Here is a 72089-nt window from a genome sequence, read left to right on the forward strand (position 1 = left end):
AAGAGAGACTCTCTTAACCACCCCAACTAATGCTACCCAATCGACACCCTAGTAAAAAACCCATGCATTTATAACGGGAGGATTACGTTTCATGAACCAATGCTTGAAATAATTTACCAAAATATGTGATGTCTGGGAATGGACATGTGTAAGGCCTGGAACACATTTTAAAACAAAGATTCCTCCCATAGATCATGCGCTCATCAATGATCTCACAGAACCATCTGTCAGGTTCTCCCAAGACAAGGGCCAATCCACCCTGAGAAACCTGGTTCATATAAATTGTAGAATGATAAGCATCAATGTGAAAAAATACATTGTACCTCCTCCAGTGTGCAACTACCTCCCTACATTTAACACAAGTGGACTTGTGTTGGTGACCCCAACTCTGGGAACGACGTTCATGACACGCGACAACAAGTGAATAAACATGCATAGGGTGTGGCACACGTTTCGAAGACCACCAACCTGCTCTCCACTCTCACCATTAGCATGTTAATCGATTAAATTTGTCATTACAGGAGCCATTAATGACACTCCCATTGGGGATTAATTTTTGGTTACTTGAACATAATGTTTTCTTCTTCTTTTGAAGATGCAATGATAATAATTGGTACTAAGGAATATAAAGGAATTATTTTAACCTTTCAAGAGTTTTGGGATGCACAATAAACTCTCATTCATTTAAAAGAATATTATGGAGAACAATATTATGAAAAAAAATTGATGTGAATGGATATAAAGATTTTATTGCAATATTTTAAAAGTCTTTTAATGTTTATCGAATTGTTATTTTTTCTAAAAAAAAATAACAATTCCTTGGTTTTTTTTTGACAAAATATTAATTTAATGTCATTGATGTCAACCCTGAGATTTGACTTTGACTAAACACTGGTCATTGTTGTCAAACAATTAATGAACGCTTCGTATTTTTGTATGGATTACATCAAGTTGGAAGCTCCACTTGGATGGCTGGAAACCCTAAGTTAGGTTTGGGTTCTATGGTCAATGAGAATAACTCAAACTTGTGAGAGGTTTTTGAAATGAAAAAACATTAGGTTTACCTTGGACATCCTCGTCATTGGATTATCCTCGTCGAGATATTTCTGTTGGTATGTGGCATGCCTTGAGAGGCCTCTTGGTTTGAAAGGAATTCAAGTTTGAAGATGAAAACTCAAATTTCTGGGCTAAAACCCCAAGGGATGGTGACTTGGCATGCTTTTATTGGTTGTTAGGAATTAATATCAAGCATGTGGGTTTCTTGTCATGTTTCATGGAGAGATCATTTTAAAGAAGGGTATTGTTAGTGTTTGTACCTATATTATGTATTTATCGCACCCTTGAACCTAAAATTCCTCCTACGTAAGGCCAACAACATCTTGGCTTAGGGCTTAAGATAACTAATTATTAATATTCTATTAGAAAATTCAAAACAATTCAAGGTGTTTAACCTCCTCAATTCCCCTCCAACGTTTACCTTAGAAGCCCTTTTCATCTCTATAAAAAGAGAACTTATACCTCACCTCGAAGTAATTTAAACTCAACGACCTATCCTATTCTTAATTTTGAAATTCTTGGCCATCAAAGGAAGACAACGAAGCATTTCAAAAGGGTTTCAATTTGTGATTGTTTTCATTTTCATTTGAATACTTTTATCTTTGGTTTTGGGTTATTCGTTGGGGATTAATTTAGGTTTGTCATGAATGTTTGATTGTAGGTTCTCATCAATTTAATTACTGATTAGGGCACCATTTCAAGACAATGAAATTTCTTTTGTGTTGTTTTAGACCTTCCTCTTGTGAACAATGAAAGGGATTTTGTTTGTTATTGATAGACCTATTGCTTACTCCAACTCGGCCTCAATATCTGAGCAACACAAGTCAAGATTTTCGGCCTTATCTCATACCTAATCTACCTTGATGTTGTCTTAAGAAATCATCTATTCATCCTTTTGGCCTCTTGCGGTTGTTATGCCCAGGCTTGCACATCACTTGTGAGGGGTTATGTTGGGTATTTCGGTTCTATAAAGGCATCTCCATACACAAGTTTTGTTTATGTTGTATGGTCTAATCATTTCAGAACTTCGACTAAAAACAATAATCCATAACAGTGGGTATGTCCTATAGTTCAGGATTTTGGCCTTCATCCAATAAATCTTGGTCTTAAACAAGTGAAATCACTACAGTTCTTCATCCTTCAATTTTGTGCTTCTCTTTAGTGCCTCGACCTTGATAGTAACCATTACAAGACTATGTTTTCAGTTTCAGACATGTAACGATGTTTTGTTTTGATTTGGAAACAACTATAGTTGTTTTCGACCCTTAGCTATAGTGAGTCATTTACATATTTCACGTCCTCAGCGTTACAGACCTAAGCATCATTTCAAGACAAAGAGTCATTAAGTTATGAACTATTTTGAGGTAGAACTGTTATATTAGTGACCTATTCTTGATTATATTCATAATTATTCATAAATGTGTGTAATACCTTTAAGTAAGTCAACCTATACAACTAGCTTGGTAACAATATTCAATGAGAGTTGATTGACATTGAGGAGAATGTCATATGAGGCATCTTTCAACTAGAGACTTGGTTCTATTGTCTATATTTGAAGCTTGAAGTGATAAAATCATTGCAACAGTAAGGGTCTCAAACTGTCATCATCTTATTGGCATCTTGTCACCTCCTTGTGTGAAACATATAAGGAAGACATTGAAGTATTAAGTGCTCAGTGAGATAGTGCGTGACTTGATTTGATGTGCCAATAAATATTGGTATTCTAAAGTAAGAGCAATCGAAGGTTCCATCTATATACAATGATAAAAATAGAACCTTGAAATAATAATAACCTTGTCTATGATGCAATAGTCTTGAGAATTTTAACAGTGACTTGACAATATTGAATATATTGTTTATGTAACAGTGACATGTTTTATATCACAATGGGATTGTGACGACATCCTTACATGTCAGCAGTAGGTGATGACACATCAGTGATTTTATATGGCACCAATACTTTGATTATTTGAGCAAATATAAGACATATGCTAGTAGCCCTCCTTGGATAGAGTTTAAGAGCATTACAAGCAGGTCATAGGGATGATCTAAGGCATCTAGGACAAAGTTATCATCAGACCTTAGTACTAGGTACTTGCAGCAGTATCAACAACTTGGCACATTGGTTTGGAAAAACTGCTTCATGAGCCTTTGAAAAGATAAATAAATTGGATTAACTAATGCTTTGAAAATATTAATAAATTGCTAATAGTTTGGATCAACTAATGCTTTGAAAAGATTAATAAATTGCTAAGATATATTGATTCACCCCCTTCTCAGTGTTTCCAACACTAAAAACATGACCTTTAGACATTTCATTCAAATTAAAGATCAATATGGAATCCCATTTATCCATAACAATATCTCTAAAACAATGTTTATTGTTGCAGACATTTTTTCAACTTGAAAAAATTTCATCATGAAAATGTTTGGTATAAATTTAAATTCCAAATTAGAGATCAATATTTGAATCCATTATATCCGTGATAATACTTATAAAAAGATTATAATACTTATAAAAAGATTTTTATTACATTTTAAACTTGAAACAAGTTCATCATGAAAATATTTTATATAAATATAAATTCCAAATTAAAAATCAATATTTAAATCTCTTATATCCATAACAATATTTCAAATACCGTTTTTATTGCCAACATTTTTACACATGAAACAATTTCATAATGAAAATGATTTAGTACACATTCATTTTCTATAAGACAAAGTAAAAAAAATGTTCTTCCTACATATTTACCAGTTATAGTTGATACTCTACTCATTGACTCCCTCGAGTCCACATTTTTAAATTATATTAATAACAATATTTTTACAGGTCCCTTTTGCTTGATCAAGGGCAATAGGTAGTGCTAAAACTTTTGTGTGATAGAGAGCTGCGGAATAATATATATTTTGTTACTTTCAGTGGAAAAAGAAAAGGTGGGTCGGCAGAGAGAAGGAGCGCGGAACAATCATTTGGCATCTTCACTTTTAAAAGTGGGGACCCAATGGGGCACATGGTGTTCAGCAACTGCGAATCAACGCGGACTGCTCAACAACAATAGTGCTAAACGCGTGCACGGAGTGTCAAAAAATTGGATGATAGTGGGTATTGGTCTTCATTTTAAGCCGAAGCCTAATCTTGTGTTCTGTTTCCTCTGGTCCATACTACCTTTCAGAGCTTCAATCTTGGTTTCCATTAATCACCACTTGTTACAGTATTGCTATCTGTTCATCCAAATTCCAATGGGACTGCTTCTGCCTCTGTTTCTGTTTCTGCTACTGCTTCTGCTTCTGCCTCTGTTTCTGTTTCTGCTACCGCTTCTGCTTCTTCTGCTACTGCTTCTGTTTCTGTTCAGAAAAGCATCTTCTGCTTCTGCTACTGTTTCTGCATCTTCTTCATCCTCCTCTTCTGCATCGACTCCTAATGGCCCTTATCAAGTGTTCATCAATCATAGGGGTCCCGACGTTAAGAAATCATTTGCTAGCTTTCTCTACCGTGAACTTAAATCCAGAGGATTGCAGGTCTTTCTTGACCAGTCGGAGTTGGAGCCTGGACACCCCTTTCCTTCTCAGATAAAAGCAGCCATTCAAAGCGCTTCTGTCCAGATCGCGATTTTCTCTAAAACCTATGCAGAATCTAAGTTTTGCCTGGAAGAGCTCGTCGACATGCTCGAAACGACGCGGAGGGAGGAGGAAAGTCAGAGGGCTACAATTCTTCCCGTGTTTTACGGAGTTAAACCTTCTGAGCTCAGGCGGACAGACAGAGGAGCGTATGCTAATGCCATGCGAAAACACAAGCAACGACATAATTTGGAAACAATCGAGAAATGGAAGAAGGCTCTTTCTGATGTTGCAGATATAAGCGGCTTCGAGCTAGAGGCGTGCAATGGGTGAGCATCTTTCACTATTCGCAAATTTATGTTACTTTTTCTTAAATTGAGTTGATTCTACCGCCGAGTAAGATGGCTAAAGTATCAAAGTTGAAATTTTTCCAAAAAAATTGAAATAAAAATAAAAATTTAAGATCAGAAATTAAGATAGATTTAATTAAGATGGATGTAAAATTTAATTGATAGACATATTGGTAGGTGAAATTTAATTCATAGGTACCTGACAAACTTAAGTAAGTCTGTTTACACTAGTTATTTTACCTTTCTCTGAATTTGAATATTCAGGGACGAGGTGGAGCTCCTGGATAAGGTGGTGCAAAGAGTTTTGAAAGAGGTTCCAAAACCACAGTTGTTTGTGGCCAAGTATAAAATTGGTCTGCCGGACAAAATTAAAGATTTTGAAAGGACAACCCTATCTCGGCTGGAGGGGCAGAACACGCTGGAGGCCAAGGTTGTGGGGATTGTAGGTTTAGGCGGGATTGGGAAATCTACTCTCGCAAAAGAATTTTTCAACGAGAAGAGATCAAATTATAATGGCTCTTCTTTTTTGCTTGATGTAAGGGAAAGTGCAGCACAAAAGGTCCTACATTCTTTGCAGAAGAAGCTCATTAAAGACTTAGTAGGCAGAGATATCACTATTGATAGTTGGGTAGAAGGTGTAGGAATACTTAAAAATTATCTCAAATCTTGTGAGGCTCTAATCATATTAGACGATGTTGATCATCCCGATCAACTGGATGCGTTCTTGCCTGTTAAGAGTGTCCTTCACCCCAGGAGTTTGATTTTGGTCACTTCTCGTGACAAGCATGTCCTTCAAAGTGTATGTCCTTCAATTTATCACCTCAAGGGCCTCGATCGACCAAACTCTTTAGAACTTTTCTGTTCGCATGCCTTCTTTCAGCCACATCCACTACCAGATTTTGTAGACCTTGTAGACGGGTTTCTAGACGCCTGCGACGGATTGCCTCTGTCGTTGCAAGTGTTTGGGGCCCTACTCTGTCAAGAAGATGACAGATCCCGCTGAGAAGAGCAACTGAATGGACTTCAAGCGCTACCTCCTGAAATACAGGTGAGGCTTAAAATAACTTACGATTCACTGAGTCCAGAGGAGCAGCAGATATTTTTAGATATCGCTTGTTTTTCCATAGGAAAAGATAAGGATAAGTGGATTAGAATATGGGGCTGGTCAGGGTGGAAAGGTTCCATGGGGTTTCGAAATTTGCAGAATAAATGTCTTGTTGATGTGGGTGAGGACAATGATATAAAAATGCACGATCACCTGAGAGATTTGGGGAGAAGTATTGCTCAGGATCCATCATTGCCTCGTCGTCTCTGGCGTGCGACGCCGAAAGACGTCTATGATCTGCTGGAGCAATCATCATTATCTGTAAGTGCTTTAATCATCGCAACCTTTGTATTTGTGTCAACAATTTTCAAAGATTTTTTATTCAGAAAAATTTCTGAACCGTGCTGTGTTGTAATCCATTTTTGTTTTTATGTCATAAACAGGTAATAGAAGTGCGCGGAATTATAATGGCTCCTAGGTGGACTTTGGAGAAGGAAAGTTTCAGTGATCATTGGGAGGAGGAAAGTTTCAGTGATAAGGTGTTCCGAATCAGTAGATTGCAACTTCTTGAAGGTACGGAAGATTTTGTTGAAGGCATATTGACTAAAGTGCGGTCACCAAATCTCAGATGGCTCCGCTGGTTTGATTGTCCCTGCTCTTCCCTACCCTCCTGTATCCCAATGCGCGATTTAAGATATTTAGAAGTGTGGGGGGAGAGATTGGAAAGATTGGAATCTGAGGTATGTGAGTAGGATGTAGATGAACTTAATTTCTAATTTTGAATAGATGAGAATCATGATGTTATGTCTTATCTTTTGAAACGTGAACTTTGCAGCCACCCCTGCAGTTGCGGGAGTTACATATTGATGCTCCACTTTTAGAGTTTCCAAACTCTTTATGTCACCTGCCGTACCTCCAAAACATCACTCTCAGCTGCTATACTTTGAAGGCGCTTCCAAATGCCTTCGGGACTTTAACGAATCTCCGAAAAATCAGTCTCAGCAACTGTAGAAGTTTGGAGGATCTTCCAGATTCCATAGAGAATTTAAGGAATCTCCGAGAGATCGATCTGGAGGTTTGTAAAAGTTTGGAGGTGCTTCCAAACGCCATCGGGGCTTTAATGAACCTTCAGAAAATCGATCTGTCAGGGTGTAAAAATTTGAAGAGACTTCCAAATTTCTCCGAGAATTTATCAAACGTTCATACTATGAGTCTGAGGTGCTGTGAAAGTTTGGAGGCGCTTCCAGATTCCATAGAGAATTTAAGGAATCTCCGAGAGATCGATCTGCAGGGTTGTACAAGTTTGGAGGTGCTTCCAAACGCCATCGGGGCTTTAATGAACCTTCAGAAAATCGATCTGTCACGGTGTAAAAATTTGAAGAGACTTCCAAATTTCTCCGAGAATTTATCAAACGTTCATACTATCAGTCTGAGGGGCTGTGAAAGTTTGGAGGCGCTTCCAGATTCCATAGAGAATTTAAGGAATCTCCGAGAGATCGATCTGGAGGGTTGTACAAGTTTGGAGGTGCTTCCAAACGCCATCGGGGCTTTAATGAACCTTCAGAAAATCGATCTGTCACGGTGTGTAAATTTGAAGAGACTTCCAAATTTCTCCGAGAATTTATCAAACGTTCATACTATCAGTCTGAGGGGCTGTGAAAGTTTGGAGGCGCTTCCAGATTCCATAGAGAATTTAAGGAATCTTGAAAACATCAATCTGCAGGGTTGTACAAGTTTGGAGGTGCTTCCAAACGCCATCGGGGCTTTAATGAACCTTCAGAAAATCAAGCTGTCACGGTGTGTAAATTTGAAGAGACTTCCAAATTTCTCCGAGAATTTATCAAACGTTGATACTATCAGTCTGAGGGGCTGTGAAAGTTTGGAGGCGCTTCCAGATTCCATAGAGAATTTAAGGAATCTCAAAAACATCAATCTGCAGGGTTGTACAAGTTTGGAGGTGCTTCCAAACGCCATCGGGGCTTTAATGAACCTTCAGAAAATCGATCTGTCAGAGTGTGTAAATTTGAAGAGACTTCCAAATTTCTCCGAGAATTTATCAAACGTTCATACTATCAGTCTGAGGGGCTGTGAAAGTTTGGAGGCGCTTCCAGATTCCATAGAGAATTTAAGGAATCTTGAAAACATCAATCTGCAGGGTTGTACAAGTTTGGAGGTGCTTCCAAACGCCATCGGGGCTTTAATGAACCTTCAGGAAATCGATCTGTCAGGGTGTGTAAATTTGAAGAGACTTCCAAATTTCTCCGAGAATTTATCAAACGTTCATACTATCAGTCTGAGGGGCTGTGAAAGTTTGGAGGCGCTTCCTGATTCCATAGAGAATTTAAGGAATCTCCGAGAGATCGATCTGGAGGGTTGTACAAGTTTGGAGGTGCTTCCAAACGCCATCGGGGCTTTAATGAACCTTCAGAAAATCGATCTGTCACAGTGTGTAAATTTGAAGAGACTTCCAAATTTCTCCGAGAATTTATCAAACGTTCATACTATCAGTCTGAGGGGCTGTGAAAGTTTGGAGGCGCTTCCAGATTCCATAGAGAATTTAAGGAATCTCCGAGAGATCGATCTGGAGGGTTGTACAAGTTTGGAGGTGCTTCCAAACGCCATCGGGGCTTTAATGAACCTTCAGGAAATCGATCTGTCACGGTGTGTAAATTTGAAGAGACTTCCAAATTTCTCCGAGAATTTATCAAACGTTCATACTATCAGTCTGAGGGGCTGTGAAAGTTTGGAGGCGCTTCCAGATTCCATAGAGAATTTAAGGAATCTCCGAGAGATCGATCTGGAGGGTTGTATAAGTTTGGAGGATCTTCCAAATTCCATTGAAAATTTAACAAATCTTCAAAGGATCAATCTGGCGCACTGTGAAAGTTTGAAGGCGCTTCCAAATAACTTTGGCAATTTAACAAACCTCACATATATCGATGCATCTTACTCCTCCAATTTGGAGATGCCTTCAAATTTCCTGGGGAATCTACTGCGACTGGGGCATCTCCATTTGAGTTGTTGTAGCAGGTTGATCGTCTCCAATGAAACGCTTGGAAGCATCACCACTCTGAAATGCTTAGATCTCTCAGGTTGTCTCCAAATAGAAGTATTACCTCTCCAGGTGGTACAACAAAGGTCCTTGAAAAGGTTGAATTTGTTGAGCACCAACATAAGAGAGTTGCCCAGTGCGCCTACTGTATGCCTAAACAATTTGGAAGTTCTGATCTTAGGAAGCCCTCTGTTGAAAGTGCTTCCACCATGGCTAGGTTACCTAGGGAATTTGAAAGATTTGCTGCTCCATGGATGCCGGAAATTGAAATGTCTGCCCGATTCAATCGGACAGTGCAGTCAGATGAAAAATATGGAGATTTCAAATTGTGGAATACAATATTTACCAGACTCTCTCATGCAGCTGAACAATCTGCAAATTTTAAGAGTACGCGGTTGTCCATTACGCGAACTACCATTCAAGAAGAAGGTTGAAGGACAAGGAGAACCATCTGTTGAGTTAACAGAGTCTTCACAGGGGAGCCAATTGGATTCTTCCAGTGACAGAGGTATGAATGGACTACGTGAGATGCATTTGTACCTTACAGAAATATCGGAGGTGTCCTTCCCTGCAGGTGTGTGTCCCAACCTTGAAAGGCTCCAGATCAGTTGGTGTAATGATCTGGTGGAGGTTGGAGCATTCCCAACTACCCTAGAAGATCTAGATTTGAGGGGTTGTGGTGCATTGAGGAGAGTAGGAGGGCTGTGTGATCTTGCACAACTTGAGCGGCTGGACATAAGGGGAAGTAGAGGAGTTGCCCTGTCTTGAGACTATGTTATCCATGGACACATTACGGCCAATTTTGAGATCTTTGAAGATATTGAAGACCCCTTTGCAGACTTACGACCCGGACGAGAACGAAGAGGAAGAAGAGGCGAAGATGACTGGCGGGAATGAGGCGGAAGTGGAGGTGCGGATAACGGCGGCCCTGGATAGCGGTCTTTTATCAGATGGCCGTATTTGTGGGAAGCAGTACCGAGGTAGGACTACGTGACCATTTATTATTAAAATATTTTGAATATATCTTTCAAACCAATAGTCTTGCAAAATAATTTTATAATTATATAAATAAATAGTTTATTCGTTAACCTGAACGTTTAAAAAATATTTAGTTAAATTAATCGTGGTTAATATGCAAATGGAATTTTTTAGTCTAGTTTAGAAAGAACTAATTCTAAACCAATAAATTGACATGTGGAGTGGATATATTAATTTCTTGATTAAGCATTTGGATTTGCATAAATCTTGGTGGATAATAAATATTGAGGAAAACATAAATAATGATGAGAAATAACTCAAGTAAATATATTTATTTGCATCTTATTCTCATCCATTTTTTATGCAAAGACTTGTTTAAATTATAATCAGAACAGAGGTTGGAATTTGGATTCCTCTATATATATATATATAAACAAAACTAGTGTGTATTAAAGTAACATTGAATAGAATCAATACAAGCTCAGTTTCATAGAGTTCCATATGGTATCTAACTAGTTTATTTTTTAGATAAAAGAATTTCTTGGAAAATTGATAAATAATTTCCATCCCATCTCTATTTGGGATGCTTCTAGTTGTTTTTTTGTAACATCTAAACATGTAACCCTAATGCAAACAAGCATGGAATTATGTTTGAGCCATGAGCTTTGCTAGCTCAACCAAAGGTGACCCGACATTCATCCCATCTCTCAGTGGGATGCTTCTAGCTTTAGGAGAAGTGGGAGGACTCAAGAGCATGCAAGGGAGATTGACATGGAATCAAGAAGGAATAACCTAACAAAAAACCGATAAAGCATAGACCTTTAGATGTATGTCTAGAGAAAACTTGTGTTGGCATGAGCATGATATAACAAATTATGGGAAATATATTCGTGAGCTACAAGTGACCCTATATTCATCCCATCTTTGATTGGGATGCTTCAAGCTCATGAGCATCAATGGAAGATAACTATGGTTTTTAGAAAATAGAATCTAATAAATATACCCAAAAGAAGAAAAGGGCTTTGGAAGTATGTCTAGAGAAAACTTGTGCTAGTATGAGCATGATGCAACAAATTGTGGGAAATTTTATCCCTTTCTTGCATAGAACTCTGAGATTGCACACAACTTTCTGGACACATCTCATCATCCACTAGTTCAAATGCCATCTCTGGATCAAAATCCCCATTTTGTTGCTCACAATTATTATCTAGCACATAACATGCTCCAAGAACAACTGGAAAGTCAAGCAACTTCACCTCAGTGCACTTTTCTAGACAATGTCACCTCCCTTTCAATCGACCAAATGCATCCTTTACAATCTTCTCAATCTCGCTTATCTTATAATTGAAAGCATGTTGAGTCCAAGTAAGATTATGTTGGACATATGGGACTAGAAACCAATCCAAGAGTGGATAAGCGAAACCATTCATTTACAACTTGAAAAGATCAAAAATCTTTAAGACTAAGTCATCAGACATAGAACCCTATAAGTCTATACATATATTAGTGAAGGAGCTTGTGCTATCTACAAAGCCCTACAATGTAATGGAGTAGGATGTTCTTTGGTTTCTCTTAGTGTTCCTTTTATTGAAGTAAGTAGCTATATTAACCTTGGGAGAAATAATAGGAACATGAGTAGTGTACATGGCCCCAACAACCTTAGGAATCCCATAAATTCTTTCAAACTCTTTCATCAAGCCCTACATCCAATCATTGGAAATCCCCATAATATATTTAGGGAGAAGCACCTAGCGAATAACAACAAAAAATTCCAATACCAACTTATGATAGCTCGACATCCCCAATTCATATCTCTTGGACACTAGGTGTAATGGCTCTTCAATGAATAGCCTCTATATGCAAACATCCACTCTTTGACTCGCACGGATTGTTTTCCTCAACATTGTGTCCTTGGGAACAACTAAATTCAATTCTTCGCAAATATGATTGAAAGTTTCCCTACTCATTCAGAAGGATTTATGGAAATCTGAATCAGGGAATCTTGGATGATTGCATTGTTATCACTAGGCATATGATGCAAGATATATTTTAAAGATTCGTGGTTTATATCAGAAGCCTTGGTCGAGCTTATTAATTCTTAAAATTTATATTTTTATTCAATTTTAAAGTAAAAAAAATTATGTTCTCAAATAAGAATTTATATATTGGGTAAATCGATCTTTAGAAAAATAATAATAATTCTTATTTTTAGTTATGTTCACAATATTCACAGTTGGATGAATTTTTTTTGAGTTCGAAGTGCAAATCAATCTTCAGGACATTGAAGATGAAAATTAAATATCCAAAAGATGGACCTGGTTCTAGACGGTGAAACATAAATTTGGACTCTAAAATAGAAATTCATCTAACAATGAATATTTCAAATATAAATGAAAACCAACACCACAAAAGTATTAATAATTATTGTTGTTACAAACAAAACTAAAAGATTGACCAAATGCTTAACTTTTATGTACTTGTGATTTGTTCTTTACCCAAAGACTTATGTAAATGCTATGTTGGGTGGAAACATCTGCACCGAGCACAACTACTCCAAACTTGGCCCTCTTTGTAACACCCTCCTCCCACATATACCCAAACAACTAGCCAGCCGGGGTAAACATGTGACGAGAGGCCACTATGATATGATTCAACCTCCTAAGTCACGTTAAGGAAGTGGAATCGATGGAAACACACCATACAAACATTCAACATCAGCATTAGGACCGTCTGGAACCAATCCAACCTTTCTTCCAACCATCCCCAAGGTCCCACTGAGATTTTGGACCATTTGACCTCTGTACGCTCTCACGCTATGGGCATGCCAATGTCCAGGGACATCTAGACACTCTCATAGGCCTTCAAACCAGTGTCCAGGGACTATTTTGCACATTGCTATGCCAATGTCCCTGAGATTTGAGCCACTTTTTCAGGCCCAGAGCCCAGGTCACTGCCCATAATTGAATGACATCTTCATAATAGTAAAATAACAGGGAAATGACAGTACAAATGCAATTACTTGAATAAGACCTTGATTGGACCCCTACTAGCCATGACAAACATTTCGTCAAACATATCACAAATATGTAATCTACAGGTGTAAATAACATATTTGAGCATAGGGGTCTCATACTTAGCTAAGAATCACTAAGAAACATTAATGCCTCAACACATCAACTACCATTTCATCCATTATGTCATAGATACATTGTTCATTCATTTACAAGTAAAAACATGATGAGAGCCATACATAGATACTATCATAAAACATATATATAACCAACATAATAACAACATAAATACGAATGAAATCACAACCATATAAAACACATATAACTAGTATAATACTCATAGAATTACAAGGAGAAATAACCTCATATTGATGATGAAAAATTCAAACCCAGGATGAGACTTCCATGTTCCACCTTACCATAGAATGATTGAGCCAAATCTCTCTTCAACCATTCACCCCTGTGCCATATTCCAAGCATGAATGTGGGAAGTCATAAAACACATCAATCCAAAACCATTTAGGGCTTCCAGAGGCCAACTACATCAACCCATCAAACAGTGATTCCACCTCATAGCCGGACATCACAAAACCATCATCATATTGGTCTCTATCCAAGCCTCCCAGGGCTCCAAAGCATTTGTTCCAACCAAGGCTCCAGGACTAGTAACTCAACCCACAACTGTTGCCCAGTTCCATAGCATTTATCCAACCAAGGTTCTAGGACTAGTAACTCAACCTACCAAGGGTTCAAGAGCGTTTTTCTAACCAAGGCTAAAGGACCAGTAACTCAACCCAAGTTGTTACAGGGCTCCAAAGTGTTTGTCCAACCAAAACTCCGGGAACTAGTTACTCAACCCAAGCTAAGGAAACATGAGAACCAACCAAAACAAAACAAGGAAATAAACTCACAATCTCCATGGTTATCCAGGAAATGGAAAGGCTAGGCAATCCACTTTCAATCTAGAAAATCCTCCATGCCAGTCACAGATCATGACCAATAATCCACATGCATATGCCATGCATGCCAAAACTAGTGAGGAAGACATACATGCAACTCGGTATCTGCAAGAAAATACCACTGTAGCTTCTGATCTCGATGTCCTCTTGCAATTTCCTGCTCTTCCTTTGCCTTCTTGCTCCAAAAATCCAAGTATGCCACACCATCGAAGAGTGCTCCAAGAAAACTCTAAGTATCCAAGAGTATGAGAGAGAGAGAGAATAATGAGAGAGCTCCAACACTGAATTGAAAAAAGGTTACCAACTGATCCTCAGAAGCATTTTTATCAATGAGGCCTCTATTTTCTTCATTTTCCATTATTTTTCTTCATTTTCCTCCTCACATGCAACTTGTGACCTTTCACCTCCCTTTCTCTTAATTTTCATTATTTTCATAAATAAATGTACCAAAAATGTCATTTTGCTTTCCAAAGCCTTAGCCATTTCCTTTGCCAATTTCCTTAGCCATTAAACAACCACAAGTGATCCCCATCACTATTCTTTTGCACAAGATTCAACTTGGAATAAGTGTCCCATCAACCGTGGTTATTATTTTTCCTTTATTAACTTTTATTACATGGAATTTTCACGTGGGCTATTACACTCTTGAGCCTACATCTCTCCATATTTTCCATTTGGTTATAGTATTCTTGCATGCGATTATAGTATTCAATCATAATCTCAATATTCCTCTTGTAACTTTTCTCAAACATCTCCCTATGAAGCTTGTAATTAATGGGTGTAGGAATTGTTGTTAAGAAAGCTCATTCCAACACTTAATTTGTCAATCCGGGGTTTCATACACTTCGAGGCATAGCACAGGAAATGCCAAGAAATGATATGAACGTTGTCTAATTTTATTCCTATTTTTATATCAAAAATTTATAGAATCGAAAGAAAAATGATGATCAAGCGACAATTGATACTCAAAGAAAGTATGGTGTTGGAATAAATGAAAAGTACTTTCGCAGAAACTAAAATAGATTCTTAATTCATTGTGAAAAATATTAAGTAATGAAATGACCCTTTATATTTACCTTCAGTGAGACAGTGTGATAAATAAGTTATTCAGTGTATCTATCTTCTTTAAAGATATTCTTTCCTGCACTAAACTGTTATTCCTGTACTACAACAACGTTCTTGTACCAGAACGTTGTGCCTGCACCGGAATGAGGTTTAGATACCGGAAGGATGTTTTGTACTTGTACTGAAGTTCTGACCTTCGTGCAGGAGTTCTAAGTCTTCGAGCTAGAACAGTCTGATCATGTACTGGATCTGAGGTTCCTGCACCAGATAATCAATATTTTCTGCACTTGGTTTCTAGATTACTTTCGAAGAATAAAAAGCGCGTTCAATGAAATAGAGTGCAAAACAAACATAATTTGAAAGTAAATTCGCACAAGTAGAAAGATGCTTCAACCAAACTTAGATTCTAGACAGGAAATGATTTTCAAAAGTTAAAGTAAATCTTTCTTTAAAACATAAAACTCTTCTATATAATTACGGAAATCATCTGGTGTTGTGAATAGGCTTTTCCTGAGATAACTGTGCAATTAGATCTGCCTTTTCAATTTTTTAACTCAGAGGGTTCATTTAGTAATTAATCATGAAATTTGATCGTTTCTTTGAAAGTGTTCAGTGCAAGCACAGACCTATAAGTTACTACATCGTTTATTCCATATTCATCACAACACAATTAAATGTTAAGTAAAACCTTAGATATTAATAATGCCCTTACTTTAGAAACAAACATCAATCTTGCAGAAAGGAATAAAGAAATCTTGTGAAAGGAAAGGAGTAAAAGACTTGCAAATCTGAACCAATGAAATCAACTTGCAGAACCAAAAATGCACTAGTATAGGCAGTGTTGTACCAATCTTGCAGAAATGAAATCAAACATTAAAAGGAAAGCTTATGTAAATTGAAATCAAATACTTCTAAGCCTGCACACCACGGACCCGCAACACAATAACTGTAAATGAAATCAAATCTATAACTTGTGAGGAAAATCAAAGTAAATAACAAATTCACGCCTACACTTTAAATTAAGTTAACACACCTTTAAAGAAAGGGAGAACGAGCTGGGTTGGCCGGGCCCTGGCCAACCAACTCGCTTCCCTGTTAATAAATTGAGAAATGCAGTTGGTCAAAGATTCATCAAAATGCAAAAGGAAAATGAAACTGTGTACTGGTGCATTCCTTTATATTAGTTTCAAAAGAAAAAATACATCTTGGATCTGCGATCCAACCCAGAGAGGCGATACTCCAAAATATTACAATATCTTAGCAAATTTTACCATAACTTTGTTCCTTAATTCCTATCAGAGTGTTACATTATATACAAGCCTTCAGGCCTACGGCTGTAATGAAATCATAACAGTAGCTTAACTAAGCCGTTGGGTTGTTTACAAAATACTAATCGAAGATATCTGGCCGAGGTCAGGATCTTCAATCCACTGATTTCTCTCCTGCCCCGAGCCTAACTCGAGGTCAACTGATCCTTTACCAAATATACACGCCAGTTGGTGAGTTGTCACGAGAGTGCAGGAATCCACCAGCTAGTGTAAGAATCCTACTAATGAGTTGTCACGGGAGTGCAGGAATCCTCCAGCTAGCGCAAGAATCCTACCTGCACTCGACCATTCTATCACAATTATTAATACATTTGCTTATCAAATACTTTAGGAAAGACAAATATTAGTTGAAAGGATAACTAAAGGTATAAAATCCATAAATAAGTAATTAATTCTAGGACAAGCCTTTAAATATGAAAATACAAAGAGGGTGTAGGAATGTGCATGATTTTAGAGAAAGGTATAGGAATGAATTGGTTCTTAGGTGAAAACAGAGGTTTAGATTATGTGTCTAGAGTAGGATAGAGGTTAAAAAATAGGGCAATTTAGCCTACCAACATCCTCCCATCCCTATTTTGTTGTGTGTCCTGACACAACCTTTACCTGCTACAAAAAAACCAAAAGAAGGGAGCCTTTTTTCAGTCTTGTATTTGTATGCTAATTCCTACTTTCACTATCTTCCTCTTCTTGCCTTGAGCCTTCTTGAGCCGTTTGGTCACCTTTTTGAGACAACTGTAGAACTTTGATGCTTAGAATTTCCATATCTTCACTTGGCATTTTTGCTCCTTCACTTCTCCTTCCAGCTCCATGTTTTTCTGTTTCTGCACTGTCCCTTGTACTTTCAAAGTTTGTTTCAGTACCTCCAACCCATAGATACGTTGCTTGAGATCACTATCTAACTATTCAGGTGGAGAGTGGGGTCTTCCTTAACGAATTCTTCTTGTGCAAGAGTTTTCTCGATAGTTGACTCCAGACCAGTGCCAACATCATTGAGGTCGATATCACCCTGGTCATTAACCTCCTGCATTTCAATATCGTGAATGGTTTTAGTACCCTGCACTTCAACATCCATTGGATCATTTGTCGGGCCTTTATCTGCACTTGCACTAGGTGTCGACGTAATTTTCCTTTTCTTCATCAATATCCCCCTCGCTAATCACTGTATGGGCCACAAAATCTGCAAGCACTGTAAGGTTGTCTACAGTTGGTTAAGGAGGTGGGGTGTCATCCAAATTTATTGGGGAAGTTGATTGAATGTGGGCTTCCTTCAAGGAGGCAGTCCTCTTGACTGAGCTTCGGGTCCTTCTTTTTGATGTAGATGGGGTTTCAACAACGAGCTCTCGCTCCTCTACTTGCAATAACTCTTCTTTGTTCTTAGTCTTGGTAGGGCATAGGGTTAGGGTTTTAGGCTTCCCCTTCTTGCTTGCACTCTTCTTTCTGGAGGATTTCCCTACACCTCTTTTATGTAACTCGTTCAAAAATAATTCCCAGATCATATTCTTGACCTTCCATTCCTTCTTAACAAAAATTGCAATCAACCCATGATAGTATAACTTGCATGTGATTTGGATCAAGTTACCTTTTTGAACTCCTTTTGACATTTTCTTCAAGCTTCTTAGCAGAAAATAAGCAAAATTGATAAGCTTACCTCACCCAAAATGTAGCAACAGCCGAATACAAGAAGGTCAATGAGTAGCGACCCTCACAGTTGAGGAACTTTTGTAATATGTAGAACAAGTCTTTCCATTTTCCTTCCATGGAGCTACGTGGCGTCCTTTCTTCCAATCCACTTTTTATTTTCAGTTGACCACAAACCGATGCCACTTTTTCTTCTTGACCTTCTCCTTTTTAAACCACTGCTCACCTTCTGCTGGTAATCCGATGGATTGTGATATAGACTGTTCCGTTACTTCAAATTCTAGTGATCCTACCTTGGCTCGGCTCCCATTAAAGGTTCGAGCAAACTCTAATGCCATGGCCGAGTCAAAAAATTTCAGCAGAAACGGGAAGAACCTAGATTCCTGCAACAGTGGAAGTTTGTTCTGGTATTCGGCCATTTGCTCTAACTCTTTCACGGAATAGGGTTCAATTCTCACGGGTGCCATCCTTAATTCACTGAACTCTGTCTAAAAATTTTTAGAAAGATCACACGGTCAGGATTTAGGAGCTCTGTCTAAAACAAACCTTGTGATAGCTGAGCTATCTGACCGCCACTATGTTGGCCACCTAATAGTCACGCTCCATCATTAAATGTAGAACTTAGGATGGATGCGATATGGATAGGTTGTGGTACAAGCACAAATGATCATTGGGGAAGGTGACAGTTAAGGTGCCATGATTAATATGACAGTCATGCACGGTATGGTATGAGGTCGTGTCGTCATTAACAGGTAACAAGATTTTTTTTCAAAAAGGTAAGTATGGTATAATAGGTTAAATCATACACATCCCGAAATCAATTCATTATTTCACACAACTTGTACATGGTACTTTAAAAAAAAAAAATTTAATACCTTAACTATCCCTGCACTTAAAAGATTTCCTTCCTATTTTAGCATATTATAAAACAAAGCCTAATCATAATAAAAAAATTGTTGAATGCTATAAATATGGAAGTGGTGCAGTCATTCTGCCTGCACACGATTTTCAGGAAACAAGAATACAATTTCTAGATGCGCTTTTTTGCACCAGGTATTCCTACACCATATTACAAATTTTTGCACTAAAGAGCATTGTTCCTGCACTAGGACATGTAGTTTTGTACTCGGGAGTGCTCAACAGTATAGATTCCTGCACTAAAAATTTCTACACTTGAACAGTCCTACACCGAACATTCCTGCATTGAAAATTCTTGCATTGAACATTTCTGCACTGGACATTCCTGCACTGAACATTCTTGCACTGAACATTCCTGCACTAAACACATATACCTGCACTAGGGATATTTTTGACAAAATTCATATGATGGATTCTGAAGGATTTGCTGAATCATAAAGGAGGTTTTATTCGCTAGCTTTTTTGTATCAATACATGCTTTTTGATTTTCTTCATAATCTTGAATCAAATTCTGCAATATGATCCACGAGGGAGAAAAGAAGTGGGAAAGGGGGTAAATTTTTAGAATGGGACGGAAATTCAACAGGGAATTCAAGTGTGAAACCACTAAGAGGGCGTATGGAAAAAAGGAAAGGGAAAATAATTTCGAGGGAAAAAGAGGGAAAAACGAAGTTGGATAGGGACAATTTCCATGTGAAGAAGGGGGTGGTAAACTTTATGGGATAAAAAGAAGAAAAATAGAGGGAATTTTACGAAAAAGGAAATATAAGGAGGGAAAAATTTCACCTCAAAAATCTGCTTGGATAGTGCTGAACAAAAAGTAAATGCAGTGGGAATTGAGTGTTGCTTGCATAAAAATTTCCGTGTGAGCTGTCCCAAACTTGGATAAGGGTTCGGTTCCTGCACTTAAAAACCTACTTCTTCTTGGTGACAATTAGCACATATAAAGATCAAGCAACATTCTCATTTTATTAAAATTTCGATCTTCCTGCCAGCATGTTGGTTTTTAGGCTGATCCTTCTGTGACCGTGTTAGCAAACTGATTTTCACAATCACAGGAAAATATTTTTTTTTGTTTTATTTTTAGTTTTTGTCATTTTTTTTTTGAATAGAGAAAATGAAATCTGTAATAGCTTGGCATGGCCACCTACCATCTCTAGCATAGGTTTCTATTGCACTTGCTGCATGAAGTCCTCCTTTGTGAGGGGTTGAAAATATACCTTGAGTCTATGGCCATTTAGAAGGAATACTGAATTTTTCCCATCAATAGTTTTGATCTCTACAACCCCATTCTCGAAAATTTTGACTACTTCATAAGGTCCCATCCAGTGTGTATGGAATTTTCCTTTGAAATGTTTAAATCTAGAGTCATAAAGAAGTACCCAATCACCTGGTTGGAACTAGTTCTTCCTGATAGACTTGTCATGCCACTTTTTGCGTTATTGTTATACTAACACATTCTGTTGAACAACATCTCTTTGAAATTCATCTAACTCATTTAACTGTAATAGACGTTGCTGTTGTGCTTCTGAGAGATCTAATTCCAACTAAACTGTTGTTCGAAAGGTTTTTATCTCGAACTCTATCGACAAAAGCACTTGTTTCCCGTATACCAACTCATATGGTGTATGTCCTGTGCTATTTTGTCAAGTGGTTCGATAAGCCCATAAGGCTTTAGGTAACCGAGTGGCCCATTCTTTCCTATGTAGATTTCTTGTTTTGTTGAGGATGGATTCGATCACCTTGTTGGTAGACTCCACCTGGTTGTTTGCTTGTGGGTGATATAGAGCGGACTTTCTATGCCGAATTTTGTATTTATCCATGTCTTTCTTTACCAGATTAGAAATAAAATGTGGTCCATTGTCAGTAACAATCTATCTAGGAACACCAAATCTAGTAAAAAATTCACTGAACAAAAATTCAACAACTTTTTATGTAACAAAAGAAACAGCTTTAGCCTCTACCCATTTTGTAACAAAACCAATGCAAACCAATATATGATTTTTATTCATAGATGTTGGATTTATTGGTCTATGAAATCGATAGCCCATTTTTCAAGGGGCTCAATCATAATCTGAGGACATAAAGACATTTCGTTGGCTTGAACAGGTTGACGCATTCACTGACAGCTATCGCATCGCTTGACATACTATTTGGCATCCTTAAACAAAGTAGGCCAAAAGTATCCAATGGGTAAGATTTTATTTGCAGTTCTCTTATCAGCGAAGTGACCACCACAAGGTTCATCATGGGCAGATTTCAGTATATCAAACACTTCTTCCTCTCTTATACATCTACAAATAATAAGATCTGGCCTAGTGTAAAAGAGGTCTCCTTGGACCTAAGAATATGCAACACTTTTGAATATTATATCCTGCTTTTCACGAGCAGATAAGTGAGGTGGTGTTCTTCCGATGACTAAATAGTTAGCTATGTCAACAAACCATGGAGACTTTGTTGACATAGAAAAAATATGTTCGTCGAGGAAATCATCATCAACAAGAATTACTTCACCAGGATTATTCAATCTAGAAAGATAGTCAGCAACAACAGTATATTTTCCTGGTTTATCAATAATAGTAACATTAAATTCCTATAACAATAGTAACCACCTAGTCACTCTGCCGCTAGTCAATGGTTTATTTATTAAATATTTTATCGCAGAATGATCAATATGCACAAAGACTTCATATCTTTTGATGTAGTGTCTGAATTTATTTATAGCAAAATTTAAGGCCAAAAACGCTTTCTTGGTCAGTGTATAGTTCAATTCAGCGGGTGAATTTTTTTACTGATGAAGTAAATAACATAGGATTGTTCATTTTCTTCTTGTCCTAAAGCTGCGCCAATGGCAGTATGTGAGGCATAAGAGGAAATGTGGAATGGAAGGGACCAGTTGGGACCTCTCAAAACTGGTGCCTGCACTAATTTTTCCTTTAATGTCTCAAAAGACTGTTGGCAAGCTGTGGACTAGAGAAACTCACTATCCTTAGCTAACAATCGGAAAAGGGGGGTAGCTATCCTAAAAAAGTTCTCAATGAATCTCCTATAATAACATGCATGTCCTAGGAATCCTCTTACTTCCCTTTGTGTTTTGGGTGCAGGAAGACGCAAGATAACTTCTATTTTGGCCGGGTCTATCTGGATACCTTTTTCAGAAACCAAATGTTCAAGGAATACTCCTGCTTTGCACATTAATCTACACTTTTTATCACTCAAAGCAAGGTGAGCCTCTTGGAAATGTAAAAGCACTTTTTAAAGTTCTTTTTGGCTTCCCGGAATGAGTTACCAAACACTGAAAAATCATCCATATAGATCTCAACACACTTGAGATCAACAAAAATGGCCAGCACAACCCTTTGAAAGGTGGTTGGGGCATTACATAGTCCAAAGGGAAGCACTTGGTAAGAAAATGTACCCCATGGACATGTAAAGGTGGTCTTATCTTGATCTATGGGTGTGATCTAAATTTGGTTGTACCCACTGAAGCCATCTAAAAATGAAAAGTACTTTTTACCAGCAAGGGTATCTAGCACCTGATCAATAAAAGGAAGGGGAAAGTAATCCTTGAGAGTGGATTTATTAAGTTCTCGATAATCAATGCAGATGCGCCATCTCCCATCCTTTTTCGGGACTATTACCAACGGGGAGACCCACTGGATATATAAAGTTAGCATCTAAGAGTTGTTAACACCCAGGTTGTTCCCTATGACTCCCAAGGGAATACGGCCGGGGTAACCACTAACCAATCTTTGGATCACTGTTTCTAGCCAAACTGTGATCAGAGAGGGCTCTCTCTTTATGATTTGTAACTGTTTATGATAGGGTTTTAGGCTAGCTATTATGCACTGGTTTTGTTTATGTTTTGGTTGATGAAACTCCTTTTAGATTCCAGTGATGTAGTTTTCAGAGAGGTTGAGTACCATTGGGCAATGGAGTCTGTGGCTATATGTGTTTGAGACTTTGAGATGAAAGATGGAACTTACAGGGCCATTTGAGTGCTTAATAGAACAGATTTTTTGATTAAATGACTGGAAACAGGTAACACAAACAGTGAAAGCATTTAAGAATTTTCACTTATTGTCTATATATTCCCAACCGACAGCTTTAAGAGGAAAAGACAGAGGTCTCAGGGGCAAAAATTGAATCCCTGAGAATGCCTGTCACAGTAAAAGACACAGTTTTGAAATGCAGCAATTAAGAATTACAATTCTGTCACTGTATCTGAGGAAAACATGTATAATAGCTCAGTTTGAGTCCAGGGTAATCATGGTTAAGTCCTGGAACTATCCTTTCACATTGCTATCAAGTGTAAAACATTTGAACAACAAAAGAGAACAAAAGACTCGAAAACATATAACAAAGAGATTTGAGAATACTTATTGTTTTATGCAACACCCTGGAATCCTGTAACATTCATCTTTCACCACAATACATCAAAGAACACCAAGCCTTGGAAATTCCATTCTTCCTTTGTATTACTTCTCTAAAAATATTACAACGAGCGAGAGCTTTTCAAAAGAAAATTACAACAACCCTTTTCAACTGCTGTGAAGGGTGAATATATACTTGCTGTCATTTACAAAATATCTGAGTTCTGAGTTATCTCAGACTTTACATTCTTACCAACTACTTAAGATATTATGACCAAAATTTAATGCAGCATTGATTACAGAGTACAGGCATTTTAATGCTCTGTCAGAAGATATTTTAGCCTTTGGGAACAGCTAAGTCGGTCGAGATATTCTGAATAAATGCTGGAGGACCTGTCTTCAAGGCTTGTACGCTGTATCCTGGACTTGTCACCTGTGATTGTGACTGATGCTTGTGGTGAGTCAATGGTCCTGCTGAGTTGGCTCAGCCTCTGCCTCGTCCTTGTAGATATCTTTCTTCAAAATTGTGCCTGCGCATGTATGCTCTTTTGCCTGGAGAATTAGCGCTACTAATTCTGGCCTGACAAAACTGTCTGTGTCAAATTTTTCCAGGCATCCTGTGTGGGCAGTTGGTGTGCTAAGATTGCCCCTAGAGTTTCATCTGCTTCTGTGAATTTGAAGAAGTTAGGTGGTGTATCAAACAGATGCTCAACTTCATTCATGAGGAAAAACAGGTTCTCCACCCTGTCATACATACTCTGCTCGGTGGCTGGCCCTGCCTCTGCTGAAGTGCTGGGCGGTTTTGCAATCTCTGCTACTGCATGGGCATCAATTCTCTTATTGTAATTGTCTAGGGTGAGCAGTCTTCCTACACTGCTTAAAATGCTGGGGAGGCCTCTGTTCTGTAGTGCCACGAATTTTTCCAGGAATCTGTTGATTTCAGTCTGCATATCCTGTGTCCTCCTCTCCAGTGTTCCAACCAAGTTCCTCAATGTTATGACTCTTTTGGCTACAGCAATTGTTTCTGTCCTGTTGGTGATTCCCATGACAGCTAATTGAGAGCTAGTCTTATAGTTCATAATATTGATCATCCTAGTAGCAGCTTCTGGCATGTGTCCAAGGCTTGCCCTGGCTCTCTGTATTTCTCTGTTTGCTTTAGTGATGAGCACCATTTGCTCATCCATGGTCTCAATATATTGCCACTGGTTGGCAATGGACCGCCCAATGTTGCTCCATAGCACTGCTTTCATTTCAGCTGTCACTTTTTCTAGTGCAAGCTCTTTCTCTAGTTCAGCAATTCTCCTCTTAAGAGATTTTACCTCTCTCTCCTTGGCTGCCTCATTCTGTTTGCTCTTGTCAAACTTTTCATTTACCTTAGTCAAGGTTTTCTTAAGTTCATCCAGCTCTTTCATTTGAGATTCCAGGGCTTGGATCTCAGCTTGCAGCTTTTGCATGTCTAAACTAGTAGCCTGTTCCGATGTTGTAGATGTTGTTGCTGTGGATGGCGCTGTAGTTGGTGCTGTAGCTTCTGTTTGCTGAGGAGGAGGAGTAGTCTTTGGAGGGATTTCCTCAAGATTTATTATCACAGGAGGAGGCTGGGAGGGTTGGCCCTCTTCTCTTTGCTTCAGTGTTTCTTGTAGTGCTGCCTTTGCAGCTTCAGTTTGTCCTAGCTGGTCTTGAGTCCTAACCAGCTCTTTGTATAGGGATACCAGCAGATCTGTAGCATCCTTCTCTTGCCTTTGCTGGGCAACTTCATCTGTTTGTGGATGGATGGTGGCCGGGAGTTTGATTTTCTTTCTTAGGGCTGCCATGTCTGCATCCCTTATCTTCAGGAGTTCTTGGATGCCTTTGACATCTTTAGGATCATGCCCTATCTCTATAATTACCTCTTCCAAGGACTTGATCCTATTGTCCTTGGCTTGTGATGATGCTCTTTCTAATTCCAGCTGAGAAGCTGTGTTATCCAGGCTGCTCTTTAGTTTGTAGTTCTCCAATGTCTCATCTGCCAGGGAGGCATACACCATTTCACCAGTTTGTTTATGTAATTCAATCTTGTCCATAGGGTGTATGTCTTTGGCAAGAACCTCCATGTTGGTTCTTAGATAGTCCGAGGTGGACTGAGGCTGCAAAGTTGTGGGCATGAAGTGGCTCATTATCATTTTGCCTTCGCTCACATCGAAAGCAGACATGAGTCTCTGCTGGTTGCTAGGAGCTAGGTTTAACAAGTGATCATACAGCTGCACTTTTATGGGATCACTCCTCCTTTTGATGTCAATGAATTGCTGCTTTATACTTGACTGCCCTTTTCTATGTTGACCGGAGGAGCTGACCTCTCCTCCCATAGTCATGTCATGTCCACGCTGAGATGAGCTGGCCGAAAGTTCTCCACTGGGTGGGCCCATGCCCATGGCTTGCCTTACTGCTATGTCCTCCTCTTGGGAGTCATTCAGTCTTTGTCTCTTCTCTCCTCTGATGAAGGATGAGGTGTGGGGGGTCTCTCTCTCCCTTTTCCTGGTCATGTCCTCCTTCTGTGGTGTTTGGAGGACTGAGGTGTCTACATTGGTATCTGTCCTGGGAGGCACCTCTGTTTGGGGCTGCTGCTCAGTGTAACTAGGTTGATCTGTCCCCTTTTCCTGCTGCAAGGGCTGCTGTTCACTGGACTGTGCTTTTTCTTGTTGCTGCCCCAGTTCTTGCTGTTCCATTTCTTCTTGCTGCTGTAGCAAGGTGTCAACTTGTTCTTCTGTCAATATAGGTGGCTGTTCCACCTGTTTTCCTTTGTCTTTGCTTGCTGCCTGGGATGTCTTCTCAGTAGTTTGCTGCTGTGCTGCTGAAGATCTAGCAGCTGTTCCAATTTGCTTTCTGTAGGAGAGGGGCACCTGTCCACAAGTTTCCAAGTCAGTTTCTTTTTGCACATTCCTAGCTTCTTTCTCAAGTAATTCTTCCTTAGTGACTTGTTCTACTAGTGTACCCTCTTCCCAATCTAGTGCATTGGCATACTTTTCAATTTCAGGTTGTCTTTTATGCGCATAGTTGCCCAGTCTGTATCTAATTCTCCTGAGGGAGATAGAATGATTGGGGTCATAGGGAATCCATTCAAAACTGGTCTGCAATCTGAGGCCTTCCAGGATGCTGTGTGCCTCTTTCCACCCTTCCTCTTTCCTGTTATATAGGAAGGAACCTAGCTGGCTTCTTACTTTCAATTGTGACTTCTTGTTTCTACTCTGAAAGTGAAGGTAATCTGAGTTCCCAAACTGCCTGAAATATTCTAAGGCAAAAAGCCTCATGGGGACATACCTTGGCAACCTAAATGGGTTCAATTCACAGCCATATATCCTAATGACTGTGTGGTTCTGGTAGAAGTACCAGTTGCCAATATTGTAAGATTTGTTCAAATGTAGAATCCTCTTCATATCATCGGTTAATCTAGGAGGAGGAGTACCTTGCAGAGCTGTTAGGGCTGGATGAACAAATAAATCAATAAACTCACAGTATGTATAGGGTGATACTGAGGTAGAATGAAAAACAGAGGTCCAGAAAACAACTGATCTTGGGCTTCCTTGGGCATTGAGTGGCCTCAAAGGAACAGAGAAGGTAGTTGGCTGATAGAAAAGGAATAAGTGATATATATAGGAGGAGTACCTGAACAGTCTCTCCCTTTTCAAATTCATGAACTGCTCATGGATTTTTTCTGCTATGTAAGTTGCATAATCATACTGCACAGCTGGGGGCTTACCAGGGGCAAATATAGACAGCATTGCCATTATGCTTTCATCTACATCTTCCAGCCCCCTGAATCCTAGGACATAGCCAATTAGATCCACCAACATTCTGCCCAACTCATTCAGATATTGGTACCCAATAGGAGGGGTTCTGACTGTTTCAGAGCCTGGTGTGACAAACAGTTGGTTGATTTTGACAATCTGGTCACTGGACAGCTTGATCCCTTTGTTAATCAGATTCTGCATGGATAGAGGGGTCAATTTCTTGGCTGTTTTGAAGCGCAGCATCTGGTTTATGCTTTCTGGGGTGATCTGGAACAGGACTAGGCCTGTGGGGCTCATGACTGCTCTTTGGCTGGGGTCATAGCATTCCTGGCAGCTATAAATGAGCTCTGGCATAGGATTGACTTGGGGAAGGTTGTATATGGGCAAATTTGACTCCCAAATCCCCAAGATATCTGCCCCACTGAGGTGCTGGGCTCTTAATTCATTCAACATTAGAACATTGTACTTGGTTCCCATGGGGAACCAATCCAGCATTTGGTAGTCCATGTCTCCCAGGGCTTTCCATGCTAATTCCTGGTGAGGAGCATTAATGGGCTTAATATTCAGTGCAATAGGGGTCTCCATAGCTCTTCAAGTTGCAAGAATTGCAGGTGGACAGGAGGAATGGTAAAAACACAGTCTGGAGGCAGTTCTCTGTGGAAACAGTTGATGTTTTGAGTATCCAAGGGGAATTCTCTCAATAGCAATTGAAATACTACTGGAGTCTAGTGACAGAACTTCTCTGTGGTCTAACTGAACTCTCCAATCGGGTGAATTATGTCTATTAGGAGCTCTGCCGGGAAAACGCAGAATTACAGAGGTTTTATGTGAATTGCAGGTTTCTAAAGCTCTGCAGGTACTTCTTGGCCCTCACAATGACAATGGTGGATGAACAAATGGAAATGAACGGTGCAAATACTGTTTTTATGGTTCTACTATCCCTCTGAGCAATTTCAAGCTTAATGAAGGTCGTATGGAGGGCGAAACGGTCTAAATACCTGTAATTCGATGAGCAGAGGTTGAAGCAAAGGTGCACAGTTGCTGCTTGAGGAGGTCGCCCGGGCTAATAGACTGGTTGGCGAAAATTGGAGTTCAAACGGTCATGCAGAGCATTCGGCAGAAATAACAGTGAAAGTGGTAAAAACACGGGAAAATTGGTAAATATGGGTTATTTTACCAATTTGGCGCTTTTTTCTGCTGACGTCATTGGTGGGTCATGGTGAGGTGACGTCAGCTGACGTCATCGGGCGACGTGGCAGTGGGTGACTGGTCAAAGGGGCGGCGAGGTGGCAATCCAGTCAGCAGTGAGGTGGACCCATAACATAGGCAGGTACGAGCAGATAAGGACGTGGCGGCGAGTCAGCGGCGGGTAGGTGGTCAGTCAAACCGCAGCGGTTACGGTTAAGGCCTTAACCGCCGCGGTTTCTCGGGGCGGTTTGGGTACGGCGCAGAGGCTGTCAGACTTGGCTCCGAGATGGTTCATTGATCGACGCGTGGAGGAGGCGTGACAAGGCGCAACGTCACTTTCCCGGAGGTTAAAGCGCCGCCATAGGATGCGCTCCGATATTGATGTGGACCGTCGGATCTGATGGGCTTGATCCGACGGCTGGCGGAGGAGAAAGAGGCGCGCTTCATACTGCGGGCGGAAAAATTAAACTTTGTGGGTTTTTATGGGTTTTTTCAAATGTTTTGGCTTAACCCACAATGTGGTAGGATTGGGAAACGTGCCAGAGGCGGGTATTAACCTTTGCAAAGGTTTTTATAGGCAAAAGGGGTTTGGAGAGGGGGTTTTATCAATGCAGAGGTGATTTGAGGGTAAATAAACTTGCAGCCAAGGGGAAATAGGGTGGAATAGGTTCACCAAAGTGGCCAGATGCCATTTGGTCCCTTTTGAAAAATACACGGCTATTATGCCTAGGGGAGGGAATATACATAAGATTTGGGGTTTTATACACCTTAGTGTTAATATTATTAGGGGTGGGGGTAAGATAGGGGAGGTTATATAGTAGAATTAGGAGTTAATATGAATGAAGGAGGGGAATTAGAAAGGGGGTGTTAGTGATGGACTAGAGAGGGAAAGAAAAGAAGTTAGTGATGCTCTTTGCTGTGAGTTCATGGAATTCACCACTTTGTTTGCTGATAGATTTATTGCCTTGGCAAGAGACCTATTGATGCCTGTGTAATGGTGATCATATTCTTTCTGCAACCACAACTGCCTACCCAACTATTTTGCCTAGCATTTTTTGTTTCTTCTTGGAGGGGCACTTGGACTTGCAACCCTCAATTGCCTTTTCTTTTCTTTGGCTTTTTCCTTTTCTCTCTATCTACTTCTACCCTTATGTCTTCCAAGGTCCCAGATTAAACTTTTGGGAACCTTTGCTTCTCTACCTGAACTACTTGTCTGCCAAGATTAAGCTGTTTGGACAGACCTCTTTCTCTATTCTACAACTCAAAATTGAAACATGGCATGATCCAGATTAGACTGTTGAATCATCCACAAAATTTGAAATAAGGTCCTCAATACTTGAAACACTTTACCCAGCTCTGGCTTTCTAGGAAATATGGGATCTTTGGGATACCAGAGCAGAGCATATTTGGCTTTTCTCTTGCCAATCATGAAATATGAAACCTATTACTATAGGTATCCAACAAGAGTTTTTGTAATTCTTCTTTCACAACATATCTTAGCGCAGGGGTTATGTGCCTTTGGGGTTGACGAACAGGTCGGGCTCCCTCCTAAATATAAATATGGTGATTCTAGGTTTTAGGAGGTATGCCTTTCATGTCCTCGTAATCCCATGCAAAGGCATCAAGGTAATCACACAAAAAATCAACAAGCTACTCTTGTTGAGATGAGTCTAGGTCTGAACTAATATGTAAGGATTTTCCTAGACTAATTTTAACAAGAGTAGTCTCGAGCTCAAGAGTGCAGGAAGATGCTACTAACACTGGTGATGAGGAGGGTTGAGAATCAAAATTTTCTTGAAAATCTGGACTAAAGATTTGATGAAACATGTCAAAATTAGGCATTGTGTCCAAATTATTCAAGAAATCTTGTAATTCACCCTCCTGGGTAGACTCTGTATGATGGTGGATCAAAGAAACAGGTTGAGTCTCCTCATCACTGCTGTCGTAATCTAACCACAAAGTGTCCTTGAGCTCCTAAATAGATCTAGCAGGCGGGTATAAGGTGACTTTCTTCCTAGAGTCTCCACGTGAAATATACATATCACCAGAGCGACATCCAATGTAAGAATCGGCTGTGGCAAGCCATGGTCACCCCAGAATCAAGGGATGTCCACCCACGAGAGATTTTGGTTAAAGGACAATAAAGTCTATGGGGTATTCCCAAGAGTCTATGGAGACAACCACATCATACAGTACACCTTCTGGCTTTATTTTTGATCTATCTACAAGTTCAAGCACGGTAGGGGTAGGACGAATATGGACCAACCCAAGCTAATCCATGGTTTTCCTAGTCATGACATTGATGGCTGCACCCAGGTTTATTAACACACTGGGGACAAGGATACCACCTATCTGAACATAGACAACTGGGTTTCCAGGATCGGTATACTTTTCCATTTGTTCACATCCTATCATTAACTCGGCTACACGACCAACAAATTGAATGGTCTGAGGTTCTTCTCTCTTCCTCCTTGGATTTTTGAGGCAGATTTCCCTAATGATCTTTGTGCAGATGGGGATCTCTCTAATAGCCTGAAGCAAAGGTACCCTTATGTAAAGATTCCTCAGCTCAGAAGCCAGACTGGACTTGAGGTCACTCCTCTCCATAACTAGCCTCTCTGGGTAGGGAGGCTAGTTTGAATAAGATGGTAACTCTGATGGTGCGAGAATGGGATGAATGGTGTCATTGTTCTTCGAATGACCAGGAGTTTACTCCTCGTTTTTATCCACAATGATCACCATGGGTTTTTTTTGTTTTTCTGGTTTTACTACCCTTCCTGATCTCAATTGAAGCTCATGCATCCCAACCGGCAAGGTTTGATGAATAGGAGAAGGGGGCAATTTAAAAGAACAGATTGATTGCACCGCCTTATTATTAGGATTTGGTGCTGGTTGAGCAGGCACTTGGTGCGGTCAAAAAGGTTGTGGTAAAGGTAATGGTGGCATCGGTTAACTTTGTTGAGGTAGGGGAGGAAAGGATGGATGTGATATATAGTGAGGTGCATATGTAGGAGGATATGACAACATCTGTGCAGGATAGGATTGATGTCAATGGTTTGACCCTCTCTATCCTTGTTGCCAAGATTGAGGGGGTTTCCCATACTGATAATGGTTCCCATGCTGCCAAGGTTGAGAGTGTTGAGTGTTATAATAGGAATATGGATGTGCATTATGACCAAAAAAATGTGGTGAAGGTTCAAGAACCATACCTACACCTACTTGAGGCCAATTTCTCCGTGCTCCCATAGCATGTAATGGTTCAGGTTCAGAATGCTCCCCTGTAAATACAACTTTTAATCCTGGTATGGAGGGGCATTTCTCGGTGGCATGGTTCTCTGCACAAATCACACATTTTAAATTAGTAGGACATTCTCTTAAAAGATGCTTTTTCCTACATTTAGGACAAAAAATAGACAAAGACTCTTGTTCATCTACCAATTTCTGCTGAATTTTTAAAGAGTCTATTTGATTTTTAACAGTATTCATTATCTCAATTTTCATATTGTCCATTTTTTTCTCCAAACCAATAATCATAACATCTGTAGATCCAAGTTTACTAGTTTTATTTTGATTTCCTCTATTGGATCTAGATTGATTCCTTGAAAATTTCCTTCACAAGTCACAAATTTGATCAAAAGCTTTATGAGAAATATCCCCTTGTCCTAATAAATTCAAATTATGCTTAGAATCTCCAGTAATCCCATGTAAGAACAAGGTCCTGATAGTACGTATGTCAAATTTATGTTTCGACCTCTGGAGGATGTATAAAAATCTCTCTAAGTAATCCTCCAAGGTCTCATCATCTCTTTGCACAATGGTAAAGATCTTATCTTGCATTTCTCTAGTCTTACAATATTCCTGGTATTTAGTCAAAAACGCCAACTTCATTTGGTCCTAGGAAGTTATAGTTCTCCCTCCGAGTCCCATGAACCAACACAAGGTTGAGTCCTTGAGAATGGCAGGGAATAACTTTAATTTCTGGGCATCTGAAGATTATAACTAACAATGTTATTGCTTTCAAATCCAAGAGAATGATCAATTTCTGTCACAAGTACCACATTACCTTAGGCCATTCCACATCCTATTACCCTCAGGGTAATGGTCTAGCTGAGTCATCTAATAAAAGCCTGATCAATATCATTAAGAAAGTATTGGAACAAAACAAGAAAAACTGGCACAAGAAGCTTATCAATGCACTATGGGCAGACAGATTGACTATGAAGAGATCCATTGGAACAAGCCCCTATGAATTGGTTTATGGCATGGAGGTTGTATTCCCTTCATCTTTGGGAGTCTCTGTGATGAAGTTGCTACAAGAAGTGCAGGCAAAACCTAATGACATTCAGAGAAGAATAAATCAGACTATTCATTTACAACAAACCAGAGAAGAGGTATATCAGAGATCTCAAGTGCTACATGAAAAGCTCAAGAAGATATTTGATAAAAGGGAGACAAAGTTTTGAAATGGGACTCCAGGAGAGAAGATAAAGGAAAACATGGGAAGTTTGACTTCCTATGGAGGGGACCTTTTATCATTCAGGTTGTATAAGGAAACAATACTTACTTTTTAAAGAGCCTGGATGGTACAGAAGCAAAAGATGGACCAATTAATGGTCGCATGCTGAAACATTATTTTAATCCAGTTTGTTGATATATCAGGACTCTAACTTGTACATAAGCATGTTTAGTTTCTACAGTTTATTACAGCAATAAGACTGGGAAGGAATGTGTAGAAATTTTTAGGGTGTAGTCAAGGAACTTTACCACCTTTTTGTGTTACCTTTTTGTTAGTTTACCAGAAATTGTATAAGACTTGGGAGCTGAAAATATGAGAACAACATTCAGATAAATTATCCAAAACAGAGGTGTAATCGTTTGGATCAGCTCATGAGAGATGTGTATATTTTACATGGTCCTCTATACAGTTTGTTCACTTACAGCAAAGGAAAATTTAAGAATACAGCAAGAATTGTACATAAGGCCATCTGACCTGCGGTTCTTGACTTTTCATCAGGAAAAGGCATCCCCAAGTTGAGCCATTGTTAGCTTCCTATACCAATAGGTGTCATTTTTCATGATTGACATTGAAGATCTCTAATATGTTCATACCTTTGGCTGGTTGCAAAGGTTTTCCATATTCCCAAGAAATCAAAAATTTTAAAAATGTAAAGAGGGTATGCCCTAAAAGAAAAATCAAAGGGCAAGAAGAATGAAATGGTCAAGAAAATGAAAGAAATGAACCCCAATTAAAGGACCATGAAAGTGTGCAAGTCCAAAATGCCACTATTGTTCTATTTTTGCAAAGATCTGATGATGTGCAGCTTATTGATCTATGCCACCATTGATGAATGGCCAAACAGCTCAATATTGGCCAGTTCATGTTTAAATTTACTTGTCTTAGAGATAGAGACATAATACCTGTCCAAACTGTTCAATCTTGGCAGGTAAATAGACAGGTAGAGAAGCAAATGAGCTCAACAGTTAAAGCTGAGCGCTTGGATGTTATAAGGGTATATTTAGATAGGATCGTAATGAAAAGAAAATAAGATTGAAAGGGTCTGCTAGTCCAAGTGCACCCATCGAATAAGAAGAAAAAAGGTTACGAATAGTAGGCTGGGTAGGCAGTTTTAGTGTTGCAAAAGCATGCTTATGGTTAATTTCGTTTCTCAAAGATGTTCATCTAATTGTTATCATAAGTACCATGGCAGTTGTTTGGTTACAAATCAAGTGAGGCATGACTAACTTCCCTTCACACTTCTCCCAAAATCACTTACTAACCCCCCCTAGGATATTGAGATCTACTCAGTACTCCTAAAATCAGTCCATCTCATCAAAAAGCCTAAGTAAAATTGCATTCTTACTTTAGGCAAAGAAGCCACATTTCTTGTGTAAAAACCCTATTTTCCCTTTAAGCCTAAGTTTCCTAAACATTAAACTTAGCACTTTCCTTTCAAAATCTCATATTAACAATTAACTTTATTATTTAAAACCTGCGCAAATATACCCCTCCCGTATTATATTTATAATATAAACCCCACTTATTAATATTTCCCGTCCCAGGTTATATAACCATATTCACTATGTTTAGGGATTAATAGATCCATTTGGGATTTATTAATAACCTGCCGCGCGCCGAAAACATTCAAAACTTTGATTTAATTGATCGGGTCCCGTGCCGTAACCCTCTGTCGCCTCCAAACAGCGCCAACCGTTCGATCGACGCTCTCCCATCGGACGGCTCCAGATCATATCACGCCCCATCCTGCTGTTGTATTTAACTTCTGGGGAGATGGGCGGTATTACTGCTGTACCGGGGACACGCGGCACCCTCCTGCCGTGCTCGCTGCCCCTCCGCCCCAAACCACTCTGGCCCATAAGTGGTGCAGGAGGAAACCGCTTACCACCCTCCCGCTGACCCCACCTGCTAACATCATCGCCACGTCATCCTTCCATACCCTCCACTACGCGACAAGGTGTCCCGTCATGCTGATGTCATCCGACCAAAAACCGCCAAAAGCCCCGCAAAAGCCAACCACGGGAAAGTGTCATTTTCACCATTGTTATTGTGAAGCTGTTGCATGCAAATTACGTCCAATTGAGTGCGAAACACATCCAGTCCGCCACCCGGCCAACAAACTCCAGTGTCCTGCTCCACGGTCCGCCATTTGACCTACAAATACACAACTTTCATCCGTAATCCAGGTATTGATTCATTTTTGCCCTAAAAACCTGCAATTTTGCTTTTCCACCGAAAATTCTACCTGAGAAGCCAAATTCGAGTTGAAAACAGTCTGTTTATTCATAAAAAGACTCCCAGAACTCTTGTTTTGCCTACTTTTGCTACGAAAAACTGAATTCCAATTTAAAAACACAGTAACCAAGTATGGAAGCTCCGGTGGCCCTGAACATTGCTCCCCTCAATGCGCCGCACAAAGACCAGGACTAGTTGCCCTTGGCTGACCGAGATTTTCAAATTAAAGAGTTATCTGGTGACAAAAACCACCTCCAGGCATTTTGCGAAATTAGGAACAATCACCAAAGTAACTCTGATCTCTATGGAATATGGGAATCCAACCTGCCCATATATTACCTCCCCTCAGTAAATGTTTTCCCAGATATTATCCGCCAATGCTGTGCCCATTATGAACCTACCCACAGAGCAGTTATGACTCCATTTGGGATTGTCCTCTTTTATATAACTCCTAAGTCAATCAATCAGATGCTACACTTCAAACCCACTCAGCCTCTGGCTCCTCTTTCTATGGGATTCTTGCTTGAGTAGGGCTCTAAACTGCCCAATTCAGAGATAGCACGTATTGCTCAAACATTTATGAGACCAGATTGCCAGCCCAAAGAGCCACCTCCCTATGTGCATGTTTGGTTCAATGACGCTGGTAGATTCCTTATTGATATGATATCCTATGTCCTGGGATTCAAGACAAGTGAATTTGTTGATGAGACCACCTTAGTTTTGTTGTCCATGTTTACTCCGGGACAACCCCCTGCTGTCAAATATGACTATGCTACTTTCATTGCCAACAAGATCCATGACCAATTCATGAGTTTAGACAGAGAAGGAGTCTTCAAGTATACATCTTATATATGTCATCTTTTTCTGTATTATCAACCAGAAATTTTTCAGTTTCCCATCAAAAAATTGGATTCTAAGGGAGAAAGGAGGTCTGTGATCTTTTGGACCTCAGTCTTCCACCATGTTTCTGAATCCCCTTATACCTACTGTGAGTTCATTGACTTGTTTATACATCCCTTTTCCTCTCTACTTATGAGAACTCATCCTCCTAGATTCTCTGGTGATATGCAGAAGATTTTACAGCTCTCCAAAAACTACAGAATAGGTGACTGGTACCTCTACCAGAATCACATCGAAATCAGAATATATGGTTGTGGGCTGTGCCCTTATAAGCTGCCCAAATATGTGCCAATGACACTGTTTGCACTGGAGTATTTCAAGCAACTTATCAATGTAGATTTAACTCACTTTTGCAGTGCAAAGAAAAAGGCCCAGCTGAGAATAAGAAACCAGTTAGGCCCTTTTATCATTAACAAGAGGGAAGCATGGGAAGATGCTGATAGGATATTGGGGGAAGAACTTAAATTGAAGAAAAGTTTCTGGTGGGTACCATATGACCCAAATGGCTTTATCAGTGACAGAAAAGTAAAAAATAGGCTATCAGCCTATAAACATGCTAGGATCCCTGAAATAGAGCAATTTTCTAATCAGGATGAGTGGGTAGAGGGTACATTAATAGAAGAGCATACTCAGCAAGAAGTGATGGAACAAGCTATGAAAGATCTTGAAAAGATCCTTGACTTGGACTCTTTTGGACAGGTATCTTTCGAGTTGCCTCAGCAAACCGGAGTTGGCACATCCGCTGCTGGAACTTCTCAGCAACCTACACAAGAAAGTGCTACACCAGCTACAGGGGCATCAAAGGGCAAAGAAGTGCTAGATACAGAGCAACACATAATGACAAATCAGCCAACAACATCAAAGGAACAGGGCCAAGGGCAAATCCCCCCTGCCCAAAGCAAAGCACCAGAGATACCAGCGTTGCAAACTCCTCTAAATGAGGAAAAGGGCAAGAAAAGAGACAAAGAAGAAGGCACACCTATGAGTGGACCAACAGAGCAACCAGGGGAAAAAATGCAAAGAATAAACCCCCTATCAGAAGATGAATTTATTGAGGAAACCACAGGCAGTCTAAGAGGGGAAAAGATGGTCAGCCACGAGACATCCTCGGTGCTGGAAACATCCACCAGCTCTCACATGTCTCAACCTAGGAAGGCAGCATAGTGTGGAAGTTTCATCCACTAGGCCGCAAAGCAAGCAAGGTTCTGATATTAAAAGAACATTCACGTAGATAAAGGCCCAGAATGACCCACTAAGGCTGCAACTTTACAATCAGTTCCTCAAGATGACCCCCACCAACCAACAAAGGTTAATGTCCGCATATGACATTAAAGAAGGTATAACGATCTTGAGCCACTTTAAGCCTAAAGTGCAACAGCCACAGTCAACAGCTAACTACATCAGGACAAATCTGGAGGTCCTTGCCAAAGACATTCATCCAATGGACCAGATTGAGTTGCACAAGCAAACTGGAGAGATGGTCTACTCCACATTGGCAGATAAGGCAATGTTGGCTCATAAATTGCAAAACTCATTAAACAACACCTCTGCTCAACTAGATTTGGAGAAGGCATCTTCTTTAGCCAAGGACAACAGGATAAAGTCCTTGGAAGATATTATCAAAGCTGGTACATGATCCCAAGGATGCCAAAGGAATAAAAGCATTGATGAAGAAGAAGGAAGAGGACATTGGTGCCCTCAGGAAACAACTGAAGCTGCCTACTACTATGCATCCACAAACTACAGAAGTTGTACAGCAAAAGTCAGAGGAGGACATGATGGACCTGCTTATGAGAATGAATGAAAGATTAAGTGAGACAGAGCAGGCATTGGAGAAAGCAATAAGAGAAAAGTAGGGAGATTCGACCTCCCAGGCACCTAAAGTAGTTCCAACAGTCACAACTGCCCCTCCTACAGTTATAATAGCAGTGCCTCCCACTGTCCCGCCATCAATAGCAGAAATCACCACAGGTACATCAGCAACAGCAGTAGGCAGCAACACTACTACGACCACAGAGGAGTTAATAAAAGCCATGGAGGAATTAAAACTCCAAGTATCAGAATTGAAAGAAGCCAAAGAGAAATTGGCAAAATTAGAAATAAGCTATGGTAAATCCAAGATGACTGTGGCAGAAAAGCAAGAGAGGTTAAAGCATTAGAGAACAAGGTGAAAGCATTGGAAAAGGACCTCTCTTTAGATAAGCCTCTGGGAGAAATCAAAGGCATTTTGTGGGCTAACATCAATCAATCCATTAGTAATATATGGAGATCTATTCAGGTTATTTATGAGCAGATTGACTTGATAGCAACAGCCCAAGTGGAGATTCAAAAAACCAAAGCTTTATTGGGACACATGCCTGAACAAGCTAACAGGCTAATACATTTTTTGAACACCAAGACCAGTGAAGAACTAGCAGCACTGGACATCAAAGACAGGACAGGCACCATTCTAACAATCAAAAGAGTTCTGACCATGAGAACCCTGATGAAAAATTTGGAAAGGAGGTGCCAAGACATGCAGGTGGAAATTGATTCTTTTATAGAAAGATTTGTAGTTTTGCATGAAAAGGGCTTGCCAAGTCTGTTGGTAAGTAATGAACGCCTGATGAGACATGTTGAGTACACGCACAAGTTGAATAAACATGCTGCTGATCAAGTAAATGCATCATCAAGTACTTCAGGAGAGAAGGCCCTTCCATCTGGCCAAACCCTCTGCAACAACTTGGAAAACCTATTTTATATTGAGCATGAAGTGAAACATCTATTTACAGTCCAGCCTAATTTCTTCAGGTACACAGATGCTGATGAGACTTTAAGAAAGCTGCAAAGACATAAGTTACCAGAAGAGCAGTGGTGGCAAAGCATGTTGGAAATTCTATAGACATATTTCTGGTATCTTTTATATCCTTGGTAAATCGAAAGTTTTGGTACCATGTGCCATAAAGTGGAGAATAGGAATGGATGAGTCATGTGGGGCAACAATGTATCAAATCAGGATTAAATACACCCGATAAAGTTGGGGCAGCAGTGCGGAATATCAGTGGAAAACAGCTACCAGCCGACTCACCGAGCCTACAATCAGCATATCTCACCAACTGAGCAGCGAGCACAACAACATTTACTTCTTCATTTATTTCTCCCTGTTTTCAAGATCATTTATTTCTCCTTTTAAGTAGGTAGAATGAGTTATTGCTAAATATTATCTCTTTGAGATATTTTGTAACATTTTTGTATAAATACCTCCACAAGCGAAGTATTCGGGGTTGGTGATGCATTTTCTTAGACTGCACTGTAACTCTGAAATTTTTTTGAATACAAACGCTGTTGGAATCCATTGTTGCTGGACTCTCTGAATGTGGAATTGATAGCAGAGGACTTGTTACAGAATTCTTGAATCAACTTATGGACCAATAAGTCTCTTCTAACTTGTGTCTTACAGTTTCTATGTTTACTATATCATATATATTTCATGAAATAAATAATAGAGAAAAAGAATAACTCAAAATTTGCTTGTTTGCACTCTATGTTCAGTCTCTGTTATTATTAATGTTTTCTTCAGAATTATCATAAACAAGAATTCTTAATTGCTCATGTTTCCCCTGGTTCTTTCATCTTGAATATTAGCTAAGGAATTCTTAACTGCTCCTTAGCAGTAATCATCCATTTTCCCTCTGTCAACACGATGAAGGATTCTTAATTGCCCTTCACCCACTCACTCCATTCCATCTGATTCCAGCCTATAAATTGTTCCATGATTGATTACTTTGCTCTGTAGTACCATCCTCTGTTAAAGAAATCATATCCAGCAGTTCATCCTCATAGACTCCATTAGCCCAATGGACTGAACTTCTCAGACTTACACCCCGGTTCTATTGAATATCACCATCCAAACTCAAACAAAAACCCTTGTACTTCATAACTAGCCTAATATACCTAAAAAACAAAGCTAAATTATAAAGAGATAGCCCTCTCTGGATGCAGGTTGGCTAGAACATGTATCTAAAAGATTGGTATGTGGTTACCTTGGTCGTATTCCCTTTCTTACAACTTTTGGGAACAACCTGAGTGATAACAGAAGTCTCAACAAAAAATACGATCCATTTGTAGGGGAAGCTTTGGTCAAACCATGAACCTGTGTCAAAACTGGGAAACCCCATGCCTGTACTCAGTCTTCTGATCTATGTGTTCAAGCTTATCCAACTAGTAGAGAGAGAGAAGGGGAAAATTTAAACGAGCAAAACTAAATCAGAGGTCTTACATGCTTCTCTGAAGGAACAAACTCTCTTTCTCTCAATAAGTCAGGATCCCTCTTCCGCCACAAAAATAAATAAGTGCCTATGCACAATCCTCTTTCAAAAAATACAAAGGTGAAAAAAGAGAAAGGCTTTTTGTGTAGAGAGGTGAAGTAGGCAACTCTACTGAGGTACTGACTAGGCTCACTAACAGTGGAGAAATGCTTGTGTTCTTGTGTGAATCGATCGGGTACTATCCAGGCCTGTTGGCCGTAGAGCAACACTAGAGATGAAAACTTATACTCTGAAAATCTTAAGCTCGTGAGCCAAACTACCCTTCCCGATTTTGAGACACTGTGATATGACTCAATCTTTTGTTGTGCTCGACTAAGTTGGTACAAGGTGAACCATGTCTGTCCATGGCGTAAGTGGGGAAGCTGAAGTGACCTACACAATGAATCAATACTCCCTGAAAGGCCAAGGCCCTGTGCTGAAAATGAACCAAAATAGAAAAGTTTGTATTCAACCAGTGTTTCGCCAAGTGTTGTAGCGGCTGCAACACCCTCCAAAATTTTGGCCTACATCCAAATTTCAGAGCCTTCTTTGGTTTTTCCACTGATGGTTACAAACACTCGAGCTCATTCCATGAGCTCTTGTAGAATCTTTACACCCCTTTGCTTGTTCAACCAACGGTCGTCTTTTGGCATGTTAATTGCTTTGTCATGCTTGTGATCTTGTTCTGGAAATTTTGAAGGTTGTTCTTTGTGTGCATGATTTGTCTTCACTCTGTGAACATCGGTCGTACTCACACACACATTTGTAAGCATTGTCGCGCAAGTGTCGTCACGGTCATTTGAAGGTCCATCTCAAGTATCGCACTTATCTCTCTTAACCTTAAGATAGTCTCACTGAGCACATGTTTGTTATGTTGGTTTGTGGTGTCCTAACGTCGAGTCATACTAAATGTCTGATCACATGATCTGATAATGAGATCTAAGACATTTATTAAGGTATTACAGACTCATGTGCATGGATATGCCTATGTTACTTTGTGCAATGGATCGATAAGATTGTGAAATACATAGACAATGAAGCAGTTAAAGAAACATAATAGACAACACACATAAACACAATAAGTTTAATATGGAGTTCACCCAAAACTCCTAGGCTACATCTCCTGGTCCAGCCTTCAATGGTGGCCTCTCTGTTATGTCTTCAGAAGTAGAGTTTTACAACAGTATGAGCTCAATTTGAGTCTCAACACACAACAGATACAATAGCTAGAGTTTTGTTTGAACCCCTCAAGCCTCTCTGAGTACACAGACTCTCTCTATCACTCTCTGTCTCTGTCTTTGCTCTCTCTCAACACTGCCTGCTCTATTTGCTATCAATCTATGGCTTTAAAGCCAATTGGTGTTGTCTATTCGTTTCACCTTCTTGGGCTCTCTGGCTTCCCGACCTATGTCTGCTCAAATCCCCCTCTGAGCGCTAGCAATCATTGCTAAACTCTTTCAGGGATGGTGGCCACCTGTACTGTAATGTAATGGGTTATCGGGCCTTTGAAATCCTTCGAAATCACCGTTCTCTGTTTACACAGAGAAATACATTAAAACATAGGAAAAGTCCACCAAACATTGTTTATCGGACTTTAAAAATCCATAATTCTGCCTTATATTCCTATCTGATCCGCCTTTATGTCGACATTGCATCTCCACCGTTGATATGGGAGATCCAGATCCAACAGTTGTGGTTCATTTTTGGTGGCCCTTTCATACGGGGGTTCACTGCCCGATAAGGGTGGTTTTCTATCTCCTCAGCCTGGACACATGGCAACCAATTTATGGGCTCGGGCAAAGCCCGACCCAAACCACTTACCGCCTTTGGTCCTCCTGAAATCTTGCCTGTTTTATGATTTTCCTTTTATATAAAAAAATACATTAAAACATGAAATCCCGCTCATATTAGACTTGAACTAGTATTCAACAACATTAATAAACCCTTTCGGGTCCGTAACATCGCATCGACGCTTTATCCCTTGTATTTCGTTTATTTAACGAAAATGCGGTTTACACTGAAAAAGCATTGTTTTTGGACTTGAAATATTATCAAATGTCATCCATAGTTTTATTGGGTCCGATTATCATGGTCATGGTTATTACCGGCCCCCGCTCCATTGAAATGTTGCGATGCGATGTTGCGATGCGCTTGATCGTAATCACACATTGAACATACCCTCGCTGTTGTAAACACTCCTTCGTATTTGCTGATTGCGATACTGTGATGCAACTTGGGCCATTGATCTACGTGCTTGATCGATGGTCTTTGTTGACCCTGCTGATTACTGTTGCGTATTCTTTGTGGTCTCTGCCGATAGCCTCCCTTTGCCACTGCCGATTGCGATTCGTCGGTCGGATCTGGACCGTTGATCGGCCATATCCGACAACTCCAATTCAAAGTTGCTTTAAACCGCCAATACTTTGTTTTTCAATGATTTCTCTATGTTTTTACCTCCTAATAGTGTTATCTGCCTTCTTTAAAGGTTTTTCTTAGGCGACAGTTTGAACGTTTAGAAGATTTTGAAGACTTAGAGGATTTTCTAGGATCCATTTGGATCATCACAATGTCACGTCTACACAAGTTCACTTGCTCTCCAACTTAGCCATTTTTCCTGAAAATCTGTCGATCAGAAAAACCCCTTCAATCAGACCCTGACTGAGCTACACTACGCAGTCTCAGCTCTTAGTGACCTTGCTCTGCTTCCCATAACTAATTAGTGCTTGAGGTTGTCCTGCGGGGAAGCTTCACTATGCAATCTTGGAAGTGAGCAGGCTGTCTGTTTCCCAGAACTGCGTAGAAGTTGTCTCCAAGCCCGATCCAATATGCGCTTCCCACAAGACCAGTTATCACGCTTCCCTCTGGTCTACTGGAAATATGCACTACACTGTGACCCGAGGCTACACTACTCTCCAAAACTACGCAGAAATTCCCAAATGCCTACCCTGCAATGCCCACTGAAACTGTGCAGTCATGCTGAGTCAGGCCTTTGTTGCCTTGCTATACACTGCTCCCAACAAATACGCAGGCTTATCTAGTAGGCCCTCCTGTTGGCTTGCTCCGCTCTGCTCCTGAAAATTGCATAGTCCTGACTGGTATGCCTTTCGCTGCCCCACTCTACACTATTTATGGAAACTGCATAGTCATGATGGGAAGGCCCTTGCTGCCTATCCCAAATTGTCCCTCAAAACTGCGCAGTTGTGATCAGCAGCTCCTCGCAGCCCGATCATGCCTTGCTCTGGAAAACTGCGCAAAATTTCCTGCCAGTGCCCTCTGCTAGATCGCTCTGTCTCCCTCCGAGAAACTGCGCAGATTCCCAACCGAGCCTCAAGTGGCGCACTCAATCCTTATCCTGAAAATTGCTCAGAACTATCCAGTAGTTCCCCTTAACACCCTACCTTGTCTTGCTCCTAGGAACTACACAATTCTGCCTAGATGGTTTCCACCTTGCATCTGTCACTACTATCCTTGATTGCGTAATTTTCCTCACACTGACCTCTACGCAGTTTTTCCCAACAATACTCTAGAGCCCCTCATCTTGGCCTGAGCTATGCTCTGCACAGTTTCAGTGTCTTGTCCTCCCTCCAAGTCACCTGGACCCGAAACCGAAAATAATGCATCATGCTAGACTAGGATATTTTTGGATTTGATGTCGTCCCATCATGAGTGAATTGTAGGAATAGGTACATTGATGGAACATGGTGCAATGACAAATGAGATGAAGAAGGAGTGCATGCTAGGAGACTTGCTTGCAGCTGAACGAACATACAAAGAACATCGAGAAACAAGTGAAAGGGATACATGCACTGAACCATCAAGCAAAGACCAAGACCATCGAAGAGCCCACAACAATTTTCCATGCAGAGGAAAAGACACAATACACCGAGAGCACATCCATCACTCCGTACAATAGAAGCTTGACATGGACACCACAGTTAACCAATACATGTCAGTATTGTCATGTCAAGTTGTGTCATGAGTTGTCTCGGCCACATCACTAATATGGGTCATACTTGTTGTAATCATATGTAATGTAAAGTGAAAGTCCAACGGACGCACATATGAAGTTGAAGAGTCACATGAGTTGAAAAGTCATAGGAAGTTGAACGATCATGAGGGAAATCCAAGAGTCATAAGGGTCAAGCACCACACTTGGCTATATATACCCCCTCATTGTATGAGTAAAGTAATTTTCACCTTGGCTCCTCCCACATAGCCTTGAGAGTCTATAGTCCATTCTTTGAGGAGTGAGGAGTGGCTCAAATGTCCCACTACTGGGACTAGTGATGTATGGTGTACAAATGTGTCTTGGAACTTTTTCTTAATTCAAAAGCCTATCTCAGGTCAACACATTTTCATGCATGTTTTGTATCCGTTTGTAAGAATATTCTTTAAATGTTTGTAATGCATGTTTGGTTAACCTGTACTAAGATAGTTGAACTACTTTGGTTATTTTAGTACTTACATTGTTGAAGATGTGTTGTATTTTTTTATCACTGATGTCTTGTCCATGGACTACTCCGCAAGACATTAAACATACCATTCTTATTTTTCTTGGTTATAACGACCATCACCTTCATGTGGACTGCTCTATAGGATGGTGTACGTGTTTTCCCTTGCACTTTGGTTTTAGCAACTATCACATCCTCTCTGGACTACTTCGTTGGATGCTGTACAGACCCTTGTCGTTTTCGCGTGTGTCTCTCCCTGGGTGGTACTACTACCTCTCATCTAGAGGCTCAACGTTTCCCGCTCCCTTGTAGTAAGAGAACCCAAACAAAAAGTTACATTACGCACTCACCAGGCATACTCACCTCACCTTTTGAAGATATAGGCATAACACTCTCATGTGCTAAACAACAAGAGCTAAGGCAAATCTCTAAGATAATGGAAACTGGGCCATCGTACCAAATGGGACTCCTACACCAAACGGCGCGAGGTCTAGTTGGGACTTCATATCAGGGAGATCCCCTGAATGTTGGAGGGTCCAACACTGTCAACACCTTCTTGCTAGACTCTTTCTTGACCAATGCTTTAAATTCACAAAACTTTGTGAAAGTTTGATTTTTCTTGTGCATGAAAAAGATCCAGAATTTACGAGAAAAATCATCAACAAATATAACATAATACTTATGTTTGGTCGTGAATGCTGTCGAAAATGGTCCACACATATCTAAATGGACTTGCTCTAGAATCACCTTCTCTCGACTATCTCTGTCGTGAAAGGAAGCTTTGGTGAATTTTCCCAAAGTACACCCCTTGCATGTATTAACTTTCTCTAGCATACCTTTGGGAAGGCTGGTAGAATTTTGTTGCATGGTTTTAAAAGCCCCATGATGCAAGTGACCCAATTGCCTATGGCACAACTCACCGATGTTTTGGCTTTTCACCTTCTCTACTTTTGTGCTCAAGGAAGCACAATATTCTACCTCCAACTTATAGAGATTCTTCACTCAAATCCCTATCCTCTTTACTTGTCCCATGGCTATGTGACGAAGGAACACCTTTCCCTTACTAAAGATCACATCATAGCTCTATCCTCCAACATGGAAACAGATACCAAGTTCTTCTTCAACCCGGGAACATACATAACATCTCTATAGGTGAGAGGAGCACCTGAATCCCTTTGGAAGGTAACCATACCCAATCCAGTAGCACTATAACTCCCATCATCACCCATCTTGATATGCATCTAAATATCCTTATCCTCCAGGTCACTAAAGAGCTCCTTGTTTCCAGTCATGTGGAATCATGCTCCACTGTCTAGGTACCATACACTACCCATCATTGATGAAACCATGCATGCAATGAGGGTAAAGTCTAATTCGAATTGAGAGGCAAGAGCCTCATCCACTGCTCCTCCTGAGGACTTCTTATTGGACTTCTTGAGAGGATAATCTGTAGCAAAATGTCCCAGCTCATGACAATGAAAGCACTTTACTTTTGACATGTCTTTCTTCTTGCCTCCATGACAAGAATCTGATTTGGAATGGGATGCCTTCCCCTTCCCTTTCTTTTCCTTACTTGCTAAAGGACAATTTTCGTCATTATCACTATTTGATGAGGAACCGTCTCTGGTGTTCATTCTGATCTCTTCCTGCATCAAATCCGACCACATTCGTTCCCAATATGGCAGCTTCTCTCTCCCATTGACAGAGTCCTGATAACTATACCAAATCTTGGGGAGGCCTAGAAGAGCTAGGCTCACCATATCATCCTCGACAATGCTAATCCCAACACTTCCAAGCTCATCTTGATAATGAGTGAAGTTGGTCAAGTATTTTTGAATTGAGTCTCCCTTCTCCATCTTGATCTTTCTGAGTTTGTCCTTCAAAGCCAACTTCCTATGGTCATTGCTATTCTGAAACAAGTCCGTCAATGTCTTCCACATTGAGTATGGAGTTTCCTTTCTATGGAAACTCAAGACAATATGGTCTCAAACTCCCTCAAGAATAATCTACCTCGCCTTTGCCACACACTTCTTCCATTCGGCTAGATCATTCACATCCGATGCTGGTGGCTTAGGAATGTCTTGATCAATGAATTCCTTTAGGCCATTATCCTCTAGCACTGCTTCCATTTTGTCCTTCCATGCTATGTAATTCGAGTTTCCTTCCGAGGCGTACTCAAGTATCAAACTGTAGAAAGCTATTTTCTGATCCTGAAGTATGAATTGAATTTAATTATAATTTCACTTGTAACCCCAAACTTGAAATCTCCTCTAGTATATTGTCTTCAGCTCCAATACCATGTAGATTTTCCTGTAGATTCAACAACTCATGTAATTTTCTAAAACACAAGACAAGGATCTACTCTAATCTCAACAACGAAAACCAATAGTTCGATGAAAACAATAATTAGCAAGAGGAAGATAATCAATCACACATAACACAATATTTCTCTCAGAAAAGAACTGCTCAAAACCTAGACTATCTATATTGCATTAATCAAAAATCCAAGATGAAAATACAATGCTTATTCTCACTAGAACAATCCCTGCACAGGTATAATCACCTCTCTACCTCACAAGCCTGCTCTGGCCAACACTTAGCTAATTATTCTGCTTGCCAAGCCCCTATTTACTTGCAAAATTCCTGAGAGGATCAACCCATATTTAATTGGAAAATCTTTCTTCCAAAACTTCACAATCCAAACTTAGGTCCATAACTGATTGCATGCATGATTTGTACAACTTGAAAAATCATACAACTGATAGTAAATTGTACTTGCACTCTAGACTCAACTGGGTCTTTTTGTGAACTGACATGCATGAGTTTCTCTTGAGTGAATCTCCAGTTAGCAAGAGTAGCACAGAGGACGCACCAGTGCACCAACTCACTACTGGACCTCTACTAGTTCCTCCAACAGTTAGAACTAGTTTAACCGACCATAGCTCAGTCAAACTGATTTATCTAATTACAACTCAAATAAACTCATCTCGGACCCTTAAAATTTAGGGATCATGCATACATGACTACATAAAGACTTCCAACTCGAAATTCCTAAGTTAAGTCAGTTAAACTTAATTAACTATTTACAAGTTACTATGAGAATAGAATTCGGTTTTAATTCACAATTTAAATCAAGGACAAATTAAACTAGAATTTCTTGTTGCCATTTCTCAACACCTGTCACATCAAACTATTCACCATCATACACTTACCTACACGTGCTTTGTGGAGTGGACCTCGAGGTTATTTGGCCAACTTTTTAGTCACCATTGATTTATTTATTTTAATTATTTAATTAATTTAGTTTATAAATTTAATTAATTTTAATTCAATTCTATATTAATTAATTTTGTAAATATTTTGTTTTAATTTGTAAATATATTAATAAAACCATTGAGTTCAAGCCTTCGTGCGTGTGTGTGTATGATCATCGTGGCCAAGCCCTCATATATATATCCCAAATAAAACATACATATAAAACCTATATACTAACCATCACAGTCGATCTCATATGTGTTATATCAAAAAACACACCAAGACTTGACTAGTCATCCTGAGACAGTGATCCTAGGGCATTCATGAGTGCGGTTATTTGAAAAAAAAATGTCATGGAATTTAAAAGCCGAGGTGACACAGGATTCCACAGTCTTTCATTAGGTAATCCTTCCATACACCTCCTCCTCCACAGAATTCGTTTCCACATCGTCGTGAAAGAACACCCCAGAGATTTCCCAAATAACTCGGCCTATTCAAAAGTTGTGCTTGAATGCCTGTTTTCCTGCTTGACACGTAACCTGGAGGTATTTCCATGGAGTTTTCAAAAGAAACTCTTTTAATAATTTCTCTCGAGGGTTTACCTTCTGGGGTGATGTAATCAATCATGGTAGCATAACATGCACGTACCCTCTTCCATGCGGTGTTCCCAACCTTTTGTATTCATGCTCTGGTTCCACGTTCCTCCACGTCATCCCAAAATGATCTTCTCCCAGAGGATTTGTGGGCTACTCCCTTCATTTTCACCAGGATATAAAGACTGGGGTGATGTGGGAATTCGCACAAGAATCCAATGGGTCCTCCCTTCATACATTTCTCCCACCATTCACACAAGGCATGTTTCCTCTGTATGTTCCATGCCACCCCGGGAGAAATGAAACCCGAAGATCTATAAAGAAGAATTATGTCTGTACACCGGGGATGTTATATCTCAGATGACATGGAAGCCACATCGGATACACGACACACTAGTCACACACACCACAACACTTTTACCAAACACTCCTTCCTTTTCCAAAATTGATCACTTGTATATTTACACTACTGAATTACAATGTTCCCTCTCTTTGAATCTATATTAAACAACACAGATTTGGGACAAATTTAGGTTTCATTCGGGTTTCACCAACTTAGATTTTTTGCATTTGTTTTACATTTTATTACATGGATGTAGAGTTATGTCTTAACTCTGTGTTTTCCTCTGTTTTCAGGAATTGAATTACTGCCAAGGCAATTGAATTCTCAATCATCATGGCACCAAATCAGAAAACAAGTGCTGCACAGAAGGAGATAATTGGCGACATTTCTCCAATTGATAAAGGTCCAATTTGATATAATTTGGCATTCCATGATTCAAACAAAAGATCTCTCCTAAAAATAATCGGTTAATAGAAGCCATTTGTGAAAATAAAGTATGAATCTTGGGATTGGTCAGTTGCCAACTTTTTCAGAAGACCAAATCGACAGTCATCAGTCAATAACACATTCTTGGAGCTAGAATTAAATGAGAAAGAGATTATTCTTTCTAAAAATGACCCTTTTGTTATGAGATCTGAGGAGGAAATACAATCCTCAAATCCTATGTAAATTATAAAAACTCAATTTTTGTCTTGTAAAAAGTTTCCAGATCCAAAAACTAGAGGGGAAATTCTGCAGGAGAGGACTATCAACTGTACTATTGCAAATGATCGGCATTTCTTTGCAGAATAGAAGAGCTTTTAATTTATGAGAGAAGAGGCTATGCACTTTGTTTCTTGAAGAGATTCAAAATTTAAAAGGACTGTACAAACATATTTTGGAGCTAATAATAATGTCTGAATTTTCATTGCACTATTGTAAGAACTTGCAGGCTGCTTGTTATATCTGCTATTTAAGTTTGATTTCTATTTTTTTTAATGATTTACATATAAATGTTTTATGTTAGCATTATTGTCGACTTCGTTTGTTTTATGCTAATCGAATCCATGTTAATCTATTTTTGTAGGTTTAGGGGGGCTTAAATCGAAATTGAATTATTGGATTTGAAAGGACTGGCATAGAATTGTTGATAACTATTAATCAATTCAAATTTTATTCTCGTTTTGTTATAATTATTTTTTTATTAAGTGAACTATTTCCTTAATGTGATAGTAGATCTAATATCGAATTCATTCGTTAATAATTGAATTTAAGTGTATGCATGCATTATTTTAATAATGATTTATTGAGATAATTTCATTGCATATATGTTTTAATTGCTGCAAATTATAAGAACTAATTCTATAATTTGCTAGCATATCTTAACCTTAAATTCAATTAAAATCTATTTCCCTTCTTATATATTGCTCTTGATTAGGTTAAAGAATATTTCTTTCCTGATCAAGACAAATTATGATTTGTCTTTGCTTGCATCATAGAATAGGTTGCATTTATATCAATTCATTACACTTTTAGAATTCTCTTTTCATAGGAGAAACCCTATTGATGTTTTGGTTGAGCCCTTATGTCAGATTAAGGACTTCTTTCTTGCAAACTAGTTGCAACATGGTAAGTCTAATTCTTTTCTTGTTGATAAGTAATTAGAAACATAACATGTCAACAGAGAGAGAGTGAGGGCTAAATGGAACCATTCAAACTAGTCAGAATCACCATCCATAATGGATAAGGGCCTAATTGGTGTCCTGACCAGGTGATCTTTGAATTATTGATTTGGATTATTTTTGGCCATCAACACGACTATAAATCTTGGGGCCACATAGGCACCAACTAGAGGTTAAAGAACCATAATAGATTGTGAGACCACAATGAAAGTACCAAGAACAAAGTTTGAGAAGGGGGGTTATGATTGTAGTGACTTAGACTTGTTAGATAAAAATTTTGAGTTATAGTCTAGTATCTAGTGAGGGGGTTGAGCCTTGCATAGGCTATAGGACAAAGTATATTTTACTTAGAGAAATGACTTGCATTTTTACTAAAACAAGAAGAAATTATATTAAAAGAAAGATATGACCACATATATAAGGAGTCAATACAATTTATTAAAATAGTGATATTGAGACTTCATTTTTTATAAAATGAGCAAGGGGCCTCCCTATAGCTAGCTTGGCTCTTACAAGTTTATTCAAAAAACTATTTTTCCTACAATTATAAATTCTAATAAACTATCCTAGCAAAGGTTTCATTTTTCAAAAAATAAAATCCTAGATAAGTTTTGAAAATCATGCCCACTATAATTATCCTTCCACTGTCCTCTTATTTAGGTTTCAAAACTGCTTCACCAATGTTTATATCTCCCTAGATAGGATGGGTTATGTCTTCCTCCATTGCCACTTTAAGAGATCCAATTGAAAGTTGTGTAGGAATTAGGGCTTTTGGTAGTATCTAGAATCAATTGAACATGTATATTGTGTTGTTATGTAAGATTTTCAAGTAGAATGATTTGTGATGCCACTTTTTCCTCCATTTCTAAATTTCTAGCCACTAGAGCTTCAATTCAAGAATACACTTTATTATTAAAATGAGAAATTGTTGCCTAGAACCTCTCGATCTAACACAACACCCTCTTGAGATTTTTGTAGAGTAACATAAGCCACAACAATTTTGGTGACAATGTCCATCCATGATGGTAGGAAACAAGCTTAAAGCATTGAGATTTTGTGAATACAAGAAGATAACTATAGTGTCCAGGAAGAAAATCTAGTTTCCCAAATTTTGAGCACTCCACATTATCACTAAACAAAGCATAAACTAGTTGTTGCATGACCTCCAATAAAAATACCTTAAACACTCAAAGAAAACCATAAATGAAAGGAAACACCTCAATGTCTTGAGTTTTATCAATCTCCACCAGACTAACTAGCATAATCTCCACTTAGTTTTCCCCTAGCAAATTGTTAGCTTTTCTCTAGCAAATCGTAACCTCTACCTTGTGTACATAACTCTAAATAGGACTTGCCTCTATAAGATTCAATGCACCCATAATGGAAATACAAATATAGTGAATCGATGGAAACCAAGGTTTATCCCACCTTGCATGCGAAAACCCCTCATAATGTGCATACTGATTCTCCTCTACTCAAGCAAGAGATAATCAAATGAAGTTAAAAGGGGGTTGTGGTAAATTAAGCTCCATCGCATGCGGTTTTATGTTCCTTTCCACTTGACTTGTAGTTAAAAATGCACGGATTTATTAAGGTTATTAATGAGACTTTTTTTGAAATATGTTAAACAAGTGGAACCCTCCCATTTTTATTACAAAGCCATTGGTTTAAGAGTTTTCCAAAGTTTTCCATTGTGTATACATGAGTATTTAGATTTCAAAGAATGAGATAATATTCCATTGAATCAAAATTCCTTTATGTGCTTTGGATTTGATCAATCAATATATCAAGATGGAATGATCTATATGAAACTAGTTTTCTCATTTGTTGGATGATGATCAAAGAATCACCTATGAGTATGAGATTCTTGATTTTCCTTGCTTAGAGAATTTTTATTCCTTGATAAAGAGCTAAGGACTTTGCTTTATTTTTAGAGGTCTCCCCCAAGTCCTAGGTGTACGTTAGTGCACAATTTCCCTTGGGGTTAGTAGACAACCCCTCCTGCACTATACACCCTAGGATTGCCTTTATAAGAGCTTTTAAAAAGGAGAATATACCATATTTTGTTGAACTTGCAAATTATAAAAGTTAGCCATCTCCGTTATAAGAATCCAAGGCAGATAAATTCAAGGCATTTTAAAGATGTAATTGGATCAAAGGGATCCCCTACCTATATTATCTCACATCCATAACCTCTCTTATATTTCCAAGGTTATTGCAAAATTTCCTTTAGTTCCTTTATAGCTTGTGGTGGCCTCCAGTATTGTAGCAATAATGCTACAACTCCTGGAGCTCCCTATCTCTAATTTTATCAACCCGGTAGTTCGTACAAACTTGGAAGCGACGGTGCTGTATGCACAAATACTAGCTCTTGTCGCAGCTGTCACTTGGTCAGCTGGCACAAGTCCGCTAGGGCTCAAGCCAACTTCTATATGCTCTCAGAAGAAGCTTTTTAACTGATGGACGAAAGCTAACTCAAAGGAAGTTAATCTACTTGTGAAAAGAAACTGAAAGCCAAAAGGAAACACAAACCCTAGCAAACCCTAATTCTACCAGCTAGTCCTATTGATGCAAAGGAAAGAATGCAAACAACGAAAAGAGATGCCATTACTTCTAGGAAGGTAAAATGCATGTGTCTGAGTTATCACTATCTGAAGAAAACATCTTTTTGTATTTTTGATTAAGTTGTTGAAATTATCATGCATGTGCTTCTAACTAGTTTTCCACTGTGCAGGGATGGATCAAGGGATGAGATGCTTTGGGAAAGGTTGGGATGGTACAGAGAGGGTCTAAGGGATCCCCAATATTCTTTCTGAGAGTTTCACAAAGTCTGGATGACATGCAACCGTGTTCATGAACTTCTACAGGAAGTTTGCAGGGGCTTCTACAGGATGTTTACGAATTGGATTTTTGAGGATGGATGGTTGATGGAAGATGCATGGATGGTTATGGAGGTAGGATGGGGGTCTGAAGTGACCTAGGAACTGATGGATGGAGTGGTGAGATGATGTGGAAGGCTGACTTGCATCAACGAAGGTTGAGGCAATGGAAAAGCAAGAAGGTAGGGTTACGTGGCAAAAGAGCAGATGGGAGATGAAGAAACAGACTTGGTGATGGAGAAGCTGATCTGAACGAGGCTCAGATGAACAAGGAGGTGATGAAGGTGATAGAGATGCCCTGCACAATGCTTATTCAAACAAATCAATGAATTCTTGCAAACAAACCAAGTCCTAGCTAACTCAATCCAACTGTTAATGAATGAATAAACAGCAGCCTTGTTTGAAAAAAGAACCATATACATCACGTGAGCAAGAACATGCCAAAAGATCTAAATGCATACAAACTCCTACCAATTGATTCTAAGCATAAAAAGCTATGTTACCCATCAAAACCAACTACAATAACAAAGCAAGATCTAAAGAGCAGATTTTATTTCAAGAACGCAGCAAACACATAAATATAAACGAGGGGGGTACTGGGCGCTTGAGATGGGCCCAACCCCAAGAACTACAGCCTCCCAAGAGAGATTTAGAGCTGGTGCAAAGCTGGATCCACCTTTATTAATCAAGAAATGAAAAGTTACATCAAAATTGTCCACAAGAAGAACTTGAGCATGAGCTGAAAGCAAAGCTAATCTACTGCATAAAAATCGAACTACAAACTAGCTAACTAATGGCTAAAACAAAATGACTAACTGGCTACAAAATGACTAACCACTAGCTACCAAAAATGACTAACTAACTAGCTCCCCAAAATGACTAACTGAAATGAGGTCTTAAGCCCTCTTATTTATACAATTTGAGGACCCAACAGTCCTCCTAAAATTTAGGGACTTGGCTGCCCAAGACTTGGAGTCAACATCAGTCCTACTTGACTTGCTTGGCTGCCCTTGTGCTCATTGATTTGGTGACCTTTGAACTCCGAGCTGATGGTGGAGAATTCGAGGTAAGGGCCCATAAATGAGGGGGACACCTTCCTACAAATCCTCTAGCTTGTTCTCCCACGAATTTGGCTGCCAAGTGCTCATTAAGACCTTCAATTTTGTCTCCAAGTTGACCAAAAAGGCTACACAAAGCACCCATTAGACTTGTTGGCATAATGACTAACCAAATTCACTCTATTAACATAAAAATAATCAAAAACATGCAATAAACAAATGAGAATGGTGGACTAAGCCAAATTAGGAGGTTGAATGAGCCCAAATAATTGTACATTTTTGGGGCTCATCATCACCCCCCTACTGAAAGTGTTGCTCAACCTCTGAGCAACCAATCTCTCTCCTTGTCTTTGATGGCCCTGGTGGCTTCTTTGGCTAACATCTTGGCTGTTTTCTCCCTTGGCTTCCCTCTTTTCAAACTTCCTGTAGAAACAGTTCGCTGGCTTCCTGTAGAAACAATCCTCTGTCTTCCTGTAGAAGCAGTCTTTGAGTCCATCACCTTCATTTTCTTCTCTCTAGGTGAAGGTTTTTAGCTTCCTCATTCATAGATGATGGACCCCTTTGAAGGAGACTCTTTCTTTTGTTTAGCTTGTGTGTCCTCAATGACAATTTGCTTCTTTGACTGTGGTTTGGGGTCTGCCAATTCTTATCTGCATGCCCTTTCTTGCCTTAAAAAAAAAATAGTGGAAGCTCCCTCTATTACTTCTCCTTCGGCTTGGGAGAGGTACTTAGGGCGGCCAGCACAGCTGCTGCCTCCCTAGCTAGGATGTCTGCCTTCTTCTCCTTGGGTTTCGCCTTTTTAAGGCTTCCTGTAGAAGACCCTGTTTTAGCCAATTTCAGGCTTCTTGTAGAAGCCTGTTTCTGCTTTCCTGTAGACACGGGTGTCACCACCGTTGCTTGCTCTGCTGCATGGGTTTTTCTTTTTTGTTTGGTTGCAGGTGCTGATGAGGTACTTGGGCTGATGTGGACCACCTCAGCTTTGTCCGTTCTGCTCTTCAGCCTCTTTTCTCTTGCTGACAAGATGGGTGTGTCACCTTCTTCTTTGTCATCTTTTTTCTCATGCTTCCTCTTTTGTTCTTTCTTCTGCACTGTGGTCGGGGTCTTCTGGCCTGTTTCTTTCTTTCCCTCGGCCACTGCTTCTTTTTCCTCACTGCCTGTTCCTTTTCCTAGTGAATTCTCGGCCTTGGTATGAGTGTGCAAGTATATTCCTGTAGAAGGCTGAACCGTGATCAGATTATGTCCAGACCTTGAAATTTAAACGGCCCCTCTGAAAAATGGTAGCTGCATGCAGAGCCTCAGTCAATCTTCACTGATAAGTATATTGTCCGCACAAACCAAAGGCATGCATAGAAATATATTATACCGGTCAGAACAAAAAATGAGTATGACATGATGGGCATGTAGCCAAAATATGAAATTCTAGAAACAAGTTTTGTCATCTCCAGCTTGGTGAAGAAATAGAATGCGGCATAGAGAAACAAGTAAAATGTTGAGGAGCCTGCAGTCACATAAGATCTCCACCACCAATTGTAATTTTCACTGCACAATTCGAAGTAGCACAAGATAATGGTGATCTCTACATATGTAATAATGAGGATCACAAAGACAATGAACAGGAACCCAAATATAGAGTAGAAATGATGCAGCCATATTGAAGTTAATCTGAAGAACAGTCCAATGAATACAGCTCCAAAAGGCAGCATGCCTCCAATTGGTATTGAAAAAATGGGCTGCATATCAAGCTTGCTCTAGAATCTGCCTGGGGATTTGATTGGTCTTCATTGGCTCTTCAATTGTAGGCTCATTGTAGCCAAAGTAACTGCTGGCACAGAAATTCCAAACCATAAAAGGACTGAGGCAAACATAGTCTCGAAAGGAACTACACCAGCTGATTCTTTCCCCATAGTGGTGCATTGAGAATAAAGGAAATGCAAAAGGCAATGCCTGGAAACAAGAATGTGGTTTCAGCGTGTTCCTCCTCTGTTCTGTGCTCTTGAACATCTTAGATAGACGTGACAATGCATACCCTGCAAAGAAACCCATAAACACCCATAATAGTAGCATAGCTGTCATTAAACTTCCACGGCTCAATGTTCGCATCATGATCATTGCAACAATTTCAGAGAGAAATAAACAATCATCAAATGAGTTGATGATAGAGAACCAATTAACTGATTGTGCACACTTTAGTTGAGGATGTGGAAAGTGCAAATGAACAGCAGTTCATGAGTTTCAGCCAAGCCGTCTTTAATTTCTCCGTGATTTGTGATGAGGTGGCAAAAACATGTGCGCTAGATTTTTCAAACTGCAGTGATACATGTCTTCTTCTCTCTGTTAATTAATTGACATCCTGTTCACTGGAGTTCAACACATCTACCATTAACTGTGTTTTTTTTTAATTTTCACGTGAATGACTGATCATGCTGCGTGATTTTTGCCTTGCTAAGTGCAATTGATCGTGGCTCTCTTCTTGCTGAATCCACTCATCTCATTCATTCATGCAATGCTTTAGATTAGATCTATGCAAACAGATGAACGAGGTTTAGTCACGTACCTGAAGTCAAACGGCTGCCTGTGAAGCTTCTTGCTGCTGCATGCTCTGATCCTTTGATTGCATGAGGCTTGGCTAATGATTTTTGATTGCTTTCCCTTGTGCAGGTGTCCTCCGGCCGGATCTGAGCTGCATGCAATCATTTCCACGTTCAACTCTGCCCGTTCAAGCTGCTGCTGCTGCATGGTCACAAAACCAAAACTTCTTTTTGCCATTTCTCCCAAACGGTAGATCGGTTTGATCTGAAACTCGGTGAGCATGTTCCTACCATCATTATGCATCTCCCATATCAAATTCGTGATCAATGGATGCACGGATTTCGAGAAAAATGGAAAATGGATGAAGATTTCAGAGGTCGATTTCTCGGAAACCGTGCATCGGAATCGGCTGAAAATGCTTGGGTAGGCTACTATCACCCATGTGCATCTCCCCATGAAACAAGTTTTAAAACAGATGCACGGATATGGAGAAAATGCAAAAATGGCTGATGGTGATGGAGGCTAATTTCTTGGAAACCATGCACCGGAATTGCATGAAACTGCTCAGGCATGTTGTCATCAACCTTGTACAATTCCCCATAAAACGGTTTGTCAAATGGATGCATGGTTTTCAAGTTATGGCATAAACAAATTCTGCTCTATGTGTTTTTGCTTCAAGGCACATTGCATTTTGGTTGCATGGGATGACAAAATGAATTTTGGCTGTGATGCAGGTATGGAGATGATGGAGGAGGAGTTGGAATATTGTAGGAGGACTTCTGAACCTTTGAGGAAGCTACCATGCTTGCCAAACCACTTTTTGAAATGCATGCCTAGTTTCCCACAATTTCTACAGGAAGTTCCTGTAGAAGCACAACGAGAAGCACAAGGAGGTGAAAAAATGATGGAGAAAGGCAAGGGATGGACACACAAGTGCTTGTAGGCCTAATCAACAGATTCCCACCATCAGATTCACTTTTGAAATTGGATTTGGCTCGTCCAAAGGTTCTACAGGATGTTTCCTGTAGAAATACAGAGCTTCCTGTAGAAGGCACAAGAACAATTACTTTGACCTTGATTTGAGTGCTCCTCCTGACCTGCAATGTCATTGCTGCAACATGAAATTATTCAATGGAAATTAGCTTTATTTTTATTTTTCTTTTTCTCTCTTTTTTTTTGAAAAACAACTAGGGCGCCTCATGGAGGTTTTCACCCTAATTGCCTGCCTTGGGCGCCTCCAAGGGAGGTTTTCACCCAAAGATCTTATTCCATTTTTATTTTCTCTTTTTTCCAACCCATTGACCGCCTCATGGAGGTTTTCAACCAATGAGCCAATCTAAGGCGCCTCCAAGGAGGTTTTCACCTTAGATTTCTATTTTCCTCTTTTTTCATTTTTTTTCTTTTTCTTTTTTCTCTTTTTTTTTTCTTTTTCTTTTTTTTTCTACCCTACCCTACTTGAAAAAAACAAAATTATTTTCAAGTATAAGAATACTTCCAATGGAGCCATGTGCACATCAAGATTAGAGACAAAATGATGTGAAGGCTCGGAATGCATGCTTTGACAACTATCCAAATTTCAGAGACAAATTGATCTGACTTTGAAAGTACAAAACATAGCTGAGGAAGAGAGTACTGCTGCAACTTAGTGACTGTCTGGAACCATGTCTCAATATAGCTTTGATATCCTTGGTCCTTTTTATTATCTGAATCATGTTTCATGTCACCTTCTAACATGACTTTCTCTTCTTCCTCTTTTTGCTGATCTTTCTCTTGACTACATGGAGGGTTTGATGGTAACCATGAGGAAGCTTTCTTGATCTCTGATTCTGATCTCTTCACTTGATCAAGTGCAGCCCATGGTTATTTGATTTCCTCTTCTGAATCTTCTTTTTCCTTTGGTCCTTCAATGTTGTCAATATAATATTTGTTTTGCAACACTCTTCCTGAGCTTTGGTGAACATCATTGAGCTCAAAAGGAGTCATTTGCACATGTTGTGCCTCAGCTTTGCAATTTGGTTGAGCTGCTCCATTGCATGGTTTTGGAAATGGTGCTACGGGTAACTGAGTGGAGGGGTGTAATTGAGATGGAGGTGGATGGCATTGTGGTTGGGTAGGCATTTGGGGTTGCCTTGGTGGAGGAGGAGGCGATGGTTGTGGATGAGCAGGTGGTGGAGGAAAATGATTGGGATGAGAGTTGTATTGGGGCCTCACTCCTGATAAGGTGCATTCCACTGAGGCTGTGGCTGAGCATAAGAGTGAAATGAATGAGCAACTGGTTGGGCATAATATGGATCTGTGAAGGAACAAGGAGGATATGACCAAGGAGGTGGTGTAGACTAGGAAGGATGAGCAGGGGGACCCCAAGAAGGCATGAAAGTGGCTTGATAGGGGTCATAATAGGTCTCGGGTGTCCCTTGCAGTTCTTGTTGGTAAGATCTAGGTCCATATGGCCTCCTTTGGTTCATATAGTAGAGTGATTCAGTGGCTCCTTTGGCTCTTTGATATGCAGCTTTGATTCTGGGTAAGGAAGGGCATTGATCTGTAGGATGGTATTCTTCACAGACAAAACACACTTCTATGGATTACAATGGACATTCGTTCCTAGGATGCCTTCTAGTGCACCTGGGACAAAAAATGGCCAAAGCCCTCTTGGCTTCTTCTTACTTCTTTTGGATCCGCAAGGTATCGAGTTGCATGGCAAGAAACTGCCTCATATCACTCTTGAAATCTTCGATCTGATTTTCAAATTCATCTTTGGACAAGATGTTGCTCCCAACATCTCTGCTTGTAGCCATTTGCTCTAGAGGAATGTTTTCTTCTTCTTCTCCCCTAGAGGTTCTTCAGATATGTCTTGATGTCCACCCAGGGGTTCTTCAATCATAGCCATCGAAGAAGAGAGAAGGCTGTGTGAAGCAGTGGGGGTGTTTTTCAATCATTTTTCTAACTTATCTCTACTCCTACAAGGCATGAAATGAAATCTTTTTGCTTGATTTTTGCTTTTTTCTACTTCTACTTGCAAAACTGAAATAAATTGAACTGCAACTAACTATCTCGCTAAAATGAACATGCGGAATTGAAATGAAAGCAGGAAAAGACTAATCTATTTTGCTCAAATGAAATTGCAGGAATGAAATGCTAGTCTACGCTTGCGGAATTGAAATGCTAATCTACGCTTGCAGAAATGAAATTACGGAATTGAAATGCTAATCTACGCTTGCAGAAATGAAATTGCGGAATTGAAGTGCTAATCTATGAAAGCAAGAAATGCTAATCTACTTTTGCATAAATGAAATTGCATAATGGAAATGAAATAAACTACTTAGCAGAAGGTTGTAGTAGAAAATAGAAGAATAGCAACAATCACCAATACTCTGCCGCTTCCCCGGCAACGGCGCCAAAAAGATGGTGGGCTCCAGTATTGTAGCAATAATGCTACAACTCCTGGAGCTCCCTATCTCTAATTTTATCAACCCGGTAGTTCGTACAAACTTGGAAGCGACGGTGCTGTATGCACAAGTACTAGCTCTTGTCGCAGCTGTCACTTGGTCAGCTGGCACAAGTCCGCTAGGGCTCAAGCCAACTTCTATATGCTCTCAGAAGAAGCTTTTTAACTGATGGACGAAAGCTAACTCAAAGGAAGTTAATCTACTTGCGAAAAGAAACTGAAAGCCAAAAGGAAACACAAACCCTAGCAAACCCTAATTCTACCAGCTAGTCCTACTGATGCAAAGGAAAGAATGCAAACAATGAAAAGAAATGCCATTACTTCTAGGAAGGTAAAATGCATGTGTCTGAGTTATCACTATCTGAAGAAAACATCTTTTTGTATTTTTGATTAAGTTGTTGAAATTATCAAGCATGTTCTTCTAACTAGTTTTCCACTGTGCAGGGATGGATCAAGGGATGAAATGCTTTGGGAAAGGTTGGGACGGTACAGAGAGGGTCTAAGGGATCCCCAATATTCTTTCTGAGAGTTTCACAAAGTCTGGATGACATGCAACCGTGTTCATGAACTTCTACAGGAAGTCTGCAGGGGCTTCTACAGGAAGTTTCTACAGGATGTTCTGTAATTCTTCTACAGGATGTTTACGAATTGGATTTTTGAGGATGGATGGTTGATGGAAGATGCATGGATGGTTATGGAGGTAGGATGGGGGTCTGAAGTGACCTAGGAACTGATGGATGGAGTGGTGAGATGATGTGGAAGGTTGACTTGCATCAACGAAGGTTGAGGCAATGGAAAAGCAAGAAGGTAGGGTTACGTGGCAAAAGAGCAGATGGGAGATGAAGAAACAGACTTGGTGATGGAGGAGCTGATCTGAACGAGGCTCAGATGAACGAGGAGGTGATGAAGGTGATAGAGATGCCCTGCACAATGCTTATTCAAACAAATCAATGAATTCTTGCAAACAAACCAAGTCCTAGCTAACTCAATCCAACTGTTAATGAATGAATAAACAACAGCCTTGTTTGAAAAGAGAACCATATACATCACGTGAGCAAGAACATGCCAAAAGATCTAAATGCATACAAACTCCTACCAATTGATTCTAATTATAAAAAGCTACGTTACCCATCAAAACCAACTACAATAACAAAGCAAGATCTAAAGAGCAGATTTTATTTCAAGAACGCAGCAAACACATAAATATAAACAAGGGAGGTACTGGGCGCTTGAGATGGGCCCAACCCCAAGAACTACAGCCTCCCAAGAGCGATTTAGAGCTGGTGCAAAGCTGGATTCACCTTTATTAATCAAGAAATGAAAAGTTACATCAAAACTGTCCACAAGAAGAACTTGAGCATGAGCTGAAAGCAAAGCTAATCTACTGCATAAAAATCGAACTACAAACTAGCTAACTAATGGCTAAAACAAAATGACTAACTGGCTACAAAATGACTAACCACTAGCTACCAAAAATGACTAACTAACTAGCTCCCCAAAATGACTAACTGAAATGAGGTCTTAAGCCCTCTTATTTATACAATTTGAGGACCCAACAGTCCTCCTAAAATTTAGGGACTTGGCTGCCCAAGACTTGGAGTCAACATCAGTCCTACTTGACTTGCTTGGCTGCCCTTGTGCTCATTGATTTGGTGGCCTTTGAACTCCGAGCTGATGGTGGAGAATTCGAGGTAAGGGCCCATAAATGAGGGGGACACCTTCCTACAAATCCTCTAGCTTGTTCTCCCACGAATTTGGCTGCCAAGTGCTCATTAAGACCTTCAATTTTGTCTCCAAGTTGACCAAAAAGGCTACACAAAGCACCCATTAGACTTGTTGGCATAATGACTAACCAAATTCACTCTATTAACATAAAAATAATCAAAAACATGCAATAAACAAATGAGAATGGTGGACTAAGCCAAATTAGGAGGTTGAATGAGCCCAAATAATTGTACATTTTTGGGGCTCATCATCACCCCCCTACTGAAAGTGTTGCTCATCCTCTGAGCAACCAATCTCTCTCCTTGTCTTTGATGGCCCTGGTGGCTTCTTTGGCTAACATCTCGGCTGTTTTCTCCCTTGATTTCCCTCTTTTCAAACTTCCTGTAGAAACAGTTCGCTGGCTTCCTGTAGAAACAATCCTCTGTCTTCCTGTAGAAGCAGTCTTTGAGTCCATCACCTTCATTTGCTTCTCTCTAGGTGAAGGTTTTTAGCTTCCTCATTCATAGATGATGGACCCCTTTGAAGGAGACTCTTTCTTTTGTTTAGCTTGTGTGTCCTCAATGACAATTTGCTTCTTTGACTGTGGTTTGGGGTCTGCCAATTCTTATCTGCATGCCCTTTCTTGCCTTAAAAAAAAAATAGTGGAAGCTCCCTCTATTACTTCTCCTTCGGCTTGGGAGAGGTACTTAGGGCGGCCAGCACAGCTGCTGCCTCCCTAGCTAGGATGTCTGCCTTCTTCTCCTTGGGTTTCGCCTTTTTAAGGCTTCCTGTAGAAGACCCTGTTTTAGCCAATTTCAGGCTTCCTGTAGAAGCCTGTTTCTGCTTTCCTGTAGACACGGGTGTCACCACCGTTGCTTGCTCTGTTGCATGGGTTTTGCTTTTTGGTTTGGTTGCAGGTGCTGATGAGGTACTTGGGCTGATGTGGACCACCTCAGCTTTGTCCGTTCTGCTCTTCAGCCTCTTTTCTCTTGCTGACAAGATGGGTGTGTCACCTTCTTCTTTGTCATCTTTTTTCTCATGCTTCCTCTTTTGTTCTTTCTTCTGCACTGTGGTCGGGGTCTTCTGGCCTGTTTCTTTCTTTCCCTCGGCCACTGCTTCTTTTTCCTCACTGCCTGTTCCTTTTCCTAGTGAATTCTCGGCCTTGGTATGAGTGTGCAAGTATATTCCTGTAGAAGGCTGAACCGTGATCAGATTATGTCCAGACCTTGAAATTTAAACGGCCCCTCTGAAAAATGGTAGCTGCATGCAGAGCCTCAGTCAATCTTCACTGATAAGTATATTGTCCGCACAAACCAAAGGCATGCATAGAAATCTATTATACCGGTCAGAACAAAAAATGAGTATGACATGATGGGCATGTAGCCAAAATATGAAATTCTAGAAACAAGTTTTGTCATCTCCAGCTTGGTGAAGAAATAGAATGGGGCATAGAGAAACAAGTAAAATGCTGAGGAGCCTGCAGTCACATAAGATCTCCACCACCAGTTGTAATTTTCACTGCACAATTCGAAGTAGCACAAGATAATGGTGATCTCTACATATGTAATAATGAGGATCACAAAGACAATGAACAGGAACCCAAATATAGAGTAGAAATGATGCAGCCATATTGAAGTTAATCTGAAGAACAGTCCAATGAATACAGCTCCAAAAGGCAGCATGCCTCCAATTGGTATTGAAAAAATGGGCTGCATATCAAGCTTGCTCTAGAATCTGCCTGGGGATTTGATTGGTCTTCACTGGCCCTTCAATTGTAGGCTCATTGTAGCCAAAGTAACTGCTGGCACAGAAATTCCAAACCATAAAAGGACTGAGGCAAACATAGTCTCGAAAGGAACTACACCAGCTGATTCTTTCCCCATAGCGGTGCATTGAGAATAAAGGAAATGCAAAAGGAAATGCCTGGAAACAAGAATGTGGTTTCAGCGTGTTCCTCCTCTGTTCTGTGCTCTTGAACATCTTAGATAGACGTGACAATGCATACCCTGCAAAGAAACCCATAAACACCCATAATAGTAGCATAGCTGTCATTAAACTTCCACGGCTCAATGTTCGCATCATGATCATTGCAACAATTTCGGAGAGAAATAAAACAATCATCAAATGAGTTGATGATAGAGAACCAATTAACTGATTGTGCACACTTTAGTTGAGGACGTGGAAAGTGCAGATGAACAGCAGTTCATGAGTTTCAGCCAAGCCGTCTTCAATTTCTCCGTGATTTGTGATGAGGTGGCAAAAACATGTGCGCTAGATTTTTCAAACTGCAGTGATACATGTCTTCTTCTCTCTGTTAATTAATTGACATCCTGTTCACTGGAGTTCAACACATCTACCATTAACTGTGTTTTTTTTTAATTTTCACGTGAATGACTGATCATGCTGCGTGATTTTTGCCTTGCTGAGTGCAATTGAACGTGGCTCTCTTCTTGGCTGAATCCACTCATCTCATTCATTCATGCAATGCTTTAGATTAGATCTATGCAAACAGATGAACAAGGTTTAGTCACGTACCTGAAGTCAAACGGCTGCCTGTGAAGCTTCTTGCTGCTGCATGCTCTGATCCTTTGATTGCATGAGGCTTGGCTAATGATTTTTGATTTCTTTCCCTTGTGCAGGTGTCCTCTGACCGGATCTGAGCTGCATGCAATCATTTCCACGTTCAACTCTGCCCGTTCAAGCTGCTGCTGCTGCATGGTCACAAAACCAAAACTTCTTTTTGCCATTTCTCCCAAACGGTAGATCGGTTTGATCTGAAACTCGGTGAGCATGTTCCTACCATCATTATGCATCTCCCATATCAAATTCGTGATCAATGGATGCATGGATTTCGAGAAAAATGGAAAATGGATGAAGATTTCAGAGGTCGATTTCTCGGAAACCATGCATCGGAATCGGCTGAAACTGCTTGGGTAGGCTACTATCACCCATGTGCATCTCCCCATGAAACAGGTTTTAAAACGGACGCACGGATATGGAGAAAATGCAAAAATGGCTGATGGTGATGGAGGCTGATTTCTTGGAAACCGTGCACCGGAATTGCATGAAACTGCTCAGGCATGTTGTCATCAACCTTGTACAATTCCCCATAAAACGGTTTGTCAAATGGATGCATGGTTTTCATGTTATGGCATAAACACATTCTGCTCTATGTGTTTTTGCTTCAAGGCACTTTGCATTTTGGTTGCATGGGATGACAAAATGAATTTTGGCTGTGATGCAGGTATGGAGATGATGGAGGAGGAGTTGGAAGATTGTAGGAGGACTTCTGAACCTTTGAGGAAGCTACCATGCTTGCCAAACCACTTTTTGAAATGCATGCCTAGTTTCCCACAATTTCTACAAGAAGTTCCTGTAGAAGCACAATGAGAAGCACAAGGAGGTGAAAAAATGATGGAGAAAGGCAAGGGATGGACACACAAGTGCTTGTAGGCTTAATCAACAGATTCCCACCATCAGATTCACTTTTGAAATTGGATTTGGCTCGTCCAAAGGTTCTACAGGATGTTTCCTGTAGAAATACAGAGCTTCCTGTAGAAGGCACAAGAACAATTACTTTGTCCTTGATTTGAGTGCTCCTCCTGACCTGCAATGTCATTGCTGCAACATGAAATTATTCAATGGAAATTAGCTTTATTTTTATTTTTTTTTTCTCTCTTTTTTTTTGAAAAACAACTAGGGCGCCTCATGGAGGTTTTCACCCTAATTGCCTGCCTTGGGCGCCTCCAAGGGAGGTTTTCACCCAAAGATCTTATTCCATTTTTATTCTCTCTTTTTTCCAACCCATTGACCGCCTCATGGAGGTTTTCAACCAATGAGGCAATCGAAGGCGCCTCCAAGGAGGTTTTCACCTTAGATTTCTATTTTCCTCTTTTTTCATTTTTTTTCTTTTTCTTTTTTCTCTGTTTTTTTTTCTTTTTCTTTTTTTTTCTACCCTACCCTACTTGAAAAAAACAAAATCATTTTCAAGTATAAGAATACTTCCAATGGAGCCATGTGCACATCAAGATTAGAGACAAAATGATGTGAAGGCTCGAAATGCATGCTTTGACAACTATCCAAATTTCAGAGACAAATTGATCTGACTTTGAAAGTACAAAACATAGCTGAGGAAGAGAGTACTGCTGCAACTTAGTGACTGTCTGGAACCATGTCTCAATATAGCTTTGATATCCTTGGTCCTTTTTCTTATCTGAATCATGTTTCATGTCACCTTCTAACATGACTTTCTCTTCTTCCTCTTTTTGCTGATCTTTCTCTTGACTACATGGAGGGTTTGATGGTAACCATGAGGAAGCTTTCTTGATCTCTGATTCTGATCTCTTCACTTGATCAAGTGCAGCCCATGGTTCTTTGATTTCCTCTTCTGAATCTTCTTTTTCCTTTGGTCCTTCAATGTTGTCAATATAATCTTTGTTTTGCAACACTCTTCCTGAGCTTTGGTGAACATCATTGAGCTCAAAAGGAGTCATTTGCACATGTTGTGCCTCAGCTTTGCAATTTGGTTGAGCTGCTCCATTGCATGGTTTTGGAAATGGTGCTACGGGTAACTGAGTGGAGGGGTGTAATTGAGATGGAGGTGGATGGCATTGTGGTTGGGTAGGCATTTGGGGTTGCCTTGGTGGAGGAGGAGGCGATGGTTGTGGATGAGCAGGTGGTGGAGGAAAATGATCGGGATGAGAGTTGTATTGGGGCCTCACTCCTGATAAGGTGCATTCCACTAAGGCTGTGGCTGAGCATAAGAGTGAAATGAATGAGCAACTGGTTGGGCATAATATGGATCTGTGAAGGAACAAGGAGGATATGACCAAGGAGGTGGTGTAGACTAGGAAGGATGAGCAGGGGGACCCCAAGAAGGCATGAAAGTGGCTTGATAGGGGTCATAATAGGTCTCGGGTGTCCCTTGCAGTTCTTGTTGGTAAGATCTAGGTCCATATGGCCTCCTTTGGTTCATATAGTAGAGTGATTCAGTGGCTCCTTTGGCTCTTTGATATGCAGCTTTGATTCTGGGTAAGGAAGGGCACTGATCTGTAGGATGGTATTCTTCACAGACAAAACACACTTCTATGGAGTACAATGGACATTCGTTCCTAGGATGCCTTCTAGTGCACCTAGGACAAAAAATGGCCAAAGCCCTCTTGGCTTCTTCTTGCTTCTTTTGGATCCGCAAGGTATCCAGTTGCATGGCAAGAAACTGCCTCATATCACTCTTGAAATCTTCGATCTGATTTTCAAATTCATCTTTGGACAAGATGTTGCTCCCAACATCTCTGCTTGTAGCCATTTGCTCCAGAGGAATGTTTTCTTCTTCTTCTCCCCTAGAGGTTCTTCAGATATGTCTTGATGTCCACCCAGGGGTTCTTCAATCACAGCCATCGAAGAAGAGAGAAGGCTGTGTGAAGCAGTGGGGGTGTTTTGCAATCATTTTTCTAACTTATCTCTACTCCTACAAGGCATGAAATGAAATCTTTTTGCTTGATTTTTGCTTTTTTCTACTTCTACTTGCAAAACTGAAATAAATTGAACTGCAACTAACTATCTCGCTAAAATGAACATGCGGAATTGAAATGAAAGCAGGAAAAGACTAATCTATTTTGCTCAAATGAAATTGCAGGAATGAAATGCTAGTCTACGCTTGCGGAATTGAAATGCTAATCTACGCTTGCAGAAATGAAATTGCGGAATTGAAATGCTAATCTACGCTTGCAGAAATGAAATTGCGGAATTGAAATGCTAATCTATGAAAGCAAGAAATGCTAATCTACTTTTGCATAAATGAAATTGCATAATGGAAATGAAATAAACTACTTAGCAGAAGGTTGTAGTAGAAAATAGAAGAATATCAACAATCACCAATACTCTGCCGCTTCCCCCGCAACGGCGCCAAAAAGATGGTGGCCTCCAGTATTGTAGCAATAATGCTACAACTCCTGGAGCTCCCTATCTCTAATTTTATCAACCCGGTAGTTCGTACAAACTTGGAAGCGACGGTGCTGTATGCACAAGTACTAGCTCTTGTCGCAGCTGTCACTTGGTCAGCTGGCACAAGTCCGCTAGGGCTCAAGCCAACTTCTATATGCTCTCAGAAGAAGCTTTTTAACTGATGGACGAAAGCTAACTCAAAGGAAGTTAATCTACTTGCGAAAAGAAACTGAAAGCCAAAAGGAAACACAAACCCTAGCAAACCCTAATTCTACCAGCTAGTCCTACTGATGCAAAGGAAAGAACGCAAACAACAAAAAGAGATGCCATTACTTCTAGGAAGGTAAAATGCATGTGTCTGAGTTATCACTATCTGAAGAAAACATCTTTTTGTATTTTTGATTAAGTTGTTGAAATTATCATGCATGTGCTTCTAACTAGTTTTCCACTGTGCAGGGATGGATCAAGGGATGAAATGCTTTGGGAAAGGTTGGGATGGTACAGAGAGGGTCTAAGGGATCCCCAATATTCTTTCTGAGAGTTTCACAAAGTCTGGATGACATGCAACCGTGTTCATGAACTTCTACAGGAAGTCTACAGGGGCTTCTACAGGAAGTTTCTACAAGATGTTCTGTAATTCTTCTACAGGATGTTTACGAATTGGATTTTTGAGGATGGATGGTTGATGGAAGATGCATGGATGGTTATGGAGGTAGGATGGGGGTCTGAAGTGACCTAGGAACTGATGGATGGAGTGGTGAGATGATGTGGAAGGCTGACTTGCATCAACGAAGGTTGAGGCAATGGAAAAGCAAGAAGGTAGGGTTACGTGGCAAAAGAGCAGATGGGAGATGAAGAAACAGACTTGGTGATGGAGGAGCTGATCTGAACGAGGCTCAGATGAACGAGGAGGTGATGAAGGTGATAGAGATGCCCTGCACAATGCTTATTCAAACAAATCAATGAATTCTTGCAAACAAACCAAGTCCTAGCTAACTCAATCCAACTGTTAATGAATGAATAAACAACAGCCTTGTTTGAAAGAGAACCATATAAATCACGTGAGAAAGAACATGCCAAAAGATCTAAATGCATACAAACTCCTACCAATTGATTCTAATTATAAAAAGCTACGTTACCCATCAAAACCAACTACAATAACAAAGCAAGATCTAAAGAGCAGATTTTATTTCAAGAACGCAGCAAACACATAAATATAAACAAGGGACGTACTGGGCGCTTGAGATGGGCCCAACCCCAAGAACTACAGCCTCCCAAGAGCGATTTAGAGCTGGTGCAAAGCTGGATCCACCTTTATTAATCAAGAAATGAAAAGTTACATCAAAACTGTCCACAAGAAGAATTTGAGCATGAGCTAAAAGCAAAGCTAATCTACTGCATAAAAATCGAACTACAAACTAGCTAACTAATGGCTAAAACAAAATGACTAACTGGATACAAAATGACTAACCACTAGCTACCAAAAATGACTAACTAACTAGCTCCCCAAAATGACTAACTGAAATGAGGTCTTAAGCCCTCTTATTTATACAATTTGAGGACCCAACAGTCCTCCTAAAATTTAGGGACTTGGCTGCCCAAGACTTGGAGTCAACAGCAGTCCTACTTGACTTGCTTGGCTGCCCTTGTGCTCATTGATTTGGTGGCCTTTGAACTCCGAGCTGATGGTGGAGAATTCGAGGTAAGGGCCCATAAATGAGGGGGACACCTTCCTACAAATCCTCTAGCTTGTTCTCCCACGAATTTGGCTGCCAAGTGCTCATTAAGACCTTCAATTTTGTCTCCAAGTTGACCAAAAAGGCTACACAAAGCACCCATTAGACTTGTTGGCATAATGACTAACCAAATTCACTCTATTAACATAAAAATAATCAAAAACATGCAATAAACAAATGAGAATGGTGGACTAAGCCAAATTAGGAGGTTGAATGAGCCCAAATAATTGTACATTTTTGGGGCTCATCATCTTGTAACTTCTACAAGAAGACTTCTAGCTTGGGCTTAGACCCACCTTGTAGATATTTTTGGTTGATTATGCTATTTTTTCTCGCCAACTACAAGTTCCAACACAAGAACTTCATCATGGTTTTCCAAGCATTCTCTAATACATATTTTTTTTGAAAGGACCCTAGATACTAATTTTTTCATGTTGCAAACATTTCTTCTAGGTTGAGGGATGAACTATCTGATTCCAAATTTAGCAAATGAATTATTCTAGCTTTAGATGGAAAATTTGCATTCAAAAAATAAATGGGTTGATGATGCCTCAACTGAAAAACATAAGGAGATGTGAGTAACCCTTACATACCCCTTTTTCTATAATTCTTAATAGTCAATGATTTTCCATAAGCCAATATCCAACAAAAATTATTTACCTTTGGTAACTTTCCTCCTTTCCAAATAAATTGGCAGATATTTGATCTTGGTGGATGGGGAGAATTTTTCAACTAGGCATCAGAACCTTCTTTCATTGAATACAAACGACCCTTTGAAACTCATCCTTTGCAATCCTTATAAAAAACACATGACAAATCCTTTAGAGCAAACATGGAATTTCATTGATCCTACAAATGCACAAATAGAGAAAGAGATTACCATCCCTTCTAATTAATAGAGTTGTGATTCCAGCTAGACAATTCAAAAATAATATTGACACCATGATTAATCATCCAGTCCTTAATTCAAAATAGCTCCTTATATGAAGACAAATGGTCCCTGCCCACTATTCTATGTTACTAGATTTTGATTGATTTCCTGTTTCTTGGCATCTAAGAGAGATAGTACACAATGATGTGTGCAAAAAAGTTACATATAATCCATATAGATGACCCTTTACCTTCCATAGGAAATTCCTTCAAATGAGTCACTATGCATGAATGAAAAGTATTTTTTTACTAGGTTAATTTCTACCATTCTGATTCACGGTTGACTAGTCTCAAATATATTTTAGCTCCTAAAGTTAAATCCATAAAATTGTGGATCCTTGATACCAATCCCATTATTTTTCTCATGTTCCTAGACTGCATTCCATTTCACTAAATGAAAATTTATAATGTTTACTTTCCCCCCTTCTCAGGGAACTTTTGAGCCTCCTTAGTCATGTATTGAATTGCGTTCAATGGGTCTAGCATGAAGGAACCTTGATAAATTGGCAAAGTTGAGGAAAACATTAGTTAATAAGACGCTCCATTCCAAGGTACACTATTGTGACTCCCATTTCTAGATATTTCCTCTGATTTTTTGAAGAATATGAAGCCAATTCGAAGATTTGGGGATAACCAAAGAGATAGGTATACCTATCTTTATTAAAAATTCCAATTTAATATGGACGAAAATTCTAAGATTCTAGAAATTGAACACATCGAAAGAGGATACTTTATCCATCCATGGATGTGACTCTTATCATTATTGAGGTTTCCTTTGAAAGCACTTGGGATTTTCTTAATTATTTTTTTTTAAATTTCTGCAATTATGGTGCAGTGCCTCCAATGAGTAGTGTGTCTTCAATAAATTGAGAATGATTAATTGCTTTAAATCCATTGACTATGATAATACCTTGAAGATTATTTGTTTTCCGTTTTTGTTCCAGTCTTCAACTTAAAATTTCTATCATCAATATATAGTAGAGGTAGTAATGAGTAGTCTTGATGAATTCCTCTCTTGCTTTGGGAAAACGGTGTTGGTTTACTTTTGACTAAGGGTGAAACATAGGGACATCCAATGCGTGCTTATATCCAATGGATGATGTGGTATACAAAACCAATTATGTAAAGGAAATCAAAGAAAAATTCATGGAAAATTCTATTGAATGCATTAGTCATAGTGATTTTAACGATCATTGCTTTTTCCTCTTTGCACTTGCTTGATTGTACAACTTCATGGAACGATAATATATTATCTATAATTTTCCTTTTTTGCATGAAACCCCTTTTATTTTTTAATATCATAGTTGGAAAAATATTTTTGATTTGCTTTTCCAAGATT

General features: G+C 39.7%; 2 protein-coding genes and 1 long non-coding RNA gene across 3 annotated transcripts; all 3 read left to right on the forward strand.

The window, feature by feature from the left end:
* Nucleotides 1-4152: 4152 nt before the first annotated feature.
* LOC149226744 (disease resistance protein Roq1-like) lies at nt 4153-5970 on the forward strand. Its single transcript, XM_089377587.1, has 2 exons — nt 4153-4946; nt 5232-5970. Exons 1-2 carry the CDS (start codon nt 4153-4155, stop codon nt 5968-5970), a joined length of 1533 nt encoding a protein of 510 aa, XP_089233713.1.
* A 180-nt stretch (nt 5971-6150) lies between these two features.
* Nucleotides 6151-10045, forward strand: LOC149226745 (uncharacterized). The gene is made up of 3 exons (XM_089377586.1): nt 6151-6333; nt 6456-6752; nt 6848-10045. Exons 1-3 carry the CDS (start codon nt 6151-6153, stop codon nt 9830-9832), a joined length of 3465 nt encoding a protein of 1154 aa, XP_089233712.1. The 3' UTR covers nt 9833-10045.
* LOC149226746 (uncharacterized) lies at nt 9846-49780 on the forward strand. The gene is made up of 2 exons (XR_016247749.1): nt 9846-10044; nt 49159-49780. It is a non-coding gene; the product is annotated as an uncharacterized LOC149226746 (long non-coding RNA).
* The last annotated feature ends 22309 nt before the right edge of the window (nt 49781-72089 follow it).

Source organism: Pinus tabuliformis, chromosome J, assembly GCF_031772625.1.
Source record: "Pinus tabuliformis cultivar Carrire ecotype Pingquan chromosome J, CPIR1, whole genome shotgun sequence".
NCBI classification, from domain to species: Eukaryota; Viridiplantae; Streptophyta; class Pinopsida; order Pinales; family Pinaceae; genus Pinus; species Pinus tabuliformis.

Coding starts and splice junctions, on each gene's coding strand:
- LOC149226744 (XM_089377587.1), top strand. CDS start 4,153: ATGATAGTGGGTATTGGTCTTCATTTTAAGCCGAAGCCTAATCTTGTG. Junction 4,947..5,231: donor GAGCTAGAGGCGTGCAATGG/GTGAGCATCTTT, acceptor TTGAATATTCAG/GGACGAGGTGGAGCTCCTGG.
- LOC149226745 (XM_089377586.1), top strand. CDS start 6,151: ATGGGGTTTCGAAATTTGCAGAATAAATGTCTTGTTGATGTGGGTGAG. Junction 6,334..6,455: donor TGGAGCAATCATCATTATCT/GTAAGTGCTTTA, acceptor TGTCATAAACAG/GTAATAGAAGTGCGCGGAAT. Junction 6,753..6,847: donor TGGAAAGATTGGAATCTGAG/GTATGTGAGTAG, acceptor TGAACTTTGCAG/CCACCCCTGCAGTTGCGGGA.